This window comes from Narcine bancroftii, chromosome 5, assembly GCF_036971445.1.
Source record: "Narcine bancroftii isolate sNarBan1 chromosome 5, sNarBan1.hap1, whole genome shotgun sequence".
NCBI lineage: Eukaryota > Metazoa > Chordata > Chondrichthyes > Torpediniformes > Narcinidae > Narcine > Narcine bancroftii.
In genome coordinates this window covers 148,554,744-148,626,832 of record NC_091473.1, presented here as the reverse complement: position 1 = coordinate 148,626,832, position 72,089 = coordinate 148,554,744, and positions in this window count along the sequence as shown.

Genomic DNA, 72,089 nt, shown 5'->3' with positions numbered 1-72,089 from the left:
TGCAGACTTCTGTGTTTCGCTACCAGCCTCCATGGCTTAAGACCAGCATGCTTCTTGACTTTTTTGCCACCTTATTGTGTTGCCACTTTCAAAGACCAATGGTCTTACAACACAAGATCCCTCTGTGCATCAATGTTCTTAAGGGGCTGACCATTTTCAGTATACTTCCCTTCGATTTGACCTGTCAAGTGCAGCACCTCACAATTGACCAGGTTCAAGCGACACGGTTAGCATAGCAGGAAGCACAGCGTGAATACAGCTACATGACCCGGATTTCTATTTGATACTGTCTTTAAGGAGTTTGTACCTTCTCCTCAGTTTGTCTGCGAGGGTTTCCTCTGGGTGCTCTGGTTTTCTCCCACCCTCCAACAATATATAGGGTTAGTAGATTAATTGGTGTATTTGGGTGGAACAGACTCGTGGACCAGAAGGGTGTAGAGCGCATCGAAATAACCAAAGACTTGTTGATCCAAACCAAGGCTTTTATTAACGAAAAGACTGGAGCAGATCACAAGTAGGTCGACCAGTCCAGAATGACCTGGTCTGGCTTGGAGCAATCCTTTAAGACCTGCCAGTAGGTGTGGCTACACTCTCAGCCAATCACAGTCATCCTACACTACCATCTGTACATATACACATTGGTGATAGAATCTGTTACCATGCTGTATGTCTAAATATAAAAATATTAAAACAAATTAAACTCCACCTTTTATTTCCCTGCCCACGTTTGCAAATGATCTATCACAGCTTTTTCTTTCTATTCAGATACCACTTTAAGTAATCCCTACACCATCGGTGCTCTGTGATTAGTAAGGGATTGCTTAAGGTGGGATGTGAGTGGGAAGGGAAGGTTGAGAATCACTGCTCTAGACCCAATTGTTACTTAAATATTTTGCTTGAGAAAAATTGTCAGTGGCCCATTTCCTTTGGAGTTCTGAAACCATCCACATAATGAGTCAATGAGGGACGATTAAGACAGTGGTTTTCAAACTTTTTACTTTCCACCCAGATCCCACCTTAAGTAATCCCTTACTAATCACAGAGCTCCAATGGCATACTTAAAGTGGGATGTGAGTGAAAAGAAAAAGGTTGAGAACCTCTGCAGTAGACTAAAGGAAATTTTGTGTAATATCACATTTTCTGTTTTATTACATGACAATAAATAAATAAAGTTTTACAAAATAAGCAAAATAAAGTTTTTGTCAGATCATTTATGATCTTTTTGAATGATAGAGCAATCTGATGAAGACAAGTGATCTCCTGCACCTAGGTTTGTGACTCTGTTGTACACAGAACCCCACTGTGATGGTTGTCCGCTGAGGGGCAAACTAAAGACAGGAATGCAGTGCGCAATTTATGAAAGTGTGGAAGGATGAAAGGGGATCTGAGAGCGGTCAATAAAATCATGAGGGGAATTGATAAGGTGAATAGTGGCCATCTGTTTCTCAGAGTGGGAGAATCTTAGATGAAAGGGCATAATTATAAGGAGAGAGGAGTGAGAGTTAGAAGGGAGGTGAGGGGACAGTTCTTCACTCGGAGCATGGCAGCCATATGGAGCTGATGGACAAAGAGGTGGAGGCAGGTTAGCTTTCTTTAAAAAAGAACTCCATGGATGGGTGGAGATTGGAGGGGTATGAGACTCAAGTCGTTCAGCATAGACAAAGCTGGATCTGTGGGCTGTTTCTGTGCTATAAGACCCTATAATTCAAAAATTGATTCATGGTATAAATGATTGAAGGGGAGAATGCAAATGGGGTTCACACAGAAGAGGCACATCTCTTCAAAGTGGTGCTTGCTAGTTCCATGCAGTTTGTAATGGGAAAATTGGCATTCGAAGAAGTTCAACAAGAGAAAGGATCAGACCATCACAAACGCTAAATATTCAGAAAAAAAGCGTAACTCTAATCTGGAGCAAAACAAGATTAGAGTATCCCTATGATAGCACCAGCAATCCGGATTTGAATCAACCCTGTAAGAGGTTTGTACATTCTCCCCATGTCTGAGTGGGTCACCTTCGGGTGGGTCACCTTCGGGTGCTCGAGTTTCCTCCCACCCTACAAAGATCTGTAGGGTTAATAGGTTGACTGGTCACATGGGTGTATTTGGGCCCCGCAAACTCGTGCTCCGAAAGGCCCCATTACTGTGTCTCTAAAATTAAAAATTAAAAACCGAACAGCTTTGTTTCTTGCTGTGGGTTTTAGCATCGGAAGTCTCCTTTCTTGTCCGACACTGTGAGGTCTTTTCAAGGTCTTTGGAGAGGATTAGATCCTCATTTCGACATTAATTCTGCCTCTTTCGATAGGTACTGCCCAACATGCTGAGTCTTGCCAAGGTTTTTAGCTTTCAAGAATAGAAAAAGTTTGTGTCCAGCTCAGTGGTTCTCAACCTTTTTCTTTCCACTCACATCCCACTTGAAGTAGTCCCTATGCCATTGGTGCTCTGTGATTAGTAAGGGATGGCTTAAGGAGGTATTTGGGTGGGAAGGGAAGATTGAGAACCTCTGCTCTAGACCCAATTGTTACTGAAATGGTTTGCCTAGAAAAATGGTCATTGGCCCTTTTCCTTTGGAGTTCTGAAACCGTGCACATAACGAGGCAATGAGGGACGATTAAAACAGTGGGTTTCAAACTTTTTCTTTCCACCCAAATCCCACCTTAAGCAATCCCTTACTAATCACAGAGCACCGATGGCATAGGGATTACTTAAAGTGGGATATGAGTGGAGAGAAAAAGGTTGAGAACCTTTTTCTAGCTAATGTGTCATTTTAAGGGTAAGGTGCATAATGTGTTGCCGAGTATTCTCAGAAGCAGAATCGGAATTTGTTCTTATCAACATATCCTAAAATTCTTTGTTCTGCTGCAATGTTAGATGTACAAATATTGCTGTAAATTACACAAAAAAATAAATAAATATGTAAACACAAAAATCTGTAGACACCGTGGTTGAAATGAAAACAAAGAACGCTGGAGAAATTCAGCAGGTCAAACAGTGTCCTTTATACAGCAAAGGTTAAAAGCCATAATCGACATCTTGAGCTTGAGCCCTTCATCAAGGTATGGGAAAATGTTGGCAGGTGTCTGAACAAAAGGGTGGCAAAGGCAGAAGATAAAGGGTGGATGATAGATGATCATCTCCTGCCTTTGCCAAACCCCCTCCCCCTTATTTTTTTGTTTGGACGATGGCTGACATTCTCTCATACCTTAATGAGGGACTCAAGCTTGAAATATCGGTGATGTATTTTTTTTAATCTTTACTACACAAAGAAAACTGTTTTACATGCTGAGTTTCTTCATCAGTGCAAAGGATGAGAAATAACGTCACGTCTGTGGTTCATTGTCCATTCAGAAATCAGATAGCAGTGGGGAAGAAACTGTCCTTGTTCCGCTCAGTGTTTGTCTGCAGGTTCCTGTACCTCCCACCCCCACCTTCCCCCCCCCCCTCCATTCCTGCTAACTCCCCCTGGATTCTACCACCTACTTGGGGAAAATTAATTTGGTTAATTGACCTACCAATCCCCAGGCTTGGGAATGTGGGAGGAAACCAGGGTTGTCACCACAGGGAGAACACAAACTCTGCATGACCATATCTGATTGAGCCCGAATCTCTGGAGCTGTGAGGGTGAAGATGTGAATCCTATTCCACTGGGTTCCAGTTGGATGCTTACTTGAAGAGCAAACACGTTTCTTGTATTAAACCATTGTTGTGTATAATTGTTTGATCAGGCACACCTATTGGCCAATTGTACCTGTGCCCCTCCCCACAGGTTCCTGTATAAAGGTAGCTGTTCCATAGCCTCCTTCTGAGTGGAGGACAGTCAGATAGTATGGATGTGCTGTTGTTCCTAAGTGAATAAAAGTCTATTGGTTTCTCAACAGTCTTTCGAGTAATTGATGGTGCATCATTTATGGCCCAACAACAAGCAGGACAGGCAGCACCTGTGGAGAAAAATGGCCAGTTAAGACCCTTTATGGCCTTCATTAATAGGGAGATTGAGTTTAGGAGTAGAGAGGTCATGTTACATCTCTACAAATCTCTGGTAAGACCACACTTGGAGTATTGTGTTCATTTCTGGTCACCTCATTATAGGAAGGATATGGAAGCTATGGAGAGGGTGCAGAGGAGATTCACCAGGACGTTGCCTGGATTGGGAAAAAAAGTCTTACGAGGCAAGGAGAGCAGAGCTGGGACTATTCTCTTTGGAGCGCAGAAGGATGAGAGGAGACTTAATAGAGGTCTACAAGATTATGAGAGGCATAGATAACGTAGACAGCCAGCGCCTGTTCCCCAGGGCAGGATCGGCAAACACCAGAGGACATGAATGACAAAGTGAAGGGAGGGAAGTTTAGGGGAGACATCAGGGGTAAGTTTTTTTTTACCTTAGAGAGTTGTGGGTGCCTGGAATGCCTTGCCAGGGGTGGTGATGGAGGCTGAAACATTTGGGACATTTAAGAGACTCTTAGACACATGGATGGAAGAAAACTAGAAGATTACGGGGTAGGGAAGGTTTAGCACTTTGTTTTGGAATTAATATGTTGGTCAGCACAACATCGAGGGCCGAAAGTCCTTTGCTCTGCTGTAGTGTGATTTGGATCAGCCATTTTCAACCTCCTTAGGGCTCTGCTCAGTTTATGGGCCCCCTTCCCTGTGAATCAGTCAAGTTTTGCGGGCATCTTCCGCACATTTCTCCTACCGATTACATGAAAAATATTCACGTTTCGTGACGCGCAAAGCTTTTACTTTGAGAGTTAATAAACAGTGGATTAAATATCCAAACAAACAGACAAATAGGATATCATTCTTATTCAACTTGGAGGAGAGAAGAAAATATGAGCATACACTTTTCTTGGCAACTATCCAGCAAAGTCTTGCAGCAAAGTCCTTTCCATCCCCCTGAAATGTTAAACACATCTCCCTCCACCACCCCCACCACCATCGCCGATTAAGTATTTCTGTCTGGGAGTGGCTGTATGGCCCCCATTGTGAATGGCTGGTCTGGTTGAGTGATATTACTTCTGTCTATCTTGTCATTTCTTTGTGTGTGAACGTTGCTGTGATTATGAAGCAATAACAATATTAAATTGGCAGTTTGAACCCAAGAACCCCAAAGATCCCAATAGGAATTGACCTTTCTCCAACGTACCGACCCTTGTGACCTTCCAGTTTCTCGACGGCATGGAGTAAGTAACCCGGGGATGGCTGAGGAGATGTCACTGGTTGCACATTTCTGAACCGTCCCCTTGTTCTCACTGAGATCTTGTAGCTTCAGACCCTTCAGTCTCTGAGAAATTTGCCATAAGACAAAAGACTGCGAAGGACTCATTAACTTCCTGGCATTTACATCAGTAACTGGATTTGTTCATTGGATGTTGGACAATGTACAGCTCTGATCTCCAAGGGCAGAGATCAAGTGAAGTGGGCAACTTACACACTGTGCTCTTAATTGCTTCTATCTTTAACTCTTTCATTTGTTTTACCATTTGCATACATTCTGCTACTTATTCACGGGGCATAACATTGTTCCAATTCCAGTTTATGGTGCATTGAGTTCCATCTCCTTCCTTGTTGATTTCGCTCCCTTAACACCACAATCAGTACATTCGTTTTCAAGAATGGCATGGTGAGCTGTCCGCAGGTGTAACCAAGGATAATAAATGGCTGGAGGAACAGGAGAGAACAGTGCAAGGTCGCTCGGCCAAGTACCATCCTGCCGCCTGTAGGGGAGGGTGTGTGTGTGATGGAAGGGAGGGGTGTGTGATGGAGGGGAGGGGGTGCGTGGTGTAGGGGAGGGGATATGTGATGTAGCGGAGGGGGTGTGTGTGATGCAAGGGAGGGGTGTGTGATGGAGGGGAGGGGGGTTGTGCAATGAAAGGGAGGGGGGTTTTGTGCGATGGAGGGGAGGGGGTGGTACGATGGAGGGGAGGAGGGTGTGATGTAGAGCAGGGAGTGTGTAAGGTACGGGAGTGGGTGTGTGTGATGGAAGGGGAGGGGTGTGTGATGTAGTGGAGGGGGTGTGTGTGATGGAAGGGAGGGGTGTGTGATGGAGGGGAGGGGGGTTGTGCGATGGAAGGGGGTGTTGTGTGATGGAGAGGAGAGGGGTTTGTGATGAGGGGGGTGTGATGGAGGGGAGAGGGGTGTTTGTGTGAAGCCCTGAACTGTGTTCACAACTCTTAACAATTTATTGTGGTCTTGGGCGGAGCACTTCACATATATCCAGACAGGATACTTTATCTGGTCAAAAATTAGTCTGAGACATGCCAAATGTCCTTCAGCTTTGAGAAAGAGGAAATATTGGTACATTTTCTTCACCTTAACTTCAAGAGAATATTGTCATATGCATAGGCAACATGTACAGACACAATTAAATTCTTGCTGCAGCCATGCATGAAAAAATATCCCAATAATAGAATAAATTCTTCTGCTACGACACTGAAAAATATAAAAGGGTAGATAAGCACTTCAGCGGGTGGCGAAAACGGCCCAGCAGATTATCAGTATCCAATTGCCCACCATTGAGAACAACTATCAGGAACGTTGTCTGGGCCAGGCGAAGATGCATCATCAAGGATGCATCTCACCCAAACTATGGACTTTTTAACTCTTCACCCATCTGGTAGGCGCTACAGGAGACTTTGCTCTTGAACCAGTTGGGTCACAAAGAGCTTTTTGCCCCCAGGGCTGTGGCCCTGCTGAACCTTAAATCACAGCGCTGGGTGGGAGTGCGCTCACACTGTACTGTCAGTACTTTTATAATTGTTTGCTTGTTGAATATGCTTGTTTTTATTCACACAGTTATTTGTATATAGCGCTTTTTTTCAGCTTCTGGTTGGATGCTAATTACATTTCTTTGGCTTTGTATTTAACTGGTTCAATGAGAATAAAGTTGAATCTGATCTAATCTAATTTAAAGAATAGATGAGTAGAGAGTTGGAGGTGGTGCAAATGAAGGGATAGTTGGACCAAGACAGGTTGTTGGTGATATTTAGACCAAAAAAATTTAAAACTCTCTTCCACAATGTTCAAAATGTACTGAGGGTGTAGGTTAATTAGAACCATAGAGCATTACAGCACAGGAAACAAGGCCATTTGACTCTGCCTGTCTGTGCCAACCAATAAAACTAGCTAGTCCCACTGACCTACTCTCATTCCATAACCCTCCAGATTTCTCCTATCCATGTATTGATCCAATTTATTTTTAAAACGCAAGATTGAATCTGCAACAGATGGCAGCTCATTCCACACTCCCACCACTCTCTGAGTGAAAAAACTTTCCCCTAATGTTCCCCTTCTACCTCTTCCCTTTCAGCCTAAAGCAATGACCTCCTGCATTTATCTCCCCCAATCTAAGTGAAAACAACCTACTCACCTCAACTCTGTCTATACCCCTCATAATCTCATAAATCTCTATCTAGTTTTCCCTCACCCTTCTTCGTTCCAAGGAGTAGAGTCTGAACATGTTTAATCTTTCCTGGTAACTCAACTCCTGAAGACCCAGAAACATCTTAAATTGGGCGGCACAGATTTGTGGGCTGAAATGGCTTGTTACTGTGCTGTATGTCTAAATTTAAAACAACTTTGAAGTTCCCTCTGATGAATTCCTTCCTTGAGGAATACTTGTGATCCAGATAGATATTTACAACAATATTACGGTTTCACATTTACCGCTATTACCTCCATCTTTTTTATTGCTGTTTCAGTTAATTATATGAATTCAAAATCCCCAGCTGACATGATGAGATTTGAACTCATGCCTCTAGATCAATAATCCAGGCCTTTGGATTCCAACCCAGTGTCTTCAACCACAATTCTGAATGCAGCCTGTCAAATCTAATGTACCAAATGAAAGCTATGTCCAAAGGAAACAGAGTGTGCAGAATTAAAAATCTGGAGATGCTGAAAAGAAATAAAAGCTATAGAGGTTGGAATTATTGAGCTGGTGTAGTTTGTAGTCATACATCCACCAATCAAGGTCAAGGCCACCGTCAGCAAGCATGCACCTTGCCTTTAGCCCCCTCAAAACATTACACAACTGCCCTGGTTTGAACGTACCTGAGCTAGCCCCTACTGGCCGGCTGGGGGTATAAGGCCTGGCACGTGGAGCAGCTGGGTCTCTTTTCCCCTGAGGATGAACCAACCGAAGGTCCACTCCACTCCAGGTCACGAGCCGTAGTCGACGCTGAAGGTCAGCTACAAGGTGAGTGCCTGGAATGGGTTGGGGACTGGTGCACACAAAGGAATCAATTGTTGTAACTTCTTTAGTTCTCTCAGAACTCATCAGAATGCTGGACCTGCTCTGAATCGAGAGGTGGCGGGTACTGTTGTTTCCTCTTTCTGCTATATTATGTTGCGTAAAGATTGAGGGTACAGTTCTTGCATCTGATCTATGTGTTGTTTGAGCGTGTGTGTATATGTGTGTGTGTCTGTGTGTGTATGTGTGCATGTGTGCGTGTGCGTGTGTGCACGTGCGTGTGCGTGTGTGCGTGCGTGTGTGTGCCTGTGTGTGTGTGTGCGTGCATGCTTGTGCGTATGTGTGTATGTGTGTGCATGTGTGTGTCTGGGTGTGCATGTGTCTGTGTGTGTGCATGCGCGCGTTGTGTGTGTGTTGTTTGAGTGTGTGTGTGTGTGTGAGATGTTTGAGTGTGTGCGTGTGTGTGTGTCTGTGTGATGTTTGATTGTGTGTCTGTGTGTGCTGTTTGAGTGTGTGTCTGTGTGTGAGTTGTGTGTGTGTATGCACACCTGTGTGTGCGTGTGTGTGAGTGCGCGTGTGTGTGCATGTGCGTGTGTGTGCGTGTGTGTGTGTGTGTGTGTGTGTGTGCACGCGGTCCCTGTTGTGACTTATGCTCACGGGCAAATAAAGGTCTTATGCATTGGACCCACCTAACTTGTTCCTCACAGGGGGGGGATGTCACTAGGGGGGTGCAGGGGATGCGGGCCACTCTGGGTGACACTAATGGGGGGGGGGGGGTGGTGACACCATAATGACTGTTTATAAAATGCTTGTGCAGCGTTTCAGCAGAAATTTATTATGTTTTAGTAAAACGATTCCTGTACTTAGTTATAACAACAAAAACATTTTTGGTAAGCCCAGGTTACACCGACAAAGTTAAAACTCGAGGCACATTTACTTTTTGGACCTTCGACTGGGCCCCAGGCAGAACTGCCATTATTACCCAATGACAACAGTGCTTCAAATCCCATGGCTTCGTCTCCACACACTGTTGTTTTCATTGCTGTTGGCGTTTTTATAGTCGATGCTTTTGTCAAATTTTCTGATACTCGAGGTACAATATTGTGGTCATTAGTATTTGTGAATCTAGATCAATAGAATCTTTGAGAATGAATTTAAAGGTGTAATTTTAATTTTGCTCGCTGTTCATCTCTCTACTATAGCTGTTACGTTCAGTGATCCACGAGAATTACAATCAATGAGTAACATAAGGATTCTGTATGGTCTGGTACAGGAGGTGGTCCATGGAAGAGAGGAGTGGGGCACAGGTGACACCATGAGCTACCGCACTGGTTGTCACCAAAAGGTAAAGATTCTATTATTGTCACATAATGTAAGATTGCATGAAATTCTTTAACTTCTGTCTACCATAAGGCAGACAGCGAGTCACCACTTTGTCCAGCGCCCCTCACAGAAACCTTTTGGACCTAGACGGTCTCCCTTCCAAGTTCGGACCGGTCCTGTTCCTGCTTAGCTTCCGAGATCAGACAATCCCAGACATATTCAGGCTATTAGGTGCCCTACCCTAGTGGCGCCACTGTCTAACAAAGCAATTGGTCAGACCGAGAGAGGAAACGAGCTCAACCAGCTCATTGGCCCTTTACAAAGCCCCTCAGTGTGCTGTTGAAGTTCTACGCTGGCCTGATAGGGCACTAGGTTTGTGAGCATTTTGCACCTGTCTAATATTTTGCCATCTTATTTATATTTTCCTTTAATTTTGTGTTTGAGAGCAGCGACAGGCCCTTCCAGCCCATGAGACCGTGCTGCCCAGATACATCAATTAACCTACGAGCCCTTTAATTTTTGGAGGGTGGGAGGAAACCGGAGCGCCCGGAGGAAACCCTCCCAGATACAGAGATAATTCCTTACAGACAGCGCCAGGTTCAAACCTGGGTTGCTAGCGCTGTAATAGTGTCGTTCTAACCCAACCATTCTCAACAGGGGCCCTACGGCCCACCTTGGGGACCTTAGCACATTTAAGTAAAAGTCTTGTATTCTTTTAACCTCGCGTAATATATTTTTTTAATCATCTTTATGTAGACGGTAGGAGAGAGCTATGAAAGAATCCAACTAAATCTGACTGCTATATAGGGAAGGAGGCCCATAAACTTTGACCAGATTCCTAAGGGTGGGGGTGGGGGGGGGGGGTCATAGCCAAAAAAAAGTTGTGAATGGCTGCTCTACCCACCCCTGTCCACTTCTTAAACACAATCTTAATTGTGCACTTTTTGGTTCTCTTCCGTTTGGCACCAGAAACACAGGAAGATCTGTCCAATTTGTGTGACATTGAGTTTAAAATGGCCCTGCTCATTTAGAGAGTTTGCAGATTACTTGCAGATCCAACACAGCATTGAAAAAGGTTGGGAGTAAAGCAGCTTTATTTAAAAAAAAAGCAGTGCAATAAAGTGCAGGGCAAGTATTCACTGCCAGGAGACTGGTCTGAGTAACACACAGGAAATTAGATTCATTGTCAAGAAGGGCAACTCATTTATATAACTGCCTCAGGGTGGCTTCTCTTTAATCTTTCCTGTCTCCTATTCTGCTGTCTGCCAACGTTGCCCCAGTTCATTGCATTGTTCTTCTGCGTCTGCAACGGGCTTTCAGCCAATGCTAACTGGGCCTTGCGAAAGCAGTCATTAACCTTTCCTTATGAAGCTCAGTTGAACTGAGGGGGACAACAAAACTCCTACTGTTTAAAGATAGACGTTTGGAACTGACGTTGTCTGTAAGGAGTTTGTACGTTCTCTCTGTGACCTGCGTGGATTCTCCCACCCTGCAAAAATGTACAGGATTAGAAGGTCGATTGAGTGTAATTGGGCAACACAGGTTTCATGGGCCGGTAAGGTGTTCTACTGAGCTCAAACTTTAACTTCCTAATTTTTTAATTTAGACATGTAGCATAGTTACAGACCCTTCCGGCCCATGAGCCCATGCTGTCCAATGACTCCATTGACTACAGCACTTGTACATTTTTCAACAATGGGAGGAAACCGGAGCATCCGAAGGAAACTCACGCAGAGACGGGGAGAATGTATAAACTTCTTACTAGACAGTGCCAGATTCAAACCCGAACTTTAACAGCATTTAAATTTGAATTATGTTGTTGCATCACAGGGTAATGTCCATTCTGAATGATCACTTGAAGCATGTGATGTTTGTTCATGTCTCACACTCATTTGTTATAGATCTTAAATCTTTAGTAAGCTTTGACAGAGTCCACATGGTGGTCCAAGTAGTAGAGGGGATGCAGAAGAAGTTGTTTGCAGGGACACAAATGGTTTTGACTCAGTATCTGAACTTTTTCCTCTAGCCAAGTGAAGATTAGATTTTGCAGAGTCATGCCTTGCAGAGGCTTTGGGGATACAGGATTTGAGAGTGTCAGAAGGAGATCCCACCACTGACCTAGCTTTGGACGGTATGGGTTGGATGGATCCTTTCAAAACTTCAATAACAGTCCCCACCTTCCATCCCATTATTCCAGACCAACAGACACAAGGATGTTCATTGGATATAATAAGGGGAAAGGAGAAAATTGATTTAGGCCAGTGGTTCTCTTTCCATTCACATACCACTTTAAGTAATCCTTATGCCATAGGTGCTCTGTGCTTAGTAAGGGATTGCTTAAGGTGGTATGACAGGGTATATAGATATGTTTTGAGGAGATAAATTGGGAAAGGTTTGTTAGGGTAGGTCACATACAAACACGTCAAAAACAGACGTCATTTGAAATACTGCAGCTCTGCTAATACTAGACATATCGGCTCCACAGCTTTTGCAAGAGCTTTGGCGAGTGCTCAAGAGACTTCACTAATGGAATCTTGTTTACATAAGTCAACAGATGAAAGATCAGGTTGGAGCCAGAGATTGTCTGGAGATGTTCTAAGAGGGTCATGTGGTTTTGCATTCTCCCTATGAGTGGGTGGGTTTCCTCCAGATGCTCCGGTTTCCTCCCACGTTGCAATGATATATGGGGTTTATCGGTCAAATTATGTTTGGGTAGTATTGGCTGATGAGCTGGAAGGGCCTGTTACCATGCTGGATCTCTAAAAAAACTTATTCAGGGAGAAGTACAGTGAACCAGTGAAAGACCCTTCAGTTTCACTCTTCACATTCTGCAGAATATAACCAGCATTTATTGTTCAAAATTTAATTTGTCTTTTTGCTATGTGTACCGAGAGACAGTAAAAAGTTTTATTTTTCATGCTATCCAGGTGAGTCAACCCATAGAGCAGATAATTCAATAGTAGCAAATGAAAAAACAGTGCGGGGTTACGTGGCAGACAGCAGATGCCAAAATCTGAAGATCAACAAAACCAGCTCAAAGAAGGTTGGCCCGGTTGGTGTAACAGTTAGCACAAGGCCTTTACAGCGTCAGCGATTGGGTCTGAGATTCGAATCCCTCTCTTTCTATAAGGAGTTTGTACATTCTTCCTGTGTTTGCACGGGTTTTCCCTGTGGGCTCCAGTTTCTACCCACCCTTCAAAAGGTTCCTGGGCTGTAGGTCAATTGGGAGTAATTGGGCTATACGAACTTGGCCTGTTACCATGCTGTATGTCTAAGTTTAAAATTTAATTCAGTGGATCAAGCAGCATTGGTGGGACAAAAAAAAATTATTGATATTTCAAGCCGAAACCCTTTGTTGAATCTCAGTGAAGGGTTCTGGCCTAAAATGTTGACTGTTCATTTTCTCCCACCAATACTGCTTGACCTGATGAGTTCCTAGAGTAGATTTTGTTTCACGGAGTAGGGATTAATGTCCCATTCAGACAAGGTTAACCTCCAGGTTGAGTCAATGACTAAGAAGGTGATTGCAATATTGGCATTCATATCTAGAGGAAGAGGACATCAGAGCAGGGAGATGATTTCAAAACTTTATAAGGCATTGTTGAGGCCTTACTTGAAGTATGACATACGACTTTGGGCTCCGCGTTTAAGCAGGGATGTGCTGGCATTGGAGAGGGTTCAGAGAAGATTCACAAGAATAGAAACATAGAAACATAGAAGATAGGAGCAGGAGTAGGTCATTCGGCCCTTTGAATCTGCTCCGCCATTCAACGAGATCATGGATGATTTTAAAGTTCAGTACCCCGTCCCCGCCTTCTCTCCGTAACCTTTAATACCCTTATACTGAAGAAATAGATCTAATTCCCTCTTAAATATATTTAATGAACTTGCCTCTACTGCCCTCTGTGGCAATGAATTCCACAGATTCACCACCCTCTGGGTAAAGAAATTCCTCCTCATCTCGGTTCTAAATGGTTTGCCTATTATCCTCAAACCATGGCCCCGAGTTCTGGATTTTCCCATCCTTGGAAACATCCCATCTGCATCCATTCTGTCCAGTCCTGCCAGAATTTTATAGGTCTCTATGAGATCCCCTCTCAATCTTCTCAACTCCAGCGAGTACAATCCCAATTTGCGCAATCTTTCCTCATAAGTCATTCCTGCCATTCCAGGTATCAGCCTGGTGAATCGCCTCTGCACTCCCTCCATTGCAAGAACATCCTTCCTTCGATAAGGAGACCAAAACTGCACACAATACTCCAGGTGGGGTCTCACCAAGGCCCTGTACAGCTGCAGTAAGGTATCCTTGTTCCTATACTCAAACCCTCTTGATATGAAGGCCAACATACCATTTGCCTTTTTAACCGCCTGCTGTACCTGCATGCTCGCCTTCAGAGACTGGTGTACAAGTACCCCTAGGTCTCTCTGCACTTCCCCATCTCTTAATCTATTGCCATTCAAATAGTAATCTGCCCTCCGGTTTGTATTACCAAAGTGGATAACCTCACATTTATCCACATTGTAGTGCATTTGCCATGTATCTGCCCAGTCCCTCAATTTATCCAAATCACACTGGAGCTTCCTGAACCCCTCTTCTGTGCACACAACCCCTCCTCGCCTAGTGTCATCTGCAAATTTGGAGATATTACATCCAATCCCCTTATCTAGATCATTAATGTAAATTGTGAACAGCTGGGGTCCCAGTACAGATCCACTGGTCACCGCCTGCCACTCAGAAAACGAGCCATTTATCCCAACTCTCTGTCTTCTACCTGCCAGCCAGTTCTCAATCCACATCAATACTTTGCCCCCAATCCCTTGAGCCTTGATTTTGGAAGCCAGTCGTTTATGCGGGACCTTATCGAAGGCCTTTTGGAAGTCCAGGTACACCACATCCACTGGCTCTCCCCCATCTATTTTACCTGTCCCCATCTCAAAGAATTCCAATAGATTTGTCAAGCACGATTTACCTTTAGTAAATCCATGTTGACTCCGTCCGATCCCTTCTCTGCTCGTCATATGCTCCGCTATTACATCCTTAATAACGGATTCCATCATTTTGCCCACTACTGATGTCAGGCTCACCGGCCTATAATTCCCCGCTTTTTCTCTACCCCAATTTTTAAATAGTGGGGTAACATGAGCTACCCTCCAATCCATGGGTACTGATCCTGAGTCTATCAAGTTCTGGAAAATAATTCTTAAAGCATCTGCTATCTGAATGGCCACTTCCTTGAGTACCCTAGGATGAAGATTATCAGGCCCTTGGGATTTATCTGCCTTCAATCCCATCAATTTCCCCAAAACCAATGATTCCTGAAATGAAAGGATTAGCATATGATTAATGTTTGGCAGCTTAGACTGTGCTCCTTGGAGTTCAGAAGAATGAGGTGAGTTTGAGAGGAGACCTCATGGAAACATTTTTAAAGGCCTGAACAGAGTGAATGTGACAAACTTGTTTCCCATTGTAGAGGAGTCCAGGACAAGAGGGTACAACTTCAGGATTGATGGACACCCATTTAAAACAGAGATGTGGAGTAATTCCTTTAGCCAGAGAGTGGGGAACCTCAGGAATTTGCTACAGGTGGCTCTGGTGCCAGATTGTTGGGTTTATTTCAGCTTGATAGCTATCTGTATTGTCAGGATATCAAAGGTTATAGGGAAAAGGCAGGGGAGTGGGGCTGACTGGGAGAATAGTGCAGCTCATGGTAGAATAGCAGAGCAGATTCAATGGGCTGAATGGCCTACATCTCCTCCTAGATCTTATGGACGCGTGAAGTGTTTAGTGAAAAGTATAAAAACGGGACAGGAAATGAAGAATTAAAACTGCAGCAAAGCCATTGAGGTTTGAGGCAGTGCTTTGAGATGGTTCAAATCTCCCCTCCCAGCATTGGTCACTGTCATGTATGAGGAGCTTTAAGGCTGGGTTTCCCTATGACGGTTTGGGCTCCTTTATTATTTGAGGGGCCATAAAAGCATCTCAACGTGGTGCCTTCAGCTCTGACCATCCACTAATGGGTACAATGGACTGAAGTCCCTACTAATGAAGCAGCAGTTGAAATGAAGGTCTCTCATTTTCCTTCATAACAGCTCCAAAAAATCTCACATCCAAGAAAGATCCAGGCAATAGTTTATGCCATGAATTACTTATTCTCAAACGGGGAGATATAAAAGCTGCAACAATTTTTATTTAATTGTTCATAGAGGAATAGAATGATCTGCTGGACAAACAGTTTGCTTAGTGCTTGGCAAGTTGAGAGCGGTAATTTAACTTTCTAGGGATGTAGACTATTTAATCTGAGTTCAATTAGTTCTCGAGACTCATTTAAATCAATGATGGACCACTGAGATCACACAGAGAGATGAAGGTCAGACTGTGCAGCTTTGCAAATAGAACTATGAGATTCCTAATGTTCAACCAGATGGCACTTCAACTACAAAGAATGGTCATTTCTTAGACAGATGAAGAGGACAGCTAGCCTTAAATAACCCAGCCACTGCGTCCCTGATACCGGTCGGCAAACATAGCCAGGCTGCTGGGGAAAGATGGAAAAGTAAACCATTTATTGACTCAAACGCCAATGTGTCAAAGGTTGCACAATCTTTGATAATATTGTATAAAACCAGGAATAACCATTTTAACCCTTTGGATTTCACGTCCCTGTTTTTGGGACTACCGACAAGCGCGTATACTTCACGCCCCCACTTACCGGAACTGGTTTTATACCCAACCACCAGCTGGTGTTCGTACCACAGTTTACCCCTGGACTCCGTCTGGAGTATATACTATGAGAGGCTAAAAATGGGCAGAATCCAAAGGGTTGGAGTAATCCCATTGGATCTCCACTTAGAAGACTTGTTTCAACATTCCATCCCACTGACAGCATCTCCAACATTGTGGCATTCCCCTGGCACCACCCTCAAATGCAGATCTGAGAAATTACTGACCTCTCGTGGAATCCACAAGGGTCTGCAGTGGAGCTCGAATCCACAGTCTCCTGAGTCTATAAAGATCCAAATTATGAATAGGAGTTGCCCACTTGAGCCTCTCCACAATTGTAATCTCAGTTCCAAGTGTAATATATCCACTCACCATGAATCTTATCCACCTCTACCTTAAAAAAAAATTCAGTCTTTGCTTTCACTGTCCTTTGAAGAAGAGACACCCAAAGAACCGTATTCCTCTGAGAAATAATTTTAACTTCCCTTATTTTTTAGACATCCAGCATGGCTTCTGGCCACCCAAATACCCCAATTAACCTCTGACCCCCGTATGTCCTGGGGGAAACCGGAGCATTCAGAGGAAGCTCAGGCAGGCGCGGGGGAGACCGGTCAAACTCCTTACGGACAGCACCGGATTCAAAGCCGGATCACTGAAACAGCACTACGCTAACCCTGTCACCCTACGCACAAACCTTTATTTTTAGACAGTGGGATCGAGAGCTAAATTCGCCCTCAGTAAGAAAAAAATCCTTTCCTTTTCAAGAAAGATCCCTTTGGATTTTCTGTGTTTCCACTGACTTATTAATTCCATTAGGACGCAAGTCCAGCATTTCCACCTAATCCCAGTCAAGAAAAGATATCACATGAGACAAAACATCAGTGTGCCTCATTCTTTCCCCCAGTTCAAAATGTAGCAAGAGGACGGATATGTATTTCAAGCGTGCTGGCACTAAGGATTTGTGCATACCATGCTTTAATAATCTTATTTGTGTTAATTAACCTCTTCTACGTGGGAAAATAGCAGGGTGAATTCTTCTACTCCTCTCGGAGACTGAATTGTTGAGGTAAAACCCCAAAGGGTTTGAGGCCCTCTAAAAAGTATGGGGGCCACATTGGTAGACTCTATGGAAAGAGGAACAGAGTTAAGTATCTCAAGGCTACGTACACGACATTGTACCAAGGGTACCTTTGAACTCCACTTGAACCAGAGGGTATCCACACCTGGAACAGGAGATTTGCTAAGAGATTTACAAGCATGGGGGGGGGAGGAAAATAAAGCGGATTTTGTTAATTTGCAGTCCTTCTATCTTTGCCAGTTTCCGACGGAAGCCCTTGTCATTGATCTCAGGAGGTGTCAGGAATATCTCACCTCCACGGGGGAGAGCAACTATATTTTTTCAAATGAAAAAGACCGTCACTGAACTTCTCTTCAGCATCAGTCACAAAAGATTAGTTTGTTTTCGTACTTGAAAGAAAAGCCTAGCTCTAAAGAGTTTCTCCTCGTCTTGTAATGCCTTCATGAATGTGGTGAGACACAGCATAAATATTTCCAAAGAGATAATGTTTATTTGAAAGAGAGCACCCTATGAACTATTTAGATGCTGTGACACTAAACTCACAGTGCAAACCAAATGTCTGTGAAACTATTAAAGTTTTCAATGTGCACACATGGACTACAGAGAAAACTAGATGTTGTGTGCTTGAAGATACATTTCAAGTCTTATTCCAAGAAGTGCTGGAGACACTCGGCAGGCCACACAGCCCCCATTGGAAGTGAAAGGCCATCAACGTTGTTCCGTAATTAGCATCTGATTCCAGAATAAGGCTTGGAGGCTGAGCAACAGGGATAAGTTGGGACTTGATTCCCTAGAATGTCAAAGAATGAGAGGACATTTGATGGAGTTCTACTAAATTCTGAGAGGTTTAGAGAAAGTAAACGCAAGCAGGCTTTTTTTTCCCACAGAGGTTGTGTGAGATAGGGGCAAAGGGAGAATGTTTAAAGGGAGTGTTGGGGGGGCGGGCAGGTGGGCTGGAACACTTCAGACAGAGAATGTAGTGGACCCCATTTTGATATTTACAAATATTTTGGACATGTTCATGGATGAGAGCAGTACAGAGGGCTATTGTCTGGGTGCAGGTCAATGGGACTGGGCAGAATATGAGTTCGGCATGGACTAGATGGGCTGAATGGCCTGCTTCTGTGCTGTAGTGCTTGATGGTCCTATGGTTTTAATATCTTCCTGGCTTAAAATTTATCAATTTAAATTATTTGATTTTTATGTCTTTTTCCAACACTTTGGAACCCGTGCCATCCAATATCACCCAAATTCACTGATAGATTCTATCAATGACTCCAAAGCTCGTCTGAGGAGGGTGGTTGAACTTTATTCCAGGGTCACATGGGGAGGAATTACCAGGGAGCGAATGTTACGAGCCCAGAGGACCCCAAAACCCAGAAGCAATAGATATTCATCAAGTCAAATGGTTACTTAAACAAAAGTTGTTTTTTAATTATCTTTAAACATAAAAACAGAATCACACTTTAACTTATCACTATTGACTTATTAACCTAAATCAACCCCCTTTTAATTCTATGTATGTAATGTGTGTGTGTAATGTGTGTGTAAGTTCAGAAAAGTTATTTGATTCACAGTCCAATCTCACTTCTCATTCCTCCAAGTTCACTGGTTGCAGGCAATTCTTATACTGAGCACAGAATTTAACATTTATAAAGTTCACCGCGTTTTTGTGCTTGAAAGGTAAATGGTTACTGCTCAGGAAGGTTCTTGTTGATTTTCAGAGAGAGATTTGTTGTTCCAGGACATCCACAACTGATGTACATCCATCAGCCACTCCAGTGTCTTGCTGACGAAACTTGCCCCTTCAGGGTTCTCCAGATGATAACCTCTTTCTTTCTTTGGAGGGTGGGCAGAAGCCAGAGCCCCCTCATGAAACCAAGCTCCTTACAGAGAGTGCTGGATTTGAACCCAAACACGCTAACCGCAGTGACCCTCTTAGCGTCATGCAAGGTGCCAATCATTCCATTATGTCTAGCTCAGCATCCTGGAGAGATGATCAGATTTCGTTAAAGGACCGTTTCACATTTAGAAATGGCCTTTGTCAGTGCACTGGTCTGTTAATTGGTTGATGAACTGCACAGTTGCTCTCTCAAACTAACACCAGAAAAATAAACCCTTCTCCAGGGTTTAATACAAAACACTTTGATATGTTTAGTTGGGAGTGTGATGGAGAGAATTTGTTGACTCACAGTGCAGTGCAATATTGAAAATGTTTTGAATATGAATTTAAATATACTGTAAATTCCTGGCACATGAGCTAGTTCCTGCAGAGTGTGGAAGGATATCAACCTGAAAATATCTATATACAAATATTGTCAGGATCTGTGGCATCTTTCTTCAGTCAGTGATTTTGCATTTTGGACGTTGGCCACTGCAGTGGACCAGCGAGGGGCCTAGCAGCTAAAGAACACACAAGCTGCGAGCTGTCGACGACTTGCATTTGAAGGCCTCACACCTGACTGCAGGCTGCTGGAGACTGGCTCGTGGGAACTCCACCGTGAGGTTCATTCAGGAACAATGACTGTGGAGAGAAACTTGCTGAAGGATCCCAAAGGGAAGGTGACCACGTTAGCAGAGCAGCGAGGGACTCATTGGCTGATTCATCTACGCTGGCTACGGGCGACTTGCATTCCGGGGGGGGGGTGAACCTGGGGGTGCTGGAGATTAGCTCATGGGAATCAGGTATCAGAACTGGGATTCGAGAGGGTGCTGAGAGCAAGAAGGTTGTTGAAGGCTTCCTGCTCACGTCGGAGGTTTGGATCCAGAATTGGATCCAGGTTGCTGATTTTAATCAAACAGGGGCCCGTACGGCTGCAGAGGCTGTAGGAGCACTGGAGGCAAATCCATGGGCACTCAGTGTCTCCAAAGGGACTCTCTTTTTCTTCTCTTTCCCTTACTGTGAGGGGCACTGGGCAATATTAATGGCGACTCTGCCTGCTGTGATAGAGTATAGAGTTTTCGGGAGATAGATTGGGAAAGGTTTGTTAGAGTAAGTTACGAACAGACACTTTAGAACGGATCTTATTTGAAATCCTGGAGCTCTGTTATTGCTAGACATGTCGGCTCCACAGTTTTTGCAAGAGCTTTGGAAAGTGCCCAAGAAACTTCACTGGAGGATCGTTGTTTACAAAAAGGCAACAGGTGAAAGAGCTTGTCAGAGCCACCTCCTGTCTGGAAGAGAACTTGAGGGTTATGCGGTTTTGCAAGCAGAGAGAGTCAAACAGGCTTTCTCTCAGAGAGAGAGAGAGAGAGAGAGAGAGAGAGAGAGAGAGAGAGAGAGAGAGAAAGATCACTCTACAGTGTTACAGTCAGTAACAGCAGCTGGGACTAGAAGAGGACAAGCTGGCAAGCTTCCATGTGGAAGTTGGGTTGTAAGTGCTTGATTCAGCCCTTCTAGTTCACGCAAGAGGAGAGGACTGACTGTCTAATGTTTCACTTGGAATAAGAGAGAAAAAAAGGCCCTCTGTGGTGACCTGAAAGAAAGAGGTGATCATCTGGAGAACCCTGAAGGGGGAAAGTTTTATCAGCCAGACACTGAGGTGGCTGGGATTTCAGCGTACAACAAATCTCTCTCTGAAAACTGACAAGAACCTTCCAGAGCAGTAACCATTTACCTTTCAAGCACCAAACCTGGTGAACTTTATAAATGTTAAATTATGTGCACAGTATAAGAATTGCCTGCAACCAGTGAACTTGGAGGAATGAGAAGTGAGATTGGACTGTGAACCAAAGAACTTTTCTGAACTTACACACATACATTACACACACGTGCGCTTAGAATTAGAAGGGGGTTAAGTTAAGTAAGTTAATAGTGATAAGTTAAAGTGTGATTCTGTTTTCACGTTTAAAGATAATTAAAATCAACTTTTGTTTAAGTAACCCTTTGTCTTGGTGAATATCTATTGCTGCTGGATTTTGGGCTCCTCTGGGCTCATATCAGTGCCTTATGCCAGATAAAAGAAAATTTCATGCAATATTACATTTCTGTTTTATTACATCTCAATAAATATTAAATCTTGATTTTTCTTCAGAGAAATGTATTTCTTGATTGTACTAGAAGGCATTTTACCTGTGGACCACAGAGAATTTCTATTTATTGGTAGTGCAAAGTAGTGCAAAAAAAACATATTCAAAAAAAAGAATCATCTCCCATCTGTGAGGGTGGGACAAGAGTCTTTGATTGATGCAGCTTGAAAAAAAAAAGCCCTCGGGTTTCTGGTTCTGTGTTCAATCATCTGTGAACTAGGGGTATAATTCTCGTGGACAAGATGGTGAAGAGGGTGTTCGGCAAGTTTGCCTTCAATGGACAGGGTATTGAGGGAAAAGATTGGGACCTTATGATTCGGCTCCATATCTGAACATGCGTGTGCATATCTGGTCACCCAGCTCCTGGCAGGATATCAATAGTTGAAAGGGGTAAAGAGGAAATTCACCAGGATATTGCCAGGGGCTTGAGTTATTAGGGAGAGATTGGGTAGGCTGAGTCTTGATTCCCAGAGGCTGAGTGGTGGTGATTTTACTGCATTAATTTCACTCCTTTTATTCTCCCGATATCCCCATTAAGTCAGCTCAGGTTCTACCTCCCACTGAATTAACTTATCAGCCTGCATGTCTTCCAGGTGCGGGAGGAATCCTGCACAGTCACATGGAGAGCATGCAAACTCCGCAGAGGCAAACCACAAGGTCAGGTTCGAACCGGGGTCTCTGGCCAAGAGAGGCAGCGGATCTGCTCACTGAAACTGCACAGACAGAAAGGCGATCTGTGGTTGTTAGTTGGTGAGGGGGAGCAGGGAAGATGCTTATACTAATGCAAGAGCTATGAAAAGAATGAGAGAAAAGGGCCCTGTGGCCCTTATAATTGGTGCCAAACTATTTTTCTGCCACATCCCACTGACCTGAACCCAGCCTACATCCCTCCACCCCCCTCCCGTTCATGTATCTGTCCAAATTTTTCTTAAATGTTAATATTGATCCCGTATTCACCACTTCAGCCTACAGTTCATTCTACATTCCCCTAATGTTCCCCTTAAGCATTTTCTCTTTCACCTTTAACCCTCATCCTCTGGTTTGTATTTCACCTAACCTCAGCGGAGAAAGCCTACTTGCATTTATTCTGTCTCTACCCCCTTTACTTTAATATACATCTATCAAATCTCCCCTCATTCTTCTACGCTCCAGGGAATAAAGTGCTAACCTCTTTAACCTTTCACTATAACCCAATTCCTCAAGTCCTGGCAACATCCTAGTAAATCTTCTCTGCACCCTTTCAGTCTTATTGGTATCTTTCCTGTCGATGGTTGTGTGGCCCCCACTATGTGTATAGATGTATTGTATGCACTGGCCCGCCCCCTGATCCTGTGATTCCTCCCTCCTTAATATCCCCATAAGGGCTTCCACGCCCAAACCCCTCCCTCAGTCCCTGCCTTGGAACTGGGCCAGCAACATGCAAGCTGTGCTGACGCTTTAAGGTGATTAAAGCCTATTAATCACAATTTTCTCTTTGATTGAGGTTGAATCATTGAGAAACTCGAGCACTTTTTATGGCTTCTACTTGCTCTCTCTGCCAAACTCAGTGGAGGCTGGATTTTCCGATCCCCAGCCCTCACTAGCTCTAATTGATAATGGACTGGGAGTGAGGACATGAATTAAAACCACCAAGCAAGTATCAATGGCTTAGGGGAATATTTACAGAGCAGCTTTGATACTTGAGCACAGTATTTTGGCCGGCACGGTGAGCGCATTACTTAGCATGACGCCATTACAGCTCCCGCGACCCGGGATCGAATTTGGTGCTGTTGGCAAGAATTATTTTGCGTTCTCCCCATGTCTGTATGGGTTTCCTCTGGCTGCTGTGGTTTTCCAAAGACCTAAAGGGTGGTTGTCGGCTAATTTGGGTACAATTGGGTGGCACCGGTTTAAATGGCCGGAATGGGCTTCTTCCGTGCTGTAATTAAAATAAAGGAAGAATGCTTTCAATGGGACTCAAGACATTGTTAGGACAGATCACGATCTGAAGCAGTTTTATGTTAGTAGCAACTCACCAACAATTAATGTGGAAAGGTAAATTTTAAGTTTCTCATTAAAGTTTCAGCATTTCTGTTCAGAGATAAAATTGAATCACTTATTTTTTAAATACAGATGAAGATTCAAATATGAAGGCTTTCTAATTATGGAACTAGAAGCAAGAAAAGGCACTCTGTTCTCAGCTTCTATTTGTTTTCTTCCTCCTTGTGTTTATCATCCAGGTTATTAGTACATAAGGGGAATGCTTGCATTATAGGGTCCTCGACAATTGACCATGGGTGAATTCATTTAGGAAGATTAATGACTACACCTGGATTTTAATGTTGAGGACAGGATGTAACCAGATCTTTAATTTTTTTCTTTAAAAGTATCTGTATATTTGGGAAGAGTTAGTTCAAGTCCAGAAACTTGTACAAAGGATTATCTTTGGAGGGGGTGCAGAGAGAGGGCGGCGATCAAGTTAATTTTCTTCAGCATGACATCTGGGTGACGGCTTTGTGCTGGGGGCATGGTACAAGGTTGCAGAGCTGGAAGCATTCCTCATGCCCACAGGGCATTATTTAGCCTCAAGCACAAGAATCTTACAAACTGCTTCAACCTTGTCGGGATCCCAATTGATTTTATTCTTGAACAAAGAGTGAAACGCATGACACTAACTGATGTAAGTGCATTTCCAATTCAAGTTCAGGTTTGTTTACCATCTGATTGCACAAGTCTTCTTCCTTTGGCTTGGCTTCGCGGACGAAGATTTATGGAGGGGGTAAAAAGTCCACGTCAGCTGCAGGCTCGTTTGTGGCTGACAAGTCCGATGCGGGACAGGCAGACACGATTGCAGCGGTTGCAGGGGAAAATTGGTTGGTTGGGGTTGGGTGTTGGGTTTTTCCTCCTTTGCCTTTTGTCAGTGAGGTGGGCTCTGCGGTCTTCTTCAAAGGAGGTTGCTGCCCGCCAAACTGTGAGGCGCCAAGATGCACGGTTTGAGGCGTTATCAGCCCACTGGCGGTGGTCAATGTGGCAGGCACCAAGAGATTTCTTTAGGCAGTCCTTGTACCTTTTCTTTGGTGCACCTCTGTCACGGTGGCCAGTGGAGAGCTCGCCATATAACACGATCTTGGGAAGGCGATGGTCCTCCATTCTGGAGACGTGACCCATCCATCGCAGCTGGATCTTCAGCAGCGTGGACTCGATGCTGTCGACCTCTGCCATCTCGAGTACTTCGACGTTAGGGATGTAAGCGCTCCAATGGATGTTGAGGATGGAGCGGAGACAACGCTGGTGGAAGCGTTCTAGGAGCCGTAGGTGGTGCCGGTAGAGGACCCATGATTCGGAGCCGAACAGGAGTGTGGGTATGACAACGGCTCTGTATACGCTTATCTTTGTGAGGTTTTTCAGTTGGTTGTTTTTCCAGACTCTTTTGTGTAGTCTTCCAAAGGCGCTATTTGCCTTGGCGAGTCTGTTGTCTATCTCATTGTCGATCCTTGCATCTGATGAAATGGTGCAGCCGAGATAGGTAAACTGGTTGACCGTTTTGAGTTTTGTGTGCCCGATGGAGATGTGGGGGGGCTGGTAATCATGGTGGGGAGCTGGCTGATGGAGGACCTCAAGTCCTCCAAGTGATTGCACAAGTACAACCTGACCAAACCACGATCTCCAGTCCTCGGTACAAAATACATGAACACACAACCAAACATGACACACACAGAGACACATGATGCATATGCAGAACAAATATTCATATGTAAAAATAAATAAATATTGTTTAATAAATAGTAGAGTCTTAGAGGGTTAGTGTGAGCAGTTAGTGTGACCAAATACCTGAGATAGATTGTCTGTCTTTGAGGGCAAATTGAACAGGCTGGACTTGGATTCATTGGGGTTTGGACGAGTGAAAAGGGTTTTGACTGAATGAATAAGATCTTGGGGCACCAAAATGGGAGATGTAGAGAGACTGTTTCCTCTCATGGGAGAACTGTGAAATGGGGAAGGAGATGGTCACTGTGTGCCCAGTTAAGACAAAAATAAAGTGGAATTATGTACTCTCAGTGGGCCATGAAGCTTTGGAAGTCTCTTCCTCAAAGGCTGGTGACTATTTTATGTACTGCATGGAATAATCATAATTACATAGATGGAGGTTGATGGATTCTTGATAAGCAAATGTGACTGCTGGTTAATGGGCGAACAAGAGAGACTGCAGATGGTGGAAAAATTGACAAGCACGGAAAGTGCTGGAGAAACTCACTGGGTCAGGCAGCATCTGTGGAAGGTAATGGATGGTTTTGGTCCAAAATATTGACCGTCAATTGTCTGCCATGGATGCTGCCTGACCCAGTGGGTTTCCCCCGGCATTTTAGATGCCATTGACAGAACAGACCCTTTGGCCCACCATGTTGCACCGACCATACTGACTCCATGACACCAGATATATGTGAATGTGGAGTTTCGTTGCCAACAGATCATCCGCCACGTGATTGAACACAAAAACATAAGAAATAGGAGAAGGAGTCAGACATCAATTCAGTGGAGAAGGTACAGATAAGATTTATTAAAATGTTGCCTGGATTGCAGTATCTAGAATACGGAGAAAGACTGAGTAGATGGGGCCTTTATTCATTGGAGAGTAGAAGGTTGAAAGGAGATTTGATAGAGGTATTTAAAATTATGAAGGGAATAGATAGAGTAGATGTGTATAGGCTCTTTCCCTGAGGGTAGGGGAGATTGGAACAAGGGGTCGTAGGTTAAGGGTTAGGGGGCAAAACTTTAGAAGTAATATAAGAGGTTGCTCCTTCACTCAGAGAGTGGTGGCTGAGTGGAATGAGTTGGTTGCAGCGGGGTCAATTTTGTCATTTAAGAGAAGGTTGGATGAGTACATGGATGTGAGAGGGTTGGAGGGTTATGGTCAGGGAGCAGGTAGGTGGGACTAGTGGAGTTCACTTAAATCAGTGTGGACTAGAAGGGCCGAGTTGGCCTGTTTGCGTACTGTAATTGTTATATGGTTATATCTGGCCCATCGAGACAGCTCCACCATTCACAAAGATCATGGCTAGCCATGGACGAAGCTCCACTTACCCGCCTGTTCCCCATACCTTTAATTACCTGATTATTCAAAAATCTATCAGTGTCTCTACTTTGTCAGGAGTTTGCGGAGGTTTGGCATGACCTCAGAAACCCAGGCAAATATCTACACATGTGGTGGAAAGTGTACCGACCTGGTGCATCACAGTCTGGTACGGGGACACCAACACCCTTGAGCGTAAAGCCCTCCAAGAGGTACTGCACACAGCCCAGGATATCACAGGCAAAACCCTTCCTGCTATTGAGACATCGACAGGAAACACTGTCATCTGTTCTCGTTGCTATCATCAAGCAAGAAGAATAGGTGCCAGAAGACTCACACCCACCATGTTCAGGAACAGCTGCTACCCCTCCACCATCAGACTCCTGAACGACAATCTCATTCTCTCTGTATTGCATTTTACATTTTATTTGTTTACAGTCTACGACGTGGCAGAATATGTTGTGTTTAATATTGTATATAGATATGATTTTTAGGAGATAAATTGGGCAGGTCTTTTAGTGTAGGTCACATACAAACATTTCAAAACAGATCTCATTTAAAATACTGGAGCTCGACTCAAGCCAGACAGGCTGGCTCTGAGAGCATTTCCAAAAGCTTTGAAGAGTGCCCAAGGGCCTTCACTAATGGATTGTTGTTTTGAAAAGCAACAGATGAAGGAACTCTTCAGAGCCGCAGCACTGTCTGAGTGCAGTTTGCTGTTCTAAGAGGGTCATGTGGTTTGCAAGCAGAGAGAGTAAAACAGGCTTTTCTCTGAGAGAGAGAGAAAGAGAGGGAGAATTCAGTTCTGCAGTTTCTACCGTTCAACAACAACAGCTGGGATCAGAACAGGACAAGCTGGAAAACTTGTGGAAAACCCCCATTTAGAAGACAGGTTGTGAGTGCTTAGTTCAGCCTGTTCAAAACTGTTGTGTTCCATAGAAGAGGAGAGGACTGGCTGCCCAATGTTTCACTTGAAATAAGGGAAACAGAAAAGGAACTCTGGTGGTCTGAAAGAAAGAGGTTATCACCTAGAAAACCCTGATGGGGCAAGTTTCTTCAGCAAGACACTGACGTGGCTGATTAGAATGGATCAGTTTGTATCCAGCCAATCTCTCTCTGAAAACTGACAAGAATGGTAATCATTTACCTGGTGAACTTCATCAATGTTAAATTCTGTGCACGGTATAAGAATTCTTGGAGGAATGAGAAGTGAGATTGGACTGTGAATTGAAGAACTTTTCTAAACTTACTCCCACATTACATACACATGCGCTTAGAATTAGAAGGGGATTAAGTTAGGTTAGTTAAGTTAATAGTAATAAGATAAAGTTTAATCCTGTTTTCATGTTTAAAGATAATTAATAGCAACTTTTGTTTAAGTAACCATTTGCCTTGGTGACTATCTATTGCTGCTGGGTTTTGGGGTTCTCTGGGCTGGTAACAACATTGTACAGTTTTTTTTTGCCTCACCTACAGGTAAAACAATCTCAGGGTTTTATGTAATGTCATGAATGTATTCTGACAATAAGTCTGAAATCTGAAATATATTTAATGAGGCAGCCTCTCCTGCTTCCATGGGCAGAGAATTCTGTGGATTCACTACTGGAGAAGCAGATTCTCCTCATCTCTGTCTTAAATTGAATGGTGTACTGGCTTGTTTAATTGAGGAGCTTTGCTGTCACTCTAAGTTTATCTCTGGGTAGCTTCTTCATGACAGACCGTGGTGGAACTAAGATGGGTTGCGCAGATGGCTGGCTCCTCCCCACAGGCTCCGCTCCATCTCCCCAAATATAACCTAGGTTTCCCACCTAAACCCAGAGCCCTACTGAAGACCACTCTAAGACCCTACCCTTTGTTATTAGCTAATAAAAGCGCGTGTTCTCGCTCCAGTTGTGAGAGCTTTTATTCGTGCTACACAGATTGATTGGCCCCCTTCAGTTCAGGGTCTTCTGTGTGGAATTCCAACAGGAAAACCACCTCTTTGGTTATGAATACAATGCAATGCACCATACAATCATCTAAAGGAATGATTCAGAATTGCAAGAAACAACTTTAAAACTGCTTGAGGCTTGAAACTCCTGCAAGATACTAAATTGAGGAATTGTTCCAATTAGGTACATGACATGACTCTGCTGTCCAGATGGATTTGAACACAAATATATTTCTGGATACAAAGAAAACAGTGCAGTCTGTTCACTGTTTCCATTGGAAGAGACCACAAGCGGGTTAGCGTGACGTTGTTATTGTGCCAGTGATTGGGACTGGGGTTCGAATCATGGGTTTTCTGTAAGGAGTTTGTGTGTTCTCCCCTTGCCTGTGTGCATTTTCCCTGGGGGCCCACCGGTTTCCTGCCATCGTTCAAGCATGTACCAGGGGTTGTATGTCATTCGGGTGTAATTGGCTGGCATGGGCTCATTGGCTGTAAGAGCCTGTTAATGTGCTATATGTCTAAATTTAAAATTTAAAATTATAAGACCCCATTGAGAATCCTGATTCATAACACAGTGATTCTTATACAGTGAAATATCTCAAAGAACCTCAAATATAATTTAACATAAAGCTACATAACAGTCAAGACAAGTCAAATCAAGTTTATTATCATCTGATTATACAAGTACAACCTGACAAGATAGAGTTCTCCGGTCCTCAGTGCAAAACATGCAGACACAGCACCTGACATAGCACACATACAGGCAAACAATATATATACACACATACACACACACACATACACACACACACACACACACACACACACACACACACACACACACACATACACAAACACACACGCACGCACACACGCACACACACACACACACACACACACACACACACACACACACACACACACACACACACACACACACACACAAATAAATAAATAAATTTTGTTTCATACATGATAGTCTCAGATGGTCAGTGTGAGCAGTTCCTTTGGTCAGTCAGCGTTCTCACTGCCCGTGAGAAGAAGCTGTACCCCAGCCTGGTGGTGCCGGCTCTGATACTCGGTGTATCTCTTCCCCAATGGGAGTAGCTGAAAGATGCTGTGTGCAGCATGGAAGGGGTCCTGAATGATTTTGCGCACCCTCTTCAGACAACAAACCTGGTAGATCACGCCGATGGGTGGGAAGGAGGGAGGATGGGGGCTGGTATTTTAGGCCATTTGATTAAAAGATGTCGATTTTAAGAGGCATCTTAGAGAAGACATTGTTGAAGAAACTAAGACCATGAGACTTTGGATCAAATTAGGCCATTCGGCCCATTGAGTGGGCCCTGCCATTGCAATCCTTTCAAAATCTATTCTCCTGCCTTCTCCCGCTGCATCACTACAGGGAAGGATGTGAAAGCTATGGAGATGGTGTAGATGAGATTTACCAGAATGCTGCCTGGATTGGAGAATGTGTCTAATGAGGCAAGGTTAGCAGAGGTGGGACTTTTCTCTTTTGAGTGGAGACGGATGACAGGTGACTTAATAGAGCTTTACAAAATTATGAGAGGCATAGATAGGGCAGACGGCAATCACCTTCAGAATAGCAAATGCAAGAGGACATCTGTACAAGGTGAGGGGAGGCAAAACTGAGGGGAAATTTGAAGGACAGGTTGTTTTACACAGAGAGTAGTGGGCGCTTTTAATGCATAGCCGGTGATGGTGGTGGTGGTGTTGCAATATGAACATTTAAAAGACAGGCACACGGATACACAAAATATACAGGTACTCCTCAACCTTCGATGGGATCGTTTTCCAACATCGTGAGTCAAAAAACTACCATTTTTACAATTAAATTTTGAATACATTTATTCCTCTCTGAAAAAAAAACCCATTGACGGAAATGTCCAAAATTTTGAATAAATCTGACAATTCACTAATGCAAATCTACCAAAAGGATCACTAACTACTGATTGTAACTTAAACAGTAGGTTTTTATTAATTAAAATGGCGACATGTCAAGCTTTAGAATTGAAAGACGAGGACAGAACCTGTCTTATCCATTCCCTTTTCAATGTTTGATGTTCTTCAAAGCAGATATTGCTTTTTTTACAGAAAACTCATTTGACAGAGAAAGGTTTGGTTTGTTGAGTAAGTTTTTCTATTGGTCAGCCCAACATCACGGACCAAAGGGCCTGTACTGTACTGTAGTGATCCATGTTCTATTTGCCCCCGTCTTATAATAGCCTGAATACGCCAAGGATTATCTGATCTTGGAAGCTAAGCAGGCACAGTACTGGTCAGTACTTGGAGGGGAGAACACCTTGGAACATCCAGTTATAGTACTCTCGATCACCCACATTAGACTGAGACATAAGCACATCTCACATATTGCTGGCCTGGATCCAAGGCAGGTACTGAGGGAGGAGGAGTTTGAGAGTATAAGCCTTTATGGGGATTCTGAAGGGAGGAGTGCAGGGATGGGCCAGCTCATACAGTATATTCATACAGACAGTGCTAGCAGGTATACAGAGGTTCCACCACATTCACCCCTTCATTTAAAAGAGTCCAGCAGAGTGAAGTGAGCAACATCCACCACAGGTTCAGCCTATCCAGTGGTCTCGTCTGTCATTGTGACCATTGCAGGGCTTGCTGTGGCTCAGCGGCTGGTTCCTGGGTGGGGTTTTGCATGACAGGCTGTATCTCTGGTGGCTGAGAGAGAGTTAATAGGACCGTGGGGTTGCTCGGTCTGTGTTTGGGGCGGGGCACCGGGTACAATTAGTGCGGTTGGTTGGCCTGTTATGCCGCCGGCGGTCGTAGGGGGAGGAAATGATGATTGGTCAGTCGAGGGGTCCCCTGCATGCGCAGTGTCCTGCTGCCCATCATGGTACTCCGCGTAAGTGTATACTGGGGGTCTGCGTGGAGGACGTGGACTATCTCAACCAGAGGGTCAGTCTTTTGGCTCCTGGTATGTCTCCGGACAGGACAGGCCCAGGGGTCTTCATCCAGGATGGAAGTGTGGATCCTAACGCTGACTTCCTGGGGAAGGAAAAGAGCCTTTTATGGAGTGTCGTATTTTTATTAGCGGTACAGAGGAGGACCTGGTAGCGAGGAATGCCTCAGGGAGGAACTCTTGCCACTGGGAGGTGGGTAGGCCTTTCAAACTGAGGGCTAGGAGAATTGGCTTCCAGACAGTGGCATTATCTCTTTCTATCTGGCCATTCCCCTGGAGGTAATAGCTCATGGTCCTGCTCTTGGCTATGCCCTTGGTTAGCAGGTATTGGCCCAGCTCCTCACTCATAAATGAGGATCCCCGGTCACTATGGATATAGCAGGGGTATCCAAACAGAGTGAATTTGCTGCATAGTGACTTTATGACTGTGGCTGGGCAGGGGATGGCGAAGGGAAGAGGGAGCATTCATCGATAACGTTGAGGAAATATACATTCCTATTGGTGGAGGGGAGAGGGCCCTTAAAGTTCAAGGGGTGGGTGGCTTTAATCAGGTGAGTTTTGTCAGGCCGGTACAATTGGGCTTTGCTTTCTGCGCACACAAACACTACAGCGGGCAGCTCCGGGTCAGTTCCCTGGTATCCTCAACCGAGTAAGGGAGGTCACGAACTATAACATAGTGGTAGAACCTGGTGATTTTGAGGTGGCGGAAACAGTTGTGGATGGCTTGGAGGCAGTCCAACTGCACGTTGGCGCATGTTCCCCCAAGACAGGACACCTGCAGGCTTGTTGAGCGTCCTGGGCCAGTAGCTCAATTCTCCACCTTGTTCTTAATTTTCCCCACTGTTTGTTATTGAACAGAAAAACTGCACGTTGGTCATTCAGCTGAGTGAACAATTTGCCAGCTAGGTAATGCCTCCAGTGGTGCACAGCTTCCACTATGGCCTGGGCCTCCTTTTCGATGGCTGAGTGCCAGAATTTTGGGCTCTGGAAGGTCCAGGAAAAAATATGTTTGGGCCCTGCCCGCCTGGTTGAGCATGGCAGCCAGGGTAAAGTCAGACTCATCGCTCTCCACCTGGAAGGGGATAGATTCATCCACAGCATGCATTGCCGTCTTGGCGATGTCACCCTCGATGAGTGTGAACGCCACTTGGGATTCTGCCAACAGTTGAAAAGTGGTTGTTTTCACCAGGTGGGCTTTGTCTACATAATTAAGCACCCACTGGGCTCCAGAATTAAGAACTCCAAACACCTTTTCAGGGCCTTGAGGTGGTGGGGCAGTAGGAGCTCCAGCAGAGGGTATATATGGTCAGGGTTGGGCCCATTGATGCCAGTCTCCACCATGCAACCAAAGATTGCCTGACATGAAGTGCTGAACATGCACTTCTTTTCGTTGTATGTGAGGTTTAAGCTTTTGTTCATCTGGAGAAATTTCTGTAGATTAGTGCCACGATCCTGCTGGTCTTGGCCACAGATCGTCATGTTGTCCAGATAGGGAAAGATGGCCTTTAGCCTAAGGTTGTCCACTATCCGGTCCATCTCCCTCTTGAAGATGGAGACCCCATTGATAACCCCAAAGGAGACCCAGAGGAAGAGGTAGAGGTGGCTGTCTTCGCGAAGGCAGTGTACGCTGTCCTCCAGGCAGATCGGGAGTTGGTGGTAAGTCGATGGTTGAGAAGACTCGGTATTGGGTGATCTCGTTCATCATATCGGTGATGCGGGGAAGGGTTTAGGCATCCAGCTGGGTGAAACGGTTTATGGTCCGACTATAGTCGGTGACCATGTGGTGTTTCTCTCCACTTTTAACCACTACCACCTGTCCTCTCTAGCGGCTGGTGCTGGGTTCCATGATCCTTTCTGCTAGAAGTCACTTCTGCTTTGATAAAGGCTTGGTTTCCGGGGCTGTATCACCTGCTCTTGGTAGTGACCGGCTTGCAGTTAGGGGTGAGGTTCTCGAATAGGGGTGGACAGGCCGCAGGTTGAGTTCAGAGGAGGGGGTGGGTGGTTTAAAAATTGATAGTTGCGGACCATGGTGGGGGAAGGGGTGGGCCCTATCAAACAGCATTTGGCCGCTCTTGAGTTGGCACTGATCCAGTCCCAGTATGATTGGCGTGCAAACCTGTGGCATGATAAGGAGCTTAAAATTCTTGTACTCAGTGCCACTCACGGTCAATGTCACGGTGCAGCTGATACGGATCTCAGCCGAGTGGGATTTGGAGGCCAGGGCTTGACTTGAGTTACCACGAGGGAGTAGCGCTGTACAGCGCCTGGGTGAATGAAGCCCTCCGTGCTCCCTGTATCAAATAGGCAGGTTGTAACGTGGCCGTTTTCCTCAATGTCCATCATGTGATGTGGTCCTGGTCCAGGGTGATCGAGGCCAACGTCTGGTTGCTGACTGAATCACTTTTGTTGTACTAGTTCTGAGATGCCCCCCCCCACCACCCCCCCCCCCCATGATGGCTGAACTCATGCCAAGCATGCAGCGGTATGCCTCACCGGAAGTGGTGCCTTCCAGTTTGCCGTTCCCAAGGTCCCGCCGAGCCGTTCGCCATGACCAGAAGTGTCTCCGGATGTGACGCAGTCCAGGATGGTGGCATCTGCCAGTCAAACACGGAGGAATACTGGGACCTACGTACCTTCCTGTAATGTCCCTTCTTCCCACAAGCGGAACATGTGGCATTTCGGGCCGTGCAGCTCCTACAGGAATGTTTTGTGTGGCTGCAGAAGCCGCACTTTGGGTGCTCAATGGCAACAGCATTGATCTGGGGTCCCGCATCCCAAGATGGAAGTGCCCATGCTCCCCACATGGTGGCCATATTAACCAAGGAGAAGACCTCTGCATTCTGCTGCACTGTCTCGAGATCTTTAGCCAGGTCGACGAATTCCTGCAGGCTTCGATCGCCCTTTTCCAGGAGGCCTCTGTCTGATGTGATCTGACTTCAATCTAGCCACACGTGCATCACATATCAGTTCCTCTAAGTGGATGACAGCAAAGATATTTCTGCCACCGCACGCTCGCCCAAGCTCCCACAGGACCCGCACGTGTTCATCCACCGACTCACCAGGTGCTTGTCTACGACTGCCCAGAAGGCACAATAGACAATAGACGGTAGGTGCTGGAGAAGGCCAATTGGCCCGTCGAGCCAGCACCGCCATTTTTCAGATTGTGGCTGATCATTCTCTGACAGTATCCATTCCCTGCCTTATCCCCATAACTCCCTGCCCACAAGAGCCTTATCTAATTCCCTTTTGAACATATCCAGCGAATCTGCCCCTACCACCCTCTGCGGCGAAGCATTCCACAGATCCACACTTCTCTGGGTAAATAAATGTCTCTTCATCTCTGTCCTAAAGGTCCTTCCCTGTATTCTTAAACTATGCCCTCTAGTTCTAGTCTCTCCCAACCTTGGGAACATGTAACCCGAATTCACCCTATCTCGCCCTTTGATAATCTCATATACCTCAATCATGTCTCCCCTCTTCCTTCCAAGCTCCATTGCATATAAGCCCAGTCTTTCCAACCTTTCAGCACTTGTCAATCCTGCCATCCCAGGAACTAAACCTGCACTGCACTCCCTCTATAGCAAGTATGTCCTTCCTCAAATTTGGGGACCAGAACTGGACGCAATATTCCAGGTGAGGTCTCACCAGGGCCCTGTACAACTGCTGGAGGGCATCTCTGCTCCTATACTCCAATCCCCTCTTTATAAAAACCTGGCATAGATAACATTCATTAGGATCCAATACTGTCTCTGCAGGAGCTCAGTTGCGGCCGAATAAGTATTGCATCCCTTATCATCTGGAAGACTCGGTGGCCAACCTAAGTGAAGAGCAGATCTTGTTGGTCTTCCTCACTCTGCACATCGTTGCATCTCATGAAAGCGTTGAGGCAGTGCAGTCATTGATCGAATGGAGGCCTCTGGATCTTTACGCTCGGTGCCCAGTTTATTTGCCCGTATTGCCTTGTCCGAGGCATGAAAATTTAAGGTGATTAAATTGCAGCGCTACTGATCAACCACATTAGACAGAGATTAGAGATCAATAGGCGTTAATCACCATAAAACATCAGCACGTTTCACATGTTGCTGGCCCGGTTCCAAGGCAGGTACTGAGGCAGGAGTTCGGGCGTGACAGCCTCCATGGGGATTCTGAGGGAAGGAGACAGCCTATACAGTACATCCATACAGACAGTGTTAACAGCTATACAGTGGTTCCACCACACAGGTGCTGGAGGACAAAGTGGTGACTCTCTGTCAGCCTCGGAAAAGGCAAAAGTTAAAGAATTTCATTTATCTTACATTTAAACCTCTGCCTTTAAATATACCGAATCACTTGGTCTCCACAGCAATGCGACTAAGCTGTTAAATGGGACAATTGAGAACTGAAGACAAGACTGTTTGTGCAGAAGGAAAGATATAATTAATTATTGGATTAAAAATGAATGGCAGAGATGTTTGCAAGTTGTACAGAAATCTGTGAACTTGCAAAAATGTAATTGATAAGTTTTTGCTGAGCAATCATGGAGTCTTTGAGGAACCTGCCATTGATCTACACAGCTGCCGTTCACTGCAACAAAGAGAACTTCACTCTCTGGGCACTGGAACACTCTTTACCAAAATGCACAAAATGCATTTCACTCTCACTCTTGAATTATTGAGATTCCACTTCAGGGAAGGTTGTCTGGGAGTGGTCCCGTAACACGAGAGAAGGCTGTTGGTTGGTCGCGTGCCAACGCTGTTGTAGCTACAGCACCTCTGCTGATGCGGACCAGCGGAGCGCGAAGTCTCCAACCGCCCAGGCCGACTGCCATCGGCTCTGCACAGACTCTAACCAGCCTGCTAAAGGAGGTAACAGTGGTTTATTTTAAAATCCCTTGACCATGGGGTCGGGCCCCAAGTTGGCGGCGTCTGTGATCGGCATCGAGGGATTGCAGATTCTGGGGAAGCAGGGGGGACTGGCTCGGGGCAAAAGAAATTGGGGAGACTGCCCCGTCTTTGAGAAAGAGAAGCAGGGGAAAGGACCCAGGGGATGGTGCCCTTGGTGGCGGACCAGTGAGGGTCTCTTAAGGTTGAAGAACCCACAGGTGAGGAGCCCAGGCAGGTGGCTGATGGTTGTGGTTGCGAACCAGGCTGTGGACAACTGGAGACTGGCTCAAGATTGGATGAAGGGGTACCAGATACCGGAACCAGGTTGCGAGAGGGCGCTGGAGGCTTCCTGATCGTATCAGAGGTGTGCACCTGGAGCTCAGCTTGCTGATGGTTTGCACTGGAGATTCTGTGGCTACGGAGATGGTGGGAGCACTGCAGGTGAAGCCATGGATATTTGGTGACATTTTGAGCGGGGGGGGGGATCTCTATCTCTTGCTGTAAGGTGCACTGGGCAAGTTTGCTGATAACGAAACTTTGTCTGCCTTAGGATCTCAACCTTTCTCTTTCCACTCACATCCCACTTTAAGTAACCCCTACGCCATCGGTGCTCTGTGATTAGTAAGGGATTATTTAAGGTGGGATGTGAGTGGGAAGGGAAGGTTGAGAATCACTGCTCTAGACCCAATTGTTACTGAAATATTTGGCTTGAGAAAAATTGTCACTGGCCCATTTCCTTTGGAGTTATGAATCCGTGCACATAACGAGTCAATTGGGTACAATTAAAACAGTGGTTTTCAAACATTTTCTTTCTGCCCACATCCCACCTTAAGCAATCCCTTACTAATCACAGAGCATCAATGGCCTAAGGATTACTTAAAGCGGGATGTGAGTGGAAAGAAAAAGGTTGAGAACCGCTGGCCTAAACGAAAGGAAATTTTATGTCATATTACATCTTTTGTCTTATTACATGACCATAAGATTATCTTGGATCTTGAAAAAAATAATCTTGATTCCAGAGTTCATTTAACTTTGAAAGCAAGGGATCCAAATTTTCAATGCTGCAGAAACTCTTCTACAAAAGCAGACAAATGCTTCCTCAACGCCCTGATCCGAATCAATCCTGAAATAAACTGAAAGAGTTCGATCCAACTTTACTAACCCAGCACGTTCAGGCGCTGATGTGCTAAAGAGACCTAGGGAATTAGACAAATGTCAAAGCATCAGGAATTCTGAGCACGTAAGCAAGAAAATCTGCAAATGCTGAGGTCAAGCGGATGCAGCCTGAGCTGCTGAGTTTCTCCAGCACATTTGTGCATTGCTCAGAATCTCTGAGCAATGAGGTAGCACGTTACCATAGTGAAAACACAGTGGTGGAGAAACTCAGCAGGTCAGTGTCCTTTATATAGCAAAGATGAAGATGCATGTTGGGCACTATCAGGAGCCCAAAAATGACACAGACAGAAGACTGAGGGGAACGATAGGCTTTTTATTAAGCAAGAAACTCCTGGCCCAGGTCTAGGCTGGGAATATGAGTGGGAAGGAGAGGGGACTCGACCTTTATGGCCAGGGGTCACATGGGAAGGATCAAGGTAGGGGGACCCCTGGAGGGCAGGCCAGCCAGTGCATCCAGCCATATCACCACAGTGTATAACCAACATTTCAGGCTGGCGCCTTTCATCAAGGTGATGGCAACTAGCATCAACCACACAAGACAGAGTGCAAGTCAAACGCTAGTTTTAATAGGCTAATATATACAGCTAGGCCTTGCCTCTGTGCAAGCCTAGGCCGGAATGAAGGGGGATGAGCTGCAACTGGTTTACATAGACAAGGTCGCCAGGTGGTGGCCCCTGGTCACCTAGTGGGGTAATAACATACCACCACATTCAGCCCCCCACTTAAAAAAAATTTTGGCCTCCCCCCTTCTCTTTTCCATGTGTTCATAAGTCCAGTATCTGGCGAGGTTTCTTTGTCCTCCTGAACTTTCGGGGTACTGGGGCGGGGTGGGGGGGTGAAGGATATTAAGGTTTGAGGGTCATGACGTTGAGGGTTATGCTGAGATGGTGTAGGGGTACTGGTTGTTGGGGGTGTGTTGTTCAGCGGCATCCCATGGGGTGATGTGACAATTATCCGTCCTGGTGTCCGTCATTCTTCTCGCTGGTCCGTAGGGGTCCGCAACCCTCCCGCGCCGTCCACGGTTCCTTCCCGCTGATCCGTAGGAGTCTGTGGCTCTCCTGCATTCTCCACACGCCCGGCCGGTGCGAAGTCCCTGGTGGCCACCAAGTCTTCCCGTCCGTCCCTGAATGCGACGTATGCATAGTGGGGGTTCGCGTGCCTCACTTCCACTGGCTCCACCAGAGGGTCCGTTTTGTGGGGCCTGCAGTGTTTCCGGAGGAGCGCTGGTCCAGGTGTCATTAACCAGTTAGACAGCAGCAAGCCTATCGCGGCTTTCCTCGAGAAAGAAAACATCCAGTCATGAGGGGTCGTGTTAGTGGTGGTAAACAACAGCAAGTGTATGGAGTGTAAGGCCTCTGGTAACACATCTTGCTACCTTGCCACTGGTAGGTCCTTTGCCTTTAAGGTCAGTAGGACAGTTTTCCAGATAGTGGCATTTTCCCTTTCTACTTGCCCATTACCTCTGGGGTTATAGCTTGTGGTGCAACTGGTGGCTATGCCTCTATCTCTCAGGTACTGCTGGACCTCAGCACTCATAAAGGCGGCACCCCTATCTGTGTCTATATAGTTGGGGAACCCACACATGCTGAAAATAGATTGCAGACACTTTATTACCGTAGCTGCGGATGCGTCGGGACACGGAATAACAAAAGGGAAGCGTGAGTATTCACCTATGGCATTAAAGAAATAGACATTCCTGTCTTAGGAAGGGAGCGGGCCTTTAAAGTCAAGGCTGGAAAGGTCTTGTAGCTTTTATCCGTGGCTTTATCCGTGGCTTTATCAGCGTGGCTTTATCCGGACGGTGAAACTGCAGTTTGCACTCTGCAGAAATGGGGCAGCCCCTGCTTACCGTCCGTACCTCCTCTACCGAGAATGGGAGATTTTGGGCCCTTATGAAGTGGAACAGTCTAGATGGCCCAGCTCATTGTGCAAGCTCTGCAGCTGGGACATGTGGTTGAGGGCTACACAGGTGCCCCTGGACAGTGCATCTGCGGGCTCATTGAGCCTCCCTGGACGGTGTAGAATGTCGTAACTATAATCAGGATTTTATCATTTTTTATCTTCCCCTGTTCTGGTATTCGAACATAAAAACCACAGATCGTTGGTCCGTGATGAGGGTAAAGCATTTACATGCCAGGTAATGTCTCCAGTGCCTTACCACTTCCACAATGGCTGAGCCTCCTTCTCCACTACTGACTGTCTTACCTCAGACCCCTGTAGGGTCCACGAGCAAAAGGCTATCAGTCGCCCTGCTACACTATGTCTGAGGCGTCGGTCTCTACCTGAAAAAGGGATTGTCTCATCTATGGATCGCAGGGTTGCTTTTGCAATCAGATCCCTAATCTCAGTAAAGGCTTTGATAGCTGCTGGGCTGAGAGGAAAAGCTGAGGCTTTTATGTCGGCGTAGTTGTGGACCGACTGTGCATAATATGCGAAAAGTCCCAAACATCTCTTTAAGGTTTTCTGTGAATGTGGGACCGGGAGGTCTAGAAGCGGGCGCATGCAGGCTGATTTCCCCGTTCTGTACCACATAGCCCAGGATGGCCAGCTTCCTAGTGCTGAAGACACATTTATCCCTATTATACATTAGATTGCGTTCTTTTGCTGCCTGAAAAAAACGTTGAAGGTTTATCTCATGGTCAGCTTGCGAGTGGCTGTAAATCGTAACATTGTCCAGGTATAGGAACACCGCCTGGAGTTGGTACTCGTCTACTAAGCAGTCCATCTCCCGCTGGAACAGGGATACCCCACTGGTGATGCCAAAGGGGAGATGGAGGAACTGGTACAGCCTGCCGTTTGTCTCGAACGCCGTGTATATGCGGTCGTTCTCTCTCTAATGTGCAAATGGTGGTACGCTGCCTTGAGGTCTATGGTAGAGAACACTTTATACTGAGCAATGCTGTTTACCATGTCCGGAATACGTGGAAGCAGGTAGGCATCCAGCTGTGTAAATTTGTTGATCGTCTGACTGTAATCCACGACCACGCGCCACTTCTCCCCTGACTTCACTACAGCGACCTGTGCTCTCCAGGGGCTGGAGCTCTTTTCTATAATGACCTCCTGCAGGAGTCTAATGAACTCTCTGTCCCTTGGGCTGTAACTCCTGCTCTTGGTGGCTACTGGGGTGCAGTTGGGAGTGAGATGCATGAATAGTGGTCGGGGGGGGGGGTTCTATATTCAGGGCCATCAGGCTACAGTGTCATCTATTCTCAAGGAGCAGTGGGGGGAGCGGTCCATTATGTATTATCGTGATGCTTTTCAATTGACACCGGAAGTCCAGCCCCAGTAAGACGGGAGCACAGAGGCGTGGGAAAACTAACAACTTAAACTCTTCATACTCTGTGCCCTATATTTCCAGTGTGACCCTGCAGAAATGTTTTACTTTAGCTACGTGTCTGTTAGACGCTAATAAAATCTGGTGGTCACTTGGGTACGTGTTTAGAGCAAGGCGTTCTACCAGCCCCTGGTCTATGAAATTTTCTGTACTCCCGCTATCCATCAAGCAATTTAGTGTCGACCCGTTAACTTTAATACTAACAGTAGCGTCCGATACATTGTGTGGACTCGCCTGATTCAAACGCAGAGAGGCCAGGATGGCACGTCCTCCTTTCTGGTAGTACCTGGCATCTTGGTCATAGTAGGAGTCTGTATCATACTCATCCCCCGATAGTGTTGTCCTCTGTCCGGCATCCTTTGCCAAGATGGCCGACAGCACATGACACTCTGCTTCTGCCGACCCGAGGAGGAAGAAGAAGAGCTTTCCCACCTCTCATTTGCATGAGAAAGGGATTTGGCTGGAGCCTTGAGGCTTCTACAGGCTTTTGCTGTGGTGCGCTGTTAGACAGAAGCAAACACACAAAACCGAAGAGACTGTACAACAGGCTTTAATCGACAAAGACATCCACAGAGCAGGGCTGGCCGCAGCTGCAGCAACTCTGAGTGAGTCTTCGGAGGGCTGGCTCAGGCTTATATCCCGGAAGGTGATTGACACCTGACCGGGTGGGGTTTGATCCATTCAGGTCAGCTGATTGACAGCCGGCCAGGTGTTGTCCTGTCCCCCATACTCTCCTGCAGGTACAGAAGTTGCCCCCTGCAGTAGGCCGGTGATGTACTACCACATCCTCTCTTTCCACACTTTGAACAGTCCTTTTCCCTAGCTGGGCAGTGAGCTCTGGCGTGCTTGGGCTGTCCACAGAAGGGCACGGAGCGTTCCAGTGGGGCTGCCGCTGCTATATGCTGCCCTTGATCACACATATTCCTCTCCCTGTGAGGGGTTACCAAGCCCAGCAGTGAGTGCTCTTCTAGTTCTCTCCTAGAGTCCTCCAGAGCCTCCGCAATAGTCTCTGCCTCTTCCAGTTTAATCATCCCCTTTTCCAGCAGCCTTTGTCTGATTTCAGTAGATCTGACACCAGCCACGATCCTGTCCCTTACAAGATCATCTGCATACTCTTGGGCTGATACTGCTTTAAAAGTACAGGCCCTTGCTAAATCTTTCAGGGCCAGTATAAAATCTCTCAACCGACTTCCCTACTTGCTGCGACCTGGTCATAAGGCGTCTCCTAGAGTGTAGCTCACTGTGCCCTCTGTTATAGCGCCTCTGTCGTGTGTTCATTGCCTGTTGGTACGATTTAGCGTCTTGTATAAGCGAGTACAGACGATCCCCTAGCTGAGCTAACAGTAGCATTAGCATCTCCTCTTCTGACGCTCCTTCAACCCCCGTGTAATTTAAAAAATGTCTCTGCCATCGGCCGAAGTGCGTGCTTTCCCCGGGAGTTCTGGGGTCCAGCTCCAGCCTGTTGGGCCTCAGCACTTGGCTAAACCTGAGCCTCTGATTCAGCGGGGGGAGAGAGGGGTTGCGTACCGGGCCTGATCCTGTGGAATGGGGATAGTTGGAGGTGTCTTGGGGGGTAGTAATCCGTCCCTGCAGTCCTGACAATAAATCGTGATTGGGAGGGCGACTTGCTGTACGCCCTCCACTCACGCTTGACGTGATCCTTGGTTATAAACCATTGGGTAGCATGGCCGGTCCCGGTCCCGGTGAATTAGCTCACAGCCGGGGCCCTTGGCCTCTCTTTACCTGTTCTGGGATACTTCTGTCCCTCTCGTAGTCCACGACGACCACTGGGTGAGTCTCTCTCTCTCCCGCGATTTCGATCCTGCAGCTCTCCATCCTTTCTGTCCAGTCCGTACTCGGCAGCACATGAGCAGGATCCATCCCCGTTTCTAGGTCCCTGAGCTGGGCCTCAGCGGACTCGGGAGCATGAGCGAGGGCAGAAGGAACGTCCATTCTGGATATATGTATATTAGCCTTTTAAATTGATGGTGACTAGCATCAACCACATGAGACAGAATGCAAGTAAAACGCTAGTTTTAATAGGCTAATATATACAGCTAGGCCTTGCCTCTGTGCAAGCCTAGGCCCACAACACCAGGTTGTGGCCCCTGGTGACCTCTTCTTCTTTGGCTTGGCTTCGCGGATGAAGATTTATGGAGGAGTATGTCCACGTCTGCTGCAGGCTCGTTGGTGGCTGACAAGTCCGATGCGGGACAGGCAGATACGGTTGCAGCGGTTGCAATGGAAAATTGGTTGGTTGGGGTTGTGTGTTGGGTTTTTCCTCCTTTGTCTTTTGTCAGTGAGGTGGCCCCTGGTGACCTAGTGGGGTAATAACATACCACCACACAAGGTATGGAAAAATGTCGGCAGGTTTCCGACCTTGATGAAGGGCTCAAGCCTGAAAAGTTGCTTAAGCATCTTTATCTTGGTGACTTGAAGGACACTGAGTTTCTCGAGCATTGTGCTTTTACTTCAACCATGGTGTCGGCAGGCGTTTGAGTTTTATTTCAGCACCTGATCACAGTTGTAGTGAGAAAGGCAACTGCAATTCCAAAAGACAAAAGAAGACTGGAAGAAATTAATATCACAAAAAAGGCCTGCGGATGAGAAAAATTAACTGTACAGCGAGCAAAATGGAAGAGAAGAGGACACCTCAATCAAAGGATGAATGCTAATTATCAAATAAAGAAGACTGTGCTTTCATAAATTAAGTAAGAGGGATAATTAGAAAATGGGATCATGGTTGGAAATGGCAGAGAAAGGAATTGATTTAGAATGAAGTGTCTGAACCCTGGCACACCTGGTAGATTAAATCAGAGAGAAGATGGCAACGTTCCTGGCTGCAGCTGGTTTAAGTTTCAAATATGCAAGTTTGTTATTCGACTGGAACTTGGCCAATGCAGCATATTTGAGAAATAAAAAATGGCAAATTGGGTGTGAAGTACAGGCCATTCTGCCTGTTATGTTTTGCTGACCTATATAAATCTACTCCAAGGTCCACCTGACCTTTCCCTCCCTCACAGTTTACCACCCCAATTTTTTTTTTCACATCCATTTGCCTATATTTTTTTTCAAATATCCTTTTTATGCCACCCCTGGCAATGTATTCAAAGGACCCACCACTCTCTGACATCTCCCCTCAACTTCTCTCCACTCACCTTAAACAGATCTTTGCTATTGGCCATTACCGCCCTAGGAAAAAAAAAATTGCTGGCTCTCTGTCCTATCTATGCTTCTCAGAATCTTATCCACCTCTATAATGTTGCTTCTTATCCTCCACCGGTCTGAAGAGGAAAGTCCTGTGTCTTTGAAGTGACAGAAGATAAGAAGAAACTAAACAGGTGTATATAGAGATAAGAAGGCAGAAGATATGTTCACCAATCCAAGCAAATCTCCTCTTCACCCTTTTTAAGCCTCCACATCCTTCCTGTAATGAGGCAATCAGAACTGAACACAATACTCCAAGTGTGGTCTAACCAGTGTTTTATGGAGCTGCAACATTACCTCATGTCTTAGAAAAAGACCTACTCAACCCTTCCATCAATACATACCAAGGTCACCAGAAGGGCACTTTGGCAGATGAACCTTCTTGTAGGGTCAACAGCCATCTAGCAAACACGTGCCGTGAAGCGCAGAAAGGGCATCCCTTGCATCCGAGCTTGGTCTGGCCACTCATAGCAATAGAACTTCCCCAGCTCTCTTGGATCTCACCATGCCGCTGGACCCAGAAGGGGATGTCAAGAGGATGGGTCTGGACCTGCGCAACCCCCCCTACTCACCTAAAATGGGGTAACCTCATATCAAACCCCACAAACTGACTGAAAGGAGCCATCATCAACCCTATGGGATGGATCGCAAGAAGAAGAAGAAAGAGACCAGAAGGGGCCTGATGGAGGGATTAATCTTTTTGCGCATTTTGCATATATTTTCATAAAATACATAAAACTGTTAAAAACAATGCACAACATCGAATGTGTCACCTCGCCCACTGATCGCTTTAGATTCTTTCAGTCCGAACAGTTATCAAAATAACAAATTTTTTTTCTGAGCAGAAGCTCCCTTCATTTTTCTTTTAGCAAGTTAATTTATTCTACGCCTGCTCTCAGATTTTCATGATCTGCAATTGCAAGCTGATGTTTCATTTCTTCAGTTAATTGTCGACAGTCTGCCTTTCTGCAATATGAATTAACCATATTCTGTGTCATTACAACTTAATTATTTAATGGTGTAGTCTTTAATTCCCTAGCATTGCGATTTTTTTTTGTGTGTGCACAAAATCCATGCTCATCAAGACGAGGAATACTTAATATTCACAGCTGCTTGTATCCTCAAAATGAGAGGAGTTAATAGCTAATAGCATGGAACAAAGCCATTTGGCCCATCAAACCTGAACTAGCTTGTTCCTGGAACAATTCAAAACACTTCTGACCTCACTGATTTCTTCCATTAACTCTGTATATTCTCTGCTTCAGTGATGTAAATCCAAAAGACCAACAGACATAGAAATAGTCTATTCAGCCCATTGAGTCTGCCCCACCATTCAATCATGAGCTGATCCATTTTCCCACTGCCCGGCCCTCTCCCCATAATCTTTAGTGCCTTGGCTATACTAGAACCTACCAAAAATTCACCAAATCTCTGTGAGTCAGGCACAAGGAAGGGTATATAGAACTTGGGAGCATCACTGCTAAGATGAACTCATCTGGTATAGTCGTGAAAAGAGCTCAGATATCCAGGAAGGTTGGTGCTGGCTTGAATGTGAGAAATTAAAGGGGTCGCTTAATTGTTTCAGATGATAAAAACAAGTTTTAAAGAAGGTCTTTTCCTCTGGTGAATCATCTAGGAAAAGGGGGACTCCATTAAAGTCAGGTCTAGTCTATTCAGGAATAATGCCTGAGAGCGCATCTTTATGTGATGGCTTCATAACCTATAGGGTTGTGAGGTTAAGTATGTGTATTTGGAAAGCATGGTTTCAATAGCCAGAAAGCCCCTTGTGGCGAAACCACTATTGTACATATTCATCATATGTAAATGACACGACCTCTCCTGGTTGACCCTGCTCTCACTGGCCGGCCTGTAGTTCCTCCCCCTTTCACCCCCCCGTAAAGGCTGTCATGCCACAAGCCTGCCCCCAGTTCGAATCCGGTTCAGTATGAGCCACCAACACAGGGATGCCGTCCATCTCTTGGAAACAAAAGCCTTCAGTCTCGGCAACTTTCAGTCTTTGTGGAATTGATCGTGCATTACCCGTCGACTGTGCTGCATGAGTAATATTTTTTTTTAATTTTAAATAACGGTGGAAGGAAATGTGAAACCTAGTCCCTCAAAATATCAATTGAGAACCTAAGAATTAAGGTTGACAGATTTTCATTAGGTGGGGGCGTTAAGAGTTCTGGAACCAGTTTGATGCAGTGGAGGAACAGATCGAGACATGAGTGATTGTGGGAATAAACTCCAGAGACTGATTTCCACCTGTTGTTTATCCAGGAGAGACTGGAATCTGAAGCCAAACACAAAATATGTTGGAGGAACTTAAACTGGTTGAGCTCCAGCAGTGGGAGACAAGAATGGTCGACACTTCAAGCTGAAATGCTTCAGACCTCAGACTCGGCTGGCAATGGCGACTATTCTTTGTCTTGCACAGATGCTGCTCAACCCGTTGAGTTATTCTGTTGTTTAGAGTGAAACATGAAAGTCTGCAGATGCTGTGAATGTAATAAAATCACAGAAATCGTGGAATTCCGGGGGACCAGGAATGACCACCACGCATTTTACATTAACCACTCTGTCGTATAGAGAGTGGAGAGCACCAAGTTACTTGGAGTTTCACTTAACTCATGGAGTTAGTACGCTCTCCCCATGCCTGCGCGGGTATTCCCCGGAGGGCTCCGGTTTCTTTCCACAGTTCAAGATGCACCAAGGGGTTGTAAGTCAATTGGGTGTACATTAATTGGGCCGCACGGATTCGTAGGCCGAAAGGGCCTGTTACTGTGCTGGTGGTCTAAATTTGGCTGAAAGTTTATTGCAGGCCTGGTCTTCATCTGCAGGATGACACATCAGCCCTGATGTTGGAGGCAGTTGGGAGGGTGTGAGGCATTACGTCAACTCTTCTTGACCTTCCTTCTGCACTGCTACTTCAGGTCTCTGCCCCACCCAGATCTTCCTTGTTCAAATTGCAAATACTTTCCAAGGTTCATGTTCCAGCTGCTCCATTTTTCAAAAGTCAATCAAATTTGCAATAGTAATTTGTGCTCTGTGTTTGCAAGGATTGCATAAGGCAAATTCTATTTTTACTAAATATTCTTGGATTTGTACCAATTTCTTTTTTAAAAATTCAGAGAGGGGGTACTGGTCTGTCCAACAATGTGCAATTCCCTTGCTAAACTATTTCAGTGAGTTCACCCCACCCCCCAATGTGACATTGGAAAACTCCCTGCACCGGATAAGTTGCCATGAATGGCATCAGTCACCATACTAATGAGTGGCTTCCTGAGCTACTTCGCAGGTCACATACTGCATAGACCAGAGTATATAAGGACCACAGGTCTCCCTCCAGATACAGGCCACTCTCAGCTGTTATTGTGGGAAAGAATGTAGTTAATGCACCAAATTGCCGGAGAAGCTCGACAGGACCCGTAGCATTCAAAGGAGGAAAAGATACTATAGTTAGCCACTGTTATGCTGGTCTTGGGACACACCTCCTGAGACCAATCCTACCCATGATCCTTTGCATGCTCCCCATTCACCCTGCCATGATCAGTTGACGAGGTTGGTTACTGCTCTGGTCTATAATCAATAAAAGTATGTCTCTGTGTTACTTGGGAGGCTTCTTAAACAGCATAGGGTTGCAAGATTCAAATAACAGAAAAGACTTTACTTACTGATGCCTTCCACCATCTCATGAAACTGTTCACACACCCATATATACATATACATACATCCCACAGTTGTGCACTACAGTTACTATGGTAAGAAGGGTGTATTCTTACGTGGTTACAAAATAGTTCCCATTATCCTGACTATATAACAAAGGCTATCAATTTCTCCACCTCAATCTTTTGTGGTAATTGATGGTGCATCAGATACGTTACCACCTTTTTGGGCCTCAGCCCTTTGTCAAGGTATGAGCAAAAGGCAGACAGGTGCCTAAATGAAGAAGTGGGGGAGGAAGAAGGGGCAAGAGGAGGCCAATAACAAAGAGGCCATAGGTCGGGTGGCTATTTCAAACTTACCAAAATGGAAGGCATGCAGGGTCAGCATCAGTAACTCTCTTGGAGGGGTGGGGCGCCGCTATCACACTTCCCCCTCATCAGGCAGGCGTGAGTCGGCACTTGTGCATGCATGCGAGAAGAAAGGTGGCTGCGCAAGCTGCATTTAACAGGTAATGCACTTTCTGCCAGTTCATTTGTCCTCCATTTGGGGCTGTAGGACAGATTAATGTCCGGCTCAAGATGGTGCTGGATGGAGGACAGAGGGCTCAAAAGACAGACTGTCTGGCCTAAAACCAGATGTCTGGCCACCTTAGCCATAGGTGGACATGGGTAGGAAGGCAAGAGAAAAAAAGGCTGAGAATTGATCGAGGAAGCAGAGATAGAAATGAGACAGAGGGATAGGGAAAGATAGAGAGAGAAGGAAATGGAGGAAAGGAGATACAGGGATTATCAGGTCTGGTGAGGTTGAAATATAAAGAGAGGCTGGATAGGCTGGGACGTTTCTCCTTGGAGTGTCGAAGCTAAGGTGGGAATCCAATAGAGGTTTATAAAAACTTGAGGGGCATAGATAAGGTCAATAGTCAGTCTTTTTCCCCGGCTCAAGAGAGTGCAGATTCATGCCGAGAGAACAAAGATTTAAAAGGAACCAGATGGGCAGCCTTTTAGCATGGGGGATAGTGGGTTTATGAAATGAGGACACAGAGGAAGCGGGTACAATTAAAGTGTTTGAAATTAATAATTCAGGCTAGTAATGGCAAAGAAAGGTTTGGAGTGATGTGGGTGGGACCCAGCTTATTGCATATAAACTTAAAAGTTATGGACAAGTGGCACCCAAGGTGAGCCAAAATCTCAATGCCACTCCAAACTCTTCCCTGAAGAACAGCAGTGAATTAGATGTTTCAAGTCAAGTTTATTTTCATCTGAGTGGACAAGTACAACCCAAGGAAACAGTTTTCTCCTGTTGCAGTGAACTGAGATTCTCTGGTGGTGTGTTATACTGATGGCTGGCTCCTCCCCCATCTACCCATATTTAACCCTGGTATCCCACCTAAACCCTGAACCCTTCTGAAGACCACTTAAGACCCTACCCTCAGTTATAAGCTAATAAAAACGTATGTTCTCCTTCCAGTTATTCAAGCTACAATTTTAACAGCGTATTTCCTAAATGATGAAGTGCTATTCAAGTTGATAGACCCTTTGTCCCCCAACGTGGCTGAGGAGTTCATGAACTGGCTAGACTGCTTCCAGGCCTACCTGAACATGACCAAAGACATCTTCTACAGCGATGAACTCAGGAGGTCCGTACGGCTTGGTACCTGAAGTCGCAAAACAAGGTCCTAGTGAGGCACTGACTTGTTATACATCACAAACGGCCGGGGAGAGTATTGTTGATGACCTGCTGGATCTGTGGACGCTTGCCAAGAAGTGCAGGTACAAAATGGCTATGGGTCGAGTTGGTGAGGAAGAACAGATCCTGGACACTCTAGTCCCGGGGGTCCTACATGGGGCAGCGACTGCTTGAGTCAGGTAAGAAGGACCTGGCTAGCCACGTCGAGCTGGCCAAATCACAGGAACAGGCCAAGCTCAAGAATGACAACCTCAAAGCTAGTGAGTTCGCTCACCCAGGTGACCCCTTCCAAAGTCCACTGATCCCTATACCCCTGCCATAACGGCAGCCCCTTCCCATGCTAGCGAGTGCTCCCGTGCTAGGGAGTGCTTTTCCTATGGCAAGAGCCAGTATCCCCGATCTTGTTGCCCAGCTAAAGACTCAGTTTGCTCCAGCTGTGGCAAGAAAGGACATTGGGCAAAGGATTGCCACACAAGGGGAAGCCCAGTAAAGTTCATGGCCTGCATCACTCCCGGTTCCGATTGCAGCCCCAAGCTGTCTGCCTGAATTTGCCTGAACCCACTTGATGCGCTACATGCCAAAGGAAGGTGATGGCGAGAAAACGACACAAAATGTCTCGGTGGCCATCTTGCCACGACCCAAATTCAAATTCGGCGACATCATGGTCAAAGGAGGAAGGAGGGCAGCCACGGGTAACCCAGGACAGTGGAGGCCACTCAAGTGAGGAGTATGAAGTCTCCAGAGTCCTAGCCTCGATGGTCCTAGATCAGGACAGACCTCACCAGCTTCGCAAATCCATAGTGACTTTTAAGGTAAACGGACACTCCACTAAATACCTGATCGACACAGGCTCTATGGAAAGCTTCACAGATTCACAAATTGTACAAGAATACAACCGAAAGATGTATCCTTTCAATTATCATATATTCCTTGCACCTCATTCGCACTCCACTCATATTCTAGTACATTGGTTGTTTGTGGAGGGTCAGGGGAGGGGACATTTTGTAAAATATGCTTATATGTACTAAATGAAATGTGTGCTCTGGTGTTGTTGGGTCTTGACTTCCTGTGTCTCCTGAAAAGCGTGACCTTGGCATATTCTGGTCCCCTCCCCCCATAATGCTTCAGAACAGAGGGTCTCTAAAGTCAGAACCCACATGCAACCTCTTCACACTGAATATCAACTCCCCACCTCTCTTCCCGAATCTGTCCTCGGGCTGCAACCCATTGCTACCAAGAGCAGGAGGTACAGCACAGCAGATAAAGATTTCATAAAATCTCAGTCACAATGTCTGCTCGATGAAGGTATCATCGAACCTAGCACCACCCCATGGAGAGCACACGTGGTAGTGGTAAAAGAGGAAAACAAGTCCAGACTAGTAATTGAGTTTAGCCCAACTATTAATCTATACACATGCCTAGACGCTTACCCCCTCCCTCAAATTGCAGACATGGTGAATGATATTGTGCAGTATCGGGTCTATTCAACCATCAACCTGAATGCTGTTTATTATCAGCTGCCAATCCATTCAGAGGACCATCCATATATGGCATTTGAGGCCAATGGTCATCTCTATCAATTCCAGAGGGTCCTTTTCGGTATTACTAACGGGTTTCTATCTTCCAGAGGCAGATGGACAGAATAGTCAATGAGTATGGGTTGAAGGCTACTTTCCCCTTCCTCAATAATATCACCATTTGTGGCCATACCCTGGAGGACCATAACTCCAACCTTCAGAGTTTTCTTCATGCCGCGAAAGCCTCGAACCTCACTTATAACTCTGACAAGTGCGTGTTCATGATTAAACATCTGGCTACCTTCGGCTACGTGGTGGAGAATGACATTATTGGCCCGGATCCCGATAGGACGTTCCCCCTGTTAGAGCTCTCTGTTCCCAGGACCATGAAGGTTTTGAGGAGATGCCTGGGGTTTTTCTCATATTACATCCAGTGTTACCCTCAATACACTGATAAGGTTCAATCTCTCTTAAAAGCCACTTCATTTCCCCCTCTCAGCCGAAGCCCATACAGCTTTTAACTACCTCCGAAACCATATTGCAAAAGCCACCATTCACGTGGTGAACAAAAATGTACCTTTCTAGGTGGAACGTGATGCTTCAGATGTAGCCCTGGCCACTACCTTCAAGGCCACAGCAGGCCGTTTGCATTTTTTTTTGGACATTGCAAGGCCACAAACTCTGAAACACCTCTGTGAAAAGGAGGCTCAAGCCATCGTAGAAGCCGTAAGGCACCAGAGACACTGCCTGGCTGGTAGGAAATTTATGCTCCTCACTGACCAGTGGTCCGTCACATTCATGTTTAATATTGTCAAGAGGGGAAAAATCAAAAATGACAAGATTGCTAGGTGGAGGATCAAGCTCTCCATCTACAATTATGGCATTGCCTATTGACCAATAGCCCTTAATGACCCTCCAGATGCCTTATCCACCAGTCAACTGCAGTCTCTATAAAATGAGCTCTGCCATCCAGGGGTATCCTGCATGGCTCATTTTGACAAGGCGTGCAATCTGCCTTACTCCATGGAAGATGTCAGGGAAATGACCAGGTCTTGCCAGGTCTGCATGGAGTGCAAACCACATTTCTCCCAACCCGCGAAAGCTCACATGATTAAGTCATCCAGGTCTTAGAGCAACTCAGTGTCGATCTTAAGGGACCTCTCCCCTCCACGAGCGGGAACACTTTCTTCCTCTCTACATTGATGAGTACTTCCGCTTCCCATTCACCATTCCACATCCAGACATGTCCACTTCATCAGTCATAAAGGCCCTAGATTCCATTTTCACCCTGTTTGGAAATCCCAGCTATATTCATAACGACCGGGACTCATCTTTTATGAGCAAAGAGCTATGTCAGTACCTGCTGGCAAGGGGCAGGACTAATAGCTACAACCCCTGGGGGAACGGGCAGGTTGAAAAGGAAAACGCCAAGGTCTGGAAGGCTGTCAAACTGGTGCTCAAATCAAGAGGCCTTCCAGATACGCTGGCAGGAAGTTCTTTCTGTGGTGCACCATTCCATCTGGTTGCTACTATGTACTCCTCACGAGCTCCTATTCAATTTCAAGAAAAGGTTGGCATTGGGAACTACACTCCCAACCTGGCTCACCACTCCTGGTCCAGACCTTCTCAGGAAGCACATGAGAAGTAAGACCGACCCCCTGGTGGAAAGGGTGAAACTGCTCCATGCCAAACCCACGTACACCTATGTGGAGTACCCAGACAGCAGGGAGGACACCGTCTCCATCAAGGACATGGTACCCATTGGAACAGAGGGTCCATTGTCTCAAGAGCCCTACGAGCTGCAGAGCCCATTCTTACCACCCCTAGTCATGGCCTCAGGGAATCCGGTTCAGGAGAAAAGTGCATCCCATCCACCGTAGAGCCGAGACCCAGCCCAGCACTTCTCCCTCACAAGGGGACCAGGAGACCCAAAGAGCCCAAGGCCCCTGGTGCCAAGGCATCCCACCAGGATCTCCAGACCCCTAGATAGCTTAAATTTGTAAATAGCTGTATAGTTTTCAATTTTTTTTTAATCAATGTTGTCTGTCTTCATCCACAGACCCAAAATTCTGCAGGAATGCAGTGAACTGATATTCACTGGTGGTGAGTTGTACTGATGGCTGACTCCTCCTTCTGGCTCAGCCCAATCTACCCATGCATAACCCTGGTTTCCCGCCTAAACCCTGAGCCCTTCTGAAGACCACTAAAAGACCCTACCCTCAGTTATAAGCTAATAAAAGCATATGTTCTCCCTCCAGTTGTGAGAGCTTTTATTCATGCTACACCGGTCCTCGGTGTAAAAACATGCAGACACTCCACCAGACATAACACACATACAGACAATTAATACATAAGCAGGATAAGTATTCTTCTATACAAATAAATAAATTATGATTATTTTGTACAAATGAGAGTCTCGTATGTTTAGTATGAGCAGTTCCTTTGAGGACCATTCTCCCTGCCCGTGGGAAGAAGCTGTTCCTCAGCCTGGTGGTGCTGGCTCTGATCCTCCTGTATCTCTTCCCCGACGGGAGCAGCTGAAAGATGCTGTGTGCAGGGTGGAAGAGGCCCTCTTCAGACAATGATCCCAGTAGATTATGTCGATGGGGGGAGGAAGACTCTCTGCTACTCTTATGGCCCTGTGGATTGACTTCTGATCTATTTCTTTGTACCACTTGTACACTCCCTTGACAATTTCGTGGCCACCGTTACTGATGCGAGCAATTTACACCAGATTTTGCTCTTCAATTAAATTTTGGGATTTCATTGCCCAGCCCTTAAATCTGGCAACTTTGCTCCCCACGCTGAACAAACTGCCTGAGGAACTCAAAATAGGTCAGGCCAGATGTAGGTGGAGCGGGAGGAGGAAGAGGCTGTCAGCATTTCCAGTCAAGACCCTGCAACAGAGCTAAGTTTGGAGAGAGGGAAGATGGCTGGTTGTAGAGGAAAGGGGAAGGTCCAAGATAGGAGCCTCTATGTGATAGGCAGAGATGGAGGTGGTAAGAAATGGTGGGAAAAGGGGAGGGAGTGTGTGACAGCTTATGCAAACCTATTCCACAACAAACTAATCAAGATTCAAAAGCATTTTATTGCCATGCGATAAAACAGAAAATGTGATATTACATGAAATTTCCTTTAGTCCACTGACAAAAATTCACTATCAACAGAAATTACTCAGCGCCCCTTACAGCCAGAGAAAAAGAAGCGAAAGAGAGGTCCCCCCAGAGCATCCATGACTTCACCTCCAGCATTCCTTCAGTCCCCACTGCCTCAAAATTTTCAGTCCAAACCACCAGCGACCCGAGATCCAGATGCACACCTCTGACACGGTCAGGAAGCCTCCAGCACCCTCGACACCACTCACATCTCAGTTCCAAGACCCGGTCCTCCTTCAGCCAGTCTCAAGCCGGTTGCCAGCAAGTCTGTATCCTGGTATGAGTCCTTTGACCGCAGTCGCCAGCAGCCGGCAGCCAGCGTGCGTTCCTCACCTCGAGTCATCAACAGCCCAACGCCTGGTTTCTTCAGCCGGAGAGGTCGTCTGCTGCGTAGCCGTGGTCACCATCCCGTGGGTCATCTCAAAGTGGGGGGTGAGTGAGGTGGGGTGGTCTCCCTGTTTTTCTGGTCCTCTGCTTTCTCGGAGTCCGCAACCTTTTGTGTTGGCTGCTGATCGTGGGCGCTGCCATCGTTTGCACAGACCACATGGTCACAGGATTTTAAAATATAACAACTTTTAACAGCCCATTTAAAACTGTACAGAGCCCACTGCATTGTCTCCGCTTCCTGCTCTCCGTGGGTCTGCACCAGTGGCATCACTACTGCTACAACAGCTCTGGCAGCACCACCACTTTTTAGTTTCAATCCTTCCCGACCTCACATCAATAACCCTCTATTTCCTTTGTATTGATCCAAGAGACTTTTAAATGCCCTGATAATATCAGCCTCCACCATCACCCCTGGTAATGCATTCCAGTCACCCACTACTTTCTGTGTAAAAAACATACCTTAAACCTATGCCCCCTAGACCAGTGGTTCTCAACCTTTTTCTTTTCACTCACATATGACTTTAAGTAATCCCTATTCCATCGGTCCGCCCTGCTCCAGCTCCCTCAACAGCCCCTAAGGCTAGAGCTGGATGAGGTGCTCACCCTGGATGAGACATATAAGGCAATCGAACAACTGAAAAGTGGCAAAGCAGCAGGTATGGATGGAATCCCCCCAGAAGTCTGGAAGGCTGGCGGCAAAACTCTGCATGCCAAACTGCATGAGTTTTTCAAGCTTTGTTGGGACCAAGGTAAACTGCCTCAGGATCTTCGTGATGCCACCATCATCACCCTGTACAAAAACAAAGGCGAGAAATCAGACTGCTCAAACTACAGGGAAATCATGTTGCTCTCCATTGCAGGCAAAATCTTCGCTAGGATTCTACTAAATAGAATAATACCTAGTGTCGCCGAGAATATTCTCCCAGAGTCACAGTGCGGCTTTCGCGCAAACAGAGGAACTGCTGACATGGTCTTTGCCCTCAGACAGCTCCAAGAAAAGTGCAGAGAACAAAACAAAGGACTCTACATCACCTTTGTTGACCTCACCAAAGCCTTCGACACCGTGAGCAGGAAAGGGCTTTGGCAAATACTAGAGCGCATCGGATGTCCCCCAAAGTTCCTCAACATGATTATCCAACTGCACGAAAACCAACAAGGTCGGGTCAGATACAGCAATGAGCTCTCTGAACCCTTCTCCATTAACAATGGCGTGAAGCAAGGCTGTGTTCTCGCACCAACCCTCTTTTCAATCTTCTTCAGCATGATGCTGAACCAAGCCATGAAAGACCCCAACAATGAAGACGCTGTTTACATCCGGTACCGCACGGATGGCAGTCTCTTCAATCTGAGGCGCCTGCAAGCTCACACCAAGACACAAGAGAAACTTGTCCGTGAACTACTCTTTGCAGACGATGCCGCTTTAGTTGCCCATTCAGAGCCAGCTCTTCAGCGCTTGACGTCCTGCTTTGCGGAAACTGCCAAAATGTTTGGCCTGGAAGTCAGCCAGAAGAAAACTGAGGTCCTCCATCAGCCAGCTCCCCACCATGACTACCAGCCCCCCTGCACATCTCCATCGGGCACACAAAACTCAAAACGGTCAACCAGTTTACCTATCTCGGCTGCACCATTTCATCAGATGCAAGGATCGACAATGAGATAGACAACAGACTCGCCAAGGCAAATAGCGCCTTTGGAAGACTACACAAAAGAGTCTGGAAAAACAACCAACTGAAAAACCTCACAAAGATAAGAGTATACAGAGCCGTTGTCATACCCACACTCCTGTTCGGCTCCGAATCATGGGTCCTCTACCGGCACCACCTACGGCTCCTAGAACGCTTCCACCAGCGTTGTCTCCGCTCCATCCTCAACATCCATTGGAGCGCTTTCATCCCTAACGTCGAAGTACTCAAGATGGCAGAGGTCGACAGCATCGAGTCCACGCTGCTGAAGATCCAGCTGCGCTGGATGGGTCACGTCTCCAGAATGGAGGACCATCGCCTTCCCAAGATCGTGTTATATGGCGAGCTCTCCACTGGCCACCGTGACAGAGGTGCACCAAAGAAAAGGTACAAGGACTGCCTAAAGAAATCTCTTGGTGCCTGCCACATTGACCACCGCCAGTGGGCTGATAACGCTTCAAACCGTGCATCTTGGCGCCTCACAGTTTGGCGGGCAGCAACCTCCTTTGAAGAAGACCGCAGAGCCCACCTCACTGACAAAAGGCAAAGGAGGAAAAACCCAACACCCAACCCCAACCAACCAATTTTCCCCTGCAACCGCTGCAATCGTGTCTGCCTGTCTCGCATCGGACTTGTCAGCCACAAACGAGCCTGCAGCTGACGTGGACTTTTTACCCCCTCCATAAATCTTCGTCCGCGAAGCCAAGCCAAAGAAGATTCCATCGGTGCTCTGAGATTAGTAAGGGATTGCTTAAAGTGGGATGTGGGTGGGAAGGGAAGGTTGAGAACCACTGCTCCAGTCCCAATTGTTACTGAAATATTTCGCTTGATAAAATTTGTCATTGGCCCGTTTCCTTTGGAGTTCTGAAACCCTGCACATAACAAGTCAATGAAGGACGATTAAAACAGTGGATTTCAAACTTCTTCTTTCCACCCACATCCCACCTTAAGCAATTCCTCACTAATCACAGAGCACCGATGGCATAGGGATTACTTAAAGTGGTAGGTGAGTGGAAAGACAAAGGTTGAGAACCACTGCATCTAGACTTTGATACTTCCACCTGGTTAAAAAAAACATTCTATTCACCCTTGTCCAGTACTGTTCTTGTAGTTTCATTTTGACCTTATCCTGACAATGGAGAAGGCATAGGATGGATGAGTTGCCATGGGATGAAACAGGAAAGGGTGGGGGGAGGGGGTGAAATAACCAGCAACTGGTAGTTTGGAAAGGTCCATGGAACAGAAACATCTCGACTGCCAGACGGAGTTTGAAAATGCTCAAAAAATATATTTGCATCTCTTCCATTGGGAGAAAAGTTCAGCGCATAAGCTAAAGGCAAGAAAATTATGAGGAGCTCAGAGGAGATCTTAATTCAAGCAAAGTTTTATTCCCTTGTTTAGGAAGCAAAATTGGGATAATCCAGAAAATTATACACCAAAGAGCTGCACATCAGTGGCAGGAAAACTGTTGAAACCTGCCATGAGAGAATATGGCCAAATCAGAGACAGGCTTTGGGTGGGGCCGGACATGTCTGACAAACTTTGATTGTTTTCTCTTTGAGGAGGTGGTAAAGTGGGTGATGAGAATAGTGCAGTGGATGTTGGGTACATGGTCTCTGGTAAGGTGTTTGACAAGGTATCTCCAGGTGATCTGACCCAGAAGGCACAGAGGCAGAGTTTGGATAAGGAATTGACAGTTCATCACCAGTGGTGATCAGTGTTGGGACCTCTGTGGCTTGTGATACAGAGGTTAGGTGAGAAAATAACTCCAGGACATGGGTTAAGGGTAAAAGGGCAAGAGTTTAAAATAAATATTAGGGGGACCTTCTTCAGTCAGAGAGTGCTGGGAGTGTGGACAAGCTGCCAGTTGAATTGGTAAATGCAAACTCAAGTTTGATATCGAAGAATAATTTGGATCGGTGCATGGATGGGGTAGGTGGGGATATGATCCAAGGGCAGACCAGTGGGAAAAATAGTTTGCCACAGAGTAGAAGGGCCTGTTTCTGTGCTGTGGTGCTCTGTGGTTCTATATAAATATCTTGGATGAAAAGGTGGGTGGGGTCAGCAACTGACCGAGACACAAAGATTGATAGAATCATGGCCAATCAAAAAACCAAACAGGACAGACACCAGTTACAAATACGGGCAGAGAAATTGAGTTTTATTTGGAAAAGTGTGAGATGAGGTGCATTGTTTGTAAAAGGAATATGGTTAACGGTAGGACAACTAAAATCCTTTATATGCAAGGAGATGAGGGGCTCATTGCAAGTGTCCAAGCAAGTAGACAGAGTGGTAATGAAGCTATATGGTAAGTAAAACTTCATTGGTGGGGCATTTGATATCAGTGTAAGGAAGTCATGTTGCAGCTTTGGTTAGGCTGTGCTTGAAATATTGTGTGCAATTCTGGTCAAGCCCACACAGGAAGGATGTGAAGGCTTTGGAAAAGTTACAGAGAGGAACCAACATTACTGAGGGATTTGAAGGCATGAATAATGGGGACAGGATAGACAAACTTCCATTGTGTTCTCTGGAGTATCAGAGGCCGAGCGGAGACTCGAAAGACATTTGCATTTATGAGAGGCCATAGATGAGGTCGAGTCCCAGCATAAAAATGCACTCAAGAGCATGCATTTCAGGTGAGGAAGGGAAGCTTTAAATAAGATGCAGGGGTCCAGTTTTTTTTTAACACTGAGAGTAGTGGGTTCCTAGAAAGGGCTGTCAGGGGCAGCGATGGAAGCAGATGTGATTGTAGGTTTTAAAGGGTCTCTTGATACACACATCAATATGGAAGCAATCAAGAGATATTGTAAAAACATGGCACTGGAGAAACTCAGCAGGTCAAACAGCAAAGATAAAGACGCATAATCAACGTTTTGGGCTTGAGCCCTTCATCAAGATATATACCATGTGCAAGCGGCAGATTTTTAGCTTAATTTGGGCATCACGTTTAGCACAGACATCTTGGGCTGAAGTCCTGATCCTGTGCTGCATTGTCCTATGTTCCATGTAAAGAAGAAATAAGACATTGGAGCAGAAATAGGCTATTCAACCCATCGGGTCTGCCTCACCATTCAATCATAAATTGATCCATTCTCCCACTCATCTTCACTGCCCGTCCTCCTCCATAACCATTGATCAAGAACCTATCAATCCCTTCCTTAAATACTTGCAATGGCTTGGCCTCCACAATTTCCTATGACAACAAATTCTATAGATTCTCCATGCTAAAGAAATTCCTCTGCATCTCAGGGGTCCCCTTTTAATCCTGAATGTTGTGCCCTTTTGCCCTAGACTATCCCAGTATGGGAAACAACCTTTCTACAACTACTCTGAACATGACTTACAACATTCAAAATGCTTCAGGGAGATCCTCTCTTATTCTTATAAATTCCAACAGGGACAGGCCAAGAGCCATCAAACACTCCTCATACATAATCCTCCCATTCCTGGAATCATCCTCGTGAACCTCTTCTGAACTCTCTGTAATGTCAGCAGATCTTTTCTTAAACAAGAAGCCCAAAGCTGCCAAGTGAGGTCTCACCAGTGCCTTATAAAATATTACATATAACCATATAACCACTTACAGCACAGAACTGGCCAGTTCGGCCCTACTAGTCCATGCCGTAGCAAATCCCCACCCTCCTAGTCCCACTGACCAACACCCGGTCCATACCCCTCTAGTCCCCTCCTATCCATTAACGTCATATCCTTGCTCTTCGATTCTATTCCTCTTGAAATGGATGCCAGCATTTGCCTTCTTCACCATCAACTCAACATACAAGTTTACCTTCTGGCTATCCTGCACGAGGACTCCCAGGTCCCTTTGCGTCTGGGAATTATTGATATTCTCCCCATTTAGCTCACTCATTTCTTCTCCCAAAATGTACGACTATACACTTTCCGACATTGTATTTAATTTGCTACTTCTCTGCCCATTTTCCTCATCTATCTTTGTCCTTCTGCAGCCTCCCTGAACACTCCCTGTTCCTCCATCTTCCATCATATCATCTGCAAACTTGATCAAAACGCCATTCATTCCATAATCTACATTACTGATATGCAACATAAAATGAATTATTGATGTACAACATCAAAAGAAGCAGTAATCGTTTTGCTTACGAACCTACTCCTGACCAAGTTCAATACACAGGGCCCATGTTGAGGTCATTCACAGGTCCCATTCTCTCTCAACCAAGATGCTGAGGAATTATAAAGAATATCAATGATTGATGGTGAATTTTTAGAATGATCAGATTGAACTCTCTGTTAAGGTGTCGCGACCAATTTTTAGGTTAGTGCAGTGGTTCTCAATGTTTTTCTTGCCACTCACCTACCACTTTAAGTATTCCTTATGCTATAGGGGCTCTGTGATTAGTAAGGGATTGCTTAAGGTGGGATGTGAGTGGAAAGAAAAAGTGTGAAAACCACCGTTTTAATCATCCCTAATTGACTCGTTATGTGCACGGTTTCAGAACTCCAAAAGAAATGGGCCAACGACCATTTTTCTCAAGCAAAATATTCCAGCAACAATGGGGTCTAAAGTAGTGCTCTCAAAATTCCCTTCCCGCTCACATCCCACCTTAAGTAATCCCTTACTAATCACAGATCACCGATGGCATAGGGATTACTTAAAGTGGGATCTGAGTGGAAGAAAAAGGTTGAGAACCACTGAGTTAGTGGGATCCAGAATGAATGTATGATCTAGAATGAATGTGGGGGATGCAGCACAGTCGGGGTAGCGGTTAGCACAATTCCTTCACACCGCCGGCGATCGGGACTGGGGTTTATGTTATGTTGTAGATCCCGCACTGACGGGGTTGACCGAGTCACACCCTTTCTTACTGCTGTGTAACTGGGGTGTAACTGGAAGGCAGCGGCAGCCCCGGCCCCAGTCCGAGCAGATGGTAGGCGGCGGCGGCCCCGATCCGGGCAAAAGCGAGGGGGAGGCGGTACCCGGCCTCGGCAGAATCCAACCGGGTCCCTGACCTACCTCAGAGGTAGTTAGAGAACCCAATTAAACTTACCTCGGCCATGTCCACAGGTGATTTGCGACCAGGTATGGTCCGACATAGGAGGGGAGGCAGGCCCCTCCAGCCCGGGTAAGAAACCTGCATAGGAGAAGGCCACTCCGATATAAAACCTATGACCCAGGGACCTTGCTGCCATGTCCCAGCTTGCTTGGCCACGGCACACGAACCATGGGTGTAAAGGGTGGGGCCAGTACTGCGCACATTGCACTCCACCTAAAAGATCCTTTGCGCAGGCTCGAGAACATGTCCACGTCTTCCCCCTCCACGTCCTCCCCCTCAAAAGATGCACACAAACTCAAGCTAGCATGCTGGAACATCAGAACCATGGTAATCAAGGCTGACAGCCACCGACCTGAACGTCGGTCTGCCCTCATCGCACATGAACTCCTCAGACTTGACATCGACATAGCCGCACTCAGTGAAGTCCGGCTTGCAGATGTAGGCAGCCTCCAAGAACGCGGAGCGGGCTACACACTCTACTGGTCTGGCAAGCCTATGGATGAACGACGCCTATCTGGTGTAGGCTTCATGGCCAAGAACTCCATTGCCTCCAAACTTGAAAACCTCCCGACAGGCCACTCGGACCGGATCATGTCCATGCGACTCCCCCTTCAAAACAAGCGTCGTATCACCCTCATCAGTGTCTATGCTCCAACCCTCCAGGCGGAACCAGCAGAAAAGGACAAGTTCTACACTGACCTGCGCAACCTCATCCAACGCACCCCTACAGCCGACAAGGTTGTCATCCTTGGCGACTTCAACGCTCGCGTCGGCAAAGACTCAGAAACCTGGCCAGGAACCCTGGGCAAGCATGGCGTCGGCAAGTGCAACGACAATGGGCGCCTCCTGTTGGAGCTCTGCGCAGAACAGCGACTTGTCATTACAAACACCCTTTTTCAGCAGAGGGACAGCCTGAAGACGACCTGGATGCATCCCCGATCCAAACACTGGCACCTCCTGGACTACGTCCTGGTGCAAGAAAGAGACAAACGAGATGTGCTCCACACCAGGGTCATGCCCAGCGCGGAATGCCACACTGAACACCGGCTGGTTCGCTGCAAGCTCAACCTTCACTTCAAGCCAAAGTCCAGGCTCTGGACCCCAGAAAGAGGTTCAATGTTGGAAACCTGCAGTCAGACGAAGTGAGAGGAAACTTCCAGGCAAACCTCAAAGCAAAGCTCGAGGATGCAATCCGCCTCATGGACTCGTCCCCTGAAACCCTCTGGGATCAGCTGAAGACTGCCATACTGCAATTCACTGAAGAGGTACTAGGCTTCTCCTCCAGGAAGAACAAGGACTGGTTTGACGAAAACAACCAGGAAATCCAGGAGCTGCTGGCAAAGAAGCGATCTGCCCACAAGGCTCACCTTGCAAAGCCTTCCTTGCCAGAGAAAAAAACGAGCCTTCCATCTCGCATGCAGCCATCTTCAGCGCAAACTCCGGGAGATCCAAAATAAGTGGTGGACTAGCCTCGCCAAATGAACCCAGCTCAGCGCGGACATTGGCGACTTCAGGGGTTTTTACGAGGCTCTAAAGGCTGTGTACGGCCCCTCACCCCAAGTCCAAAGCCCGCTGCACATCTCAGACAGCAAAGTCCTCCTCAGCGACAAAATCTCCATCCTCAACCGATGGTCAGAACACTTCCAATCTCTTTTCAGTGCCAACCACTCAGTCCAAGAATCTGCCCTGTTCCAGCTCCCTCAACAGCCCTTAAGGCTAGAGCTGGATGAGGTCCTCACCCGGGAAGAGACATATAAGGCAATTGAACAACTGAAAAGTGGCAAAGTAACAGGTATGGATGGAATCCCCCCCAGAGGTCTGGAATTCTGGCGGCAAAACTCTGCATGCCAAACTGCATGAGTTTTTCAAGCTCTGCTGGGACCAAGGAAAACTGCCTCAGGACCTTCGTGATGCCATCATCATCACCCTGTACAAAAACAAAGGCGAGAAATCAGACTGCTCAAACTACAGGGGAATCACGCTGCTCTCCATTGCAGGCAAAATCTTCGCTAGGATTCTCCTAAATAGAATAATACCTAGTGTCGCCAAAAATGTTCTCCCAGAATCACAGTGCGGCTTTCGCGCAAACAAAGGAACTACTGATATGGTCTTTCCACTCAGACAGCTCCAAGAAAAGTGCAGAGAACAAAACAAAGGACTCTACATCACCTTTGTTGACCTCACCAAAGCCTTCGACTCCGTGAGTAGGAAAGGACTTTGGCAAATACTAGAGCGCCTCGGATGCCCCCCAAAGTTCCTCAACGTGGTTATCCATCTGCACGAAAACCAACAAGGTCGGGTCAGATACAGCAATGAGCTCTCTGAACCCTTCTCCATTAACAATGGTGTGAAGCAAGGCTGCGTTCTCGCACCAACCCTCTTTTCAATCTCCTTCAGCATGATGCTGAACCAAGCCATGAAAGACCCCAACAATGAAGACGCTGTTTACATCCGGTACCACACGAATGGCAGTCTCTTCAATCTGAGGCGCCTGCAAGCTCACACCAAGACACAAGAGCAACTTGTCCGTGAACTACTCTTTGCAGACGATGCCGCTTTAGTTGCCCATTCAGAGCCAGCTCTTCAGTGCTTGACGTCCTGTTTTGCAGAAACTGCCAAAGTGTTTGGCCTGGAAGTCAGCCTGAAGAAAACTGAGGTCCTCCATCAGCCAGCTCCCCACCATGACTACCAGCCACCCTACATCTCTATCGGGCACACAAAACTCAAAACGGTCAACCAGTTTACCTATCTCGGCTGCACCATTTCATCGGATGCAAGGATCGACAATGAGATAGACAACAGACTCGCCAAGGCAAATAGCGCCTTTGGAAGACTACACAAAAGATTCTGGAAAAACAACCAACTGAAAAACTTCACAAAGATTAGTGTATACAGAGCCGTTGTCATACCCACACTCCTGTTCCGCTCCGAATCATGGGTCATCTACCGGCATCACCTACGGCTCCTAGAACGCTTCCACCAGCGTTGTCTCCGCTCCATCCTCAACATTCATTGGAGCGACTTCATCCCTAACATCGAAGTACTCGAGATGGCAGAGGCCGACTGCATTGAATCCACGCTGTTGAAGATCCAACTGCGCTGGGTAGGTCACGTCTCCAGAATGGAGGACCATCGCCTCCCCAAGATCGTGTTATATGGCGAGCTCTCCACTGGCCATCGTGTCAGAGGTGCACCAAAGAAGAGGTACAAGGCCTGCCTAAAGAAATCTCTTGGTGCCTGCCACATTGACCTCCACCAGTGGGCTGATATCGCCTCAAACCGTGCATCTTGGTGCCTCACAGTTCGGCAGGCAGCAACCTCCTTTGAAGAAGACCACAGAGCCCACCTCACTGACAAAAGACAAAGGAGGAAAAACCCAGCACCCAACCCACCAATTTTCCCTTGCAACCGCTGCAACCGTGTCTGCCTGTCCCGCATCGGACTTGTAAGCCACAAATGAGCCTGCAGCTGACGTGGACATTACCCCTCCATAAATCTTCGTCCGCGAAGCCAAGCCACAGAAGAAGAAGAAAGAGATCCCGTGCTGTCAGTAAGGAGTTTGTGCATTCTCCCCCTTTATATGTGGGTTAGCACATGGAACATTACAGCATTGTATAGGATGTTGTGCCGACCCACATACTCCAGCAAAAGAAAGGACTAAACCGTCCCTGCCCCGTAACCCTCTATTTTTCTTCCATCCATGTGCCTGTCTCAAAAATACCCCTAATGTTTCAACCTCCACCACCATCCCCGGCAAGGCCTTCCAGTTTGCAGGTTTCGTCCAGGGGCTCCGGTTTCCTCCAACCTTTCGAAATGTAACGGTGGGGTTGTAAGTTAATTGAGTATGATTGGGCGGCACGGGCTGAAATAGCTGAAATAATCTGCTTAATGTTGAAATTTTAAAAGAATGAATTTTTTTTTAAATAATCGTAGAGTCAGAGGGTAATTAGGAACTCTTTCCCTCCCTAGAATAAAGCTTTAAAATGTCTGATCATAATATCTGTGTTGTCAGGCAAGGTGATGACTGGAAGTTCACAAGAAACAAAATAAAATTATTCATAGAGCAGTGATTCTCAACCTTTTTCTCCCACTCACATACCCCCCTTAATTAATCCCTTACTAACCAGAGTCCCCCTGACATAGGATGTCATAGGTGCTCTGTGTTTACTAAGGTGGCATGTGAGTGGAAAGAAAAAATGTTGAGAACCACTGACATAAAGTGAGAATCAAGGAGATTTTGACATTGAATCAGGCCTTTTGGCCCTACCCGTCCATGCTGGACAAATTCCCAACCTGAGTTTGTCCCCTATGCCTGCATTTGGCCCACACCCATCCAAACCTTTCTGATCCGTGTACCTGTCTCAATGTAATTCTCCCCGCTTCAACGGCCTCCCGTGGCACCTCGTTCCACATACTCGCCACCCTCTGGGTGGGAAAGGCCCCTTTGCAATCTTCCCCTTCTTACCTAAAACCTACGCCACCTGGTTTTAGACTTCACTACCTTGTAAAAAAGACCAGTAGCCTATGTCCCAAGCGAGCGTATTTGCTTCAGTAAAAGGTGAAGCCACACAATTGTTCACAACTCCAGCAGATAGTCAAGTCATGAAAACAGGCCCTTTGGCCCAACTTGCCCATGCTGACCCTAAGAGTTGAATGCAGGCGAATTGCACATGATCCATCCCATCCCGGTCACACTCTTTACCCCTCATCCCATCAACCATAAGAGTTTGAAATCACGAATCTGCAGATTCAATTACATTTTTTTTCTCCCAGATTCTTAAATATCAGTGAAAGATGATACCCTTGCAGTGCTCTAACCCTTTGGACTCCGTGCCTCCGTTTTCAGGGACTATCAACAAGTCCCTATACACCGTGTCCCCGTTTTCTAGGACTGGTTTTTACACCCAAACACCAGCTGGCTGGTACTGGTGTTTGAATAATAGTTTACCCATGGACCCAGTCCAGAGTATATACTATGCAAGGTCGGATTCTAAAGTGTTAACTGGTCTTTGTCTTTGCAATACAAAATTCTCCACTTTCTGATTTACTCTAATAATGCACTGCACTTTGATTCTTAACGGCACTGTCTGTGGTACTTAAGTAAGGCTTGTCGTGCCTCGATAGTGTGCAAGGCAGAGGATTTCCACTTAATCTCAGTGCACGTGACAATAAACAATACAATTCATCAGTTTGAGTGGACAACTTAGTCGGCAACGATGTGTTAGATGAAGGGTCTATCTCTGTGCACTTCTCTCCCACACTATAACTCCATAACCAGAACCATCCCCTCCTTATTCCCCAAACAGTGTGAGAGCCATTTTTTTTTTAACTGCACTGGAAACTGGTGATATTTAAATTTTCTGCCTTGCTATGGAACTAAATATTCATGGACATTTCTCAGTGTCTCTCTTTGCCTATCTCTCGCGCTCTCTGGTGTACAGTTTGGGGCCAAGTTGCTCAGATGAATTTAATATTTAATGCCCATTTAAGAGGATTTCCATGAAGATAGACAGTCATGCTTGGAGAGTGTGTATCGAGTTGGAATAAGGTAATGTGTTAACCCTGCCTACAGCCTTTATTCAATAATCTCCATTGAAATTGAATCTGAAAATAGAAATCAAGGAAACCTATTTTAATCTTTGAAGGGGAATGGTGTCGGTGGAGGTTCCCATCAAATCAGCGGCAGGAAAGGATTATCACACAGGAACCTGTCCAACTCCTGTGCTGCAATTAAATTGGTCACATCAAGAACGAGTATCCAGGCATGTACGGCAGTGAAGAACTTGGCCAATGGTTCACCAGCGCTCATAGAATTAAAGAAAGATGGAGCCCATTGATAAAATGAAGATCAAGATACCATAGAACATGACAGCACAGAACCAGGCCCTTCAGCCATTAGCATTCTGCCTAGTCCTGTACACCTGATCCTGCCCCGAAGCCCTCCATACCCCTCCCATCCAGGTAACCGATAAAAATTGTACTTATTTGGCGAAATCAAGCCCGCATTCACCACTTCAGCTGGCAGCTCGCTCTGCATTCTCACCACACTCTGCAAGAAGATGTTCCCATTGACCATTTCCTTTCACCCGTAACCCGTGTCCTCTCGCGCAAACTCAGTGGAAAAAGTCAGCTTGCGTTTACTTTATCGATACCCCCTCATAATTTTGTATACCTTTATCAAACCTCCCCTCATTCTTCTACGCTCCAAGGAATAAAGTCCTAACCTTTCCCTGTTACTCAGTTGCTCAAGTCCCAGTAAAAGCTTTGAAAATCTTTTCTGCACCCTTTCAATCTTAATGATATTTTTCCTTTTACATTTCCACAAAATACAACACAAATTCCATTTCTGTTCCATTCTTCATCAGCTTCCCACAATTTCTTTCAATTTAAATTTTGTTTGGACATACAGCAGGGTAACAGGCCCTTCCAGCATTGCCCAGACACCCCAATTAACCTAGGACTCCCAAACAATTTGAAGGCCAGAAGGAAATGGAAGCATCCAGAAGAAACCCACACTGGGACTGGGAGAAGTACAAACTCCTTGCAGACAGCAGAGGATTAGAACCCAGGTCACTGGCGCTGTAACAGCGTGGCGCTAACCGCTAGGCTAACTGTGCCACTCACTGAAGGGGTAAAACACAGTGGTCAATGACCAGGGGTGCAGTGCTGCCGGAGTTTACTGGAGTGCCGCTCCTGCACCTCGGGGGGGGGGGGGGGGGTGGGGGGCTGCACCAGCACCTCATGGAACAGCTCCAGAACCTCCTTGCCACCATTTTTGGTGAGCTCTGGCACTGCACCCCTGTCAATGACCATGCAAACAGAAACATCTTTGAGATTCAGGAGCAAAACGGAGCAGGCAGAGGGAACCCACATGGACACAGGGAGAACACATAATTCCAGGCAGTCAGAACCCACGGCCATGATCGAATTTGGGTCCCTGTTGCCAAGCAGCCCTGTCCTACTCTCACATCTCCAAGGTGAATGGATCAATATGAGCTTACCATTTCTTGGCAGTTTGGTATCACTCGGGTCAGTGGGTATATTTGACCTCCACTTATTCCTGTAAAGTCACCATGGTGCAGTTCCAGATCAGTCAAATCTTTATAGACTAGGCAGATTCTATCTCCCAGGGCAATAATACCACATACTAAAGGACTGTGTTTGGGGAAAAGTTTAAAGATATTCCTGTCGTCTCAATACAGGAAGGATGTAGATGCTTTGGAGAGGGTACAGAGGAGACTTATAAGGATGTTGCCTGGAATGGAGAACATCTCATATGAAGCAAGACTTTGGGCTTTCCTCTTTGGAGTGACAAACGATGACTGACTTTAATAGAAGTAAAACCCAAAAATCTGTAGACTCCGTAGTTGAAGTAAAAACACAAAATGCTGGAGAAACTCAGCAGGTCAAACAGTGTCCTTTATACAGCAAAAGTAAAAATATATCACCGACGTTTCGGGCTTGAGCCATATATCAAGATGACTGATGGTGAGGGGCAACAATAGCCAATACCAGGAGATATCTGCTTAAGGTGAGGGAAGGAAAATTTGGGGAAACGTCAGAGGTAGGTTTTTTTTTACACAGAGAGTAGGGGGTGCCTGGAATGCATTGCCGACAGTGGTGGTGGAGGCTGGTACAATTAGGACATTCAAAAGTTTCTTTGACAGGCAAATGTGTGAAAGAAAAATAGGGGGTTATGGGAATGAGGAAGGGAAGGGGTTCTCAAACTTTTTTCTATTTTAAGTAATCCCTATGGCATCGGTCCTCTGTGATTAGTAAGGGATTGATTAATGTGGTATGTGGGTGGAAAGAAAAAGTTTGAAAACCACTGTTTTAATCGTCCCTCATTGACTCGTTATGTGCATGGTTTCAGAACTCCAAAGGAAATGGGCCAATGACAATTTTTCTCAAGCAAAAATATTTCAGTAACAAATGAGTCTAGAGCAGTGATTTTCAACCTTCCCTTCCCACTCACATCCCACCTTAAAGCAATCCCTTACTAATCACAGAGCACCGATCGCACAGGGATTACTTAAAGTGGGATGTGAGTGGTGTGACAGTATATAGGTATTGTTTTTGGGAGATAGATTGGGGAAGGTTTTAGTGTAAATCATTTTAAAACAGATCTTATTTAAAATACTGGAACTCTGCCTCATGCTAGACATGCCAGGGCCAAAAGCATTTGCTAAAGTTTTGGAGAGGGTCCAAGAGACTTCACTAATGCATTGTTGTTTACAAAAAGGCAACAGATGAAAGAGTTTGTCGGAGCAGCCTTCTGTCAGCAGTGGAACTTGCAGTTCTAGGAGGGTCATGTGGTTTTGCAAGCAGAGAGAGTCAAACAGGCTTTTTCTCTGTGTGTGTGTGTGTGTGTGTGTGTGTGTGTGTGTGTGTGTGTGTGTGTGTGTGTGTGTGTGTGTGTGTATGTGTGTGTGTGTGTGTGAGAAAGAGAGAGAGAGAGAGAGAGAGAGAGAGACAGAGACAGAGTCAGAGACAGAGACAGAGACAGAGATCAGTTTTATGATTTTACAGTCAGTAACAGCAGCTGGGACAGGAACAGGACAAGCTGGCAAGCTTGTGGAAAACCCCATTTGGAAGCCAGGTTGTGAGTGCTTGGTTCAGCCTGGTCAAATCCCTTGTGGTTCATGCAAGAGGAAAGGACTGTCTAATGTTTCACTTGGAGTAAGTGAAACAAAACGGAACTCTGTGGTGACATGAAAGGAAGAGGTTATCATCTGGAGAACCCTGAGGGGGAAAGTTTTGTCAGCAAGACATTGAAGTGGTTGATGGATGTAAATCAGTTGTGGGTGTCCCGGATCAACAAATCTGTCTCTGAAAACTGACAAGAACCTTCCTGAACGGCAACCATTTACCTTTCAAGCACCAAAGCCTGGTGAACTTTATAAATCTTAAATTCTGTGCACAGTCTAAGAATTGCCTGCAACCAGTGAACTTGGAGGAATGAGGAGTGAGATTGGACTGTGAACCAAATAACTTTTTTGAACTTAAACACACATTACAGACACATGCACTTTGAAATAGAAGGGGGTTAAGTTAGGTTAGTTAAGTCAATAGTGATAAGTTAAAGTGAGATTCTGTTTTCATGTTTAAAGATTATTAAAAGCAACTTTTGTTTAAGTAACCCTTTGTCTTGGTGAATATCTATTGCTGCTGGGTTTTGGGGTTCTCTGGGCTCATAGCAGTAGAAAGAAAAAGGTTGAGAACCACTGCTCTATACATTAATTTATAAAACTTCCCTGAGCACATCTGACAAACTCCAAGTCATCCAGTCCTTTTACACTATGGGAGGCCCAGTCAATATGTGGAAAGTTAAAATCTCCTACTATCACAACCTTATGTTTCCTGCAGCTGTCTGCTATTTCTCTACAGACTTGCTCCTCCAATTCTCTCTGACTATTGGGTGGTCTATTATACAACCCCATGAACGTGGTCATACCTTTCCTGTTCTTTAGCTTCACCCACATAGCCTCAGTAGACAAGCCCTCTCGTCTGTCCTGAGCACGGCTATGATATTTTCCCTGACGAGCAATGCCACTCCTCCTCCTTTCATCTCCCCCCCCCCCCCACCCACCACGTTCTATCGCATCTAAAGCAATGGAAGCCCAGAACATTGAGCCTCCAGTCCTGTCCCTCCTGCTCTTTTGCAAAGAAAATAACCCCAGTCTCTCCAATGTTTTCTCATAACTAAATCCTTCCAACCCAGGCAAATTTCTTGTAAATCTTTTCTGCTTGCTTCCAGAAGCATGATGTTCAGGATCGTCTGTAATAAAGTTAAAAGTTCTTTTCACATTTTCCTATGAACTTTTTGTGTGCCCTCCATTATATTTCTATATTTACTCTTCTCTTCATTTATATTTGAAATGATTTTGCCTTTCCAGTGAATCCTCCAAATGTCTGTGAAACAAATTCCCTTTCCAATGCCACAGAATATCTCTTGAAACTCCCCAGTTTCAATTCACATTCACCCCTTTAAATAGTCTTTTCCACTTTAATTCCTTTCAGACAGAATTGCACTTCAAAATTTTTGCTGCCTGAAATATAGTTTCCGAGAGTTTATTATTTGCTCTGTCCTCTTTTCAATCTTCAGAATTAATGTTTTGTGATTATTCATTTCCCCCAAATGTTCACTTTCTTCACTCTGGCTTGAAATATATTTTCTCGTTAGTTTGGGGACATTACAATCCTACTCCTCTCCCTTCTGTGAGTTCCTTCAGCTACTGTTTAAGACAGGATTCTCAATGTACTTCAATTAACCCTGCCCGCCATGCGAAGGTCCATTCTACGCCTGAAAGGTTGAAATCCGCAATTTCTTTGTCTGGGGCCTCACCAATAATATTCTTACGACCTTCCAAACCACTTTTGCTTTGTATTTCTGGTGAATAATTAGCCCCTTTTCCATTGGCATCCCAGTTAATTGGCCATGCAGTGTCCCAGGATAGGAAGCCCTTTGTGCCATTTCAACTGGGTCACCCTTCACTGGGACACTAATTGCTTCTCCACTGAACACAACTCATCCCTGGGGATTGGAGTGTTCTACCTTCAACTGGAAATGGGTGGTTTTATGCTGTCCCTTTTCCACTGGTTTTATCAGCAAATGCCGGGGATATGAGTGGGGCTCGAGGTGGTTAATCCCTAGAGTAAAATGACAACATTTGACACCGGTGTGCTGACAGTTTTATTTTTCCATTGGTCCCTGTCCCAGTAAATTCCTGAGACAAGGTGGCAGTGGAAAAGGGGCTACAATCTGATCCCATTATGACATCTTATAGATCTTATAGATCCATAGCAGAACTGAAGTTTTCACCTTGGACCAATGAACAGAGGTGTATAAAGGGCTTAGATAGGGTTGTCAGCCAACACCTTTTTTTCCTGGGTCGACAATAGCAAATACCAGAGGACATTGGTTTAAGGTGAGTGGAGTAAAGTTCAGGGGAGATGTTAGAGGCAGGTTTTTTTTACACAGAGAGTGGTGGGTGTCTATAATGCATCACCAAGGGTGGGGGTCGAGGTTGGTACAATGGAGACATTTAGGTAGGCACACAGATGAAAGAAATATAGAGGGTTTATGGGTGTGAGGTAGGGGAGGTTAGACTGTTTTGG